Raw genomic sequence first — 72,089 nt, 5'->3', positions numbered from 1 at the left:
TTTATTTCTTAAATAACAAGACTTGAAGGGCAAAATTCTTTCTTGATCCATGAACTGTAGAGTGTATGTTGTGTTAGAAGGCATGAAAACAACATTAATCTCCAATACATCTCCATTAGAGCTCTTGGGTGAACAGGTACATTGCCAATGGAGCAGTAACATTTTGAAAATATTCTCTTTTTTTTCTGAGCAGTAGGTCTCAATAGTGGGCTTAAAACGTTTAGTAAACTATGCTGTAAACAGATGTGCCATCATGTAGACTTTTTATTCCATTTAGAGCACAAACTGAGTGGAATTAGCAAAATTCTTAAGGGCCCTAGGATTTTCTGAATGGTAAATACACATTGGCTTCAACTTAAAGTCAACAGCTGCATTAGCACCTAACAAGAGCATCAGTCTGTCCTTTGACGCTCTGAATCCAAGCATTGACTTTTCTTCTCTAGCTATGAAGCCCCAGATGGCATCTTGTTCTAGTATAAGTCTATTTATCTCCACCAAAAATCTGTTGTTTTGTGTATTTATTTTAATCAATAATCTTAGCTAGATCTTCTGGATACATTTTGGAGCTTCTACATCAGCATTTACTGCTTTACATTGCACTTTTTGTTACAGAGATGGCTTTTTTCCTTAAACCTCATGAATCTACCTCTGCTGGCTTCAAATTTCTCTCCTGCAGCTTCCTCAACTCTCTCTGCCTTAAGATAATTGAAGACAGTTAGGGCTTTGCTCTAGATTAGGCTTAATGCTTAAGGGAATGTTGTGGCTGGTTTGATCTGTCTAGACCACCAGAACATTCTCCATATCAGTAATAAGGATATTTCACTTTCTTTTCATTCATGAGTTCATAGAGTAGCACTTTTAATTTCCTTCAAAAACTTTTCTTTTGCATTCACAATTTGACTAATTGTTTGGTTCAAGAAGCCTAGTTTTCAGCCTATCTCATCTTTGTTTGTTTGTTTTGTGACAGGGTCTTGCTCAGTCACCCAAGCAAGAGTGCAATGGCATGATCTCTCCATGAGCAACCGAGATCCTCCTAGGCAAACTCCACCTTCCAGGCTCAAGAGATTCTCCTGCCTCAGCCTCCTGAGCAGCTGGGATTAGAGTCACACACTACCATGACCAGCTAATTTTTTTTTTTTTTTTTTTGGTGGGGTTTTGCCATGTTGCTCATATCTGTCTCGAACTCCTGAGCTCAAGGATTGGCCCTTCTTGGCCTCCCAAAGTGCTGGGATTACAGGCATGAGCCAGAGCACCCAGCCCTATCTCAGCCTTTGACATGCCTTCCTCAGCCTTTGACATGCCTTCCTCACTAAGCTTAAACATTTCTAGCTTTTGATTTAAAGTGAGAGAGTTGTAATTTATTTTCTTCCACTTGACCACTTAGAGACTCTAGAGTTACTAGTTGGCATAATTTCAATATTGTTGTGTCTCAGGGAATAGGAAGGCTCAAGGAGAAGGAGAGAGATAAAAACAGCCAGTCAGTGGAGCAATCAGAACACACAATATTTATCAATAAATTTTGTCATATTTCATGGGCACAGTTCATGGCACCTCAAAACAATTACAATCTTAATATCAAAAATCACTGATCGCCCGGTTGCAGTAGCTCATGCCTATAATCCCAGCAGTTTGGGAGGCTGAGGTGGGCGGATCACTTGAGGTCAGGAGTTTGAGACCACCCTAGCAAACATGGTGGAACCCCGTCTCTACTAAAAACACAAAAATTAGCCTACATGGTGGTGTGCACCTGCAATCCCAGCTGCTTGGGAGGCAGAGGCAGGAGAATCCCTTGAACCCGGGAGGCAGAAGTTGCAGTAACCAAGATTGAGCCAATGCACTCCAGCCTGGGAGACAGAGAGAGGCTCTGTCAAAAAACAAACAAACAAACACACACAAAAAAACTGATCACTATCATAATAGATTTAACAATAATGAAATAGTTTAAAATATTGGAATAATTGTGGCACAGAAACTGGAAGTGAGCACATGCTGTTAGAAAAAATGGCTTCAACAGGCTTGTCTGAGACAAGTTTGCCACAAATATTTGATTTGCAAAAATACAGTATCTGAGAAGAGCAACAAGGTACGTCTATAACAAAGCAAGATAACTTCTAAGGGTGAAGTAATTTGTTGCTGTTTTTGGTGAGGGAACTACAAAGCAAAGTGGCCTCTTTGAGAAAAAAGATACATTGGTTACATTAGTATCTTATTCTTTCATAAAGATTTTCAGTGCCTGAAACAAAAGTATTAAACTTAACAAATTCAGTATAATTATTTCAGTTTAAAAATATTTGTTGGTGGCAACGTAAATTAGTTCAACCATTGTGGAAGACAGTGTGACAATTCCACAAGGATCTAGAACCAGAAATACCATTTGACCCAGCAATCCCATTACTGGGTATATACCCAAAGGATTACAAATCGTTCAACTATAAAGACACATGCACACGTATGTTTACTGCAGCACTATTCACAATAGCAGAGACTTGGAACCAACCCAAATGTCCATCAATGTTAGACTGGATAAAGAAAATGAGACTATGCAGCCATAAAAAAGAATGAGTTCATGTCCTTTGCAGGGACATGGATGAAGTTGGAAACCATCATTCTCAGCAAACGAACACAGGAACAGAAAACCAAACACCACATGTTCTCACTCATAAGTGGGAGTTGAACAATGAGAACACATGGACACGGGAGGTGAACATCACACATAGGGGCCTGGCAGGGGGTCGGGGGCTAGGGGAGGGATAGCATCAGGAGAAATACCTAATGTAGATGATGGGTTGATGGGTGCAGCAAACCACCATGGCATATGTATATATGAACTTAAAGTATAATAAAAAAGTTAAACTATAATTCAAAAGATAAATAAGAATATTTGTATATATATTGTTAAGAAAACATTGAGAATATTTTATCAGAAGAAATTTTATTTCTTTCTTCATTGGGCTTTATGAGGAGAAGTTGAGAAATCAAGCAATAAAAAGCCAATGTAAGCATGCTTTTTAAAAAGAGGCATCATAAACAGTTTTCTCTCAATGAATAGATGAGTTTGACAAATAAACAGCTTTTTAAGCTGTTTATAATTAATAATATGTTATTAGAACATGTTTCTTTCTCCATTGGTTCATATGACATAGGTTTATATATGCAGCTACATAAACATACTTTCTTTAAAATGCCTTGTAAACTGTTCTCTTTCAGTGAATCCAAGAGTTTGACTGAGAAACACCTTTGTAAGCAAACACTGAAAGTACGATAATAGAGTATGTTTCTTTCTCTATTGGGCTCTATAAGGATAAGAAGAGAAATATTGCCATAAAAATATTTTATATCTTTCCTCATGCCACATACCTAGATATTTCTCCATGTTAAGTACATAAAAAATCCACCAACCATGATGCATATATGATTAATACATTTTTAAAAAAGGATTCCTAAACATGCTACCAGAGACCCTATCACAGCTGAAATGTCTTTTATTTATGAGATTAATTTAGAAAACTACCAATTCTGTTAACTATATATTCATTATATCCTCACCTATCCCATATTCATCCGTTTTGCATAAATATTTCATGAAAAATTGGGTTATCTAGTTGGTAGATGCATATATGACATTTTCTTGATATACACATTTTCTGATAAATGCATTTGTGTTCATGTGGTATTCATCTGTATGTGTGTTTTAAGTTCACTTACATGTACTCTTCTTTCCAATTATAAATCCAACATTACACATTGACGACTATCTCCTTAATCTCTCTCATTTTTTCACTCCTACCACATTTTTTGCTCTTTGACCTTCTGCTTTCTTGTAGCCCCTTGATTTTTATTTTCTAATGTGAGCACTGACCTTATCTTCCTTTATCATCCAGTTTATAATGCTGTTACTCTATAACTTCTAATTTTACTACTACCCAACACAGGGTAGGCACTGCTGTGTATGGTTTAAGATATTAAAAAGGAATTTGACTGTGGGCGGTGGCTTACGGCTGTAATCCCAGCATTTTGGGAGGCCGCGGTGGGTGGATCACCTGAGGTCAGGAGTTCGAGACCAGCCTGACTAACATGGTGAAACCTTGTCTCTGCTAAAAATATAAAATTAGGTAGGTGTGGCAGCACATGCCTGTAATCTCAGCTACTCGGGAGGCTGAGGCAGGAGAATCCCTTGAACCCAGAAGGCTGAGGTTGCAGTGAGCTGAGATCATGTCATTGCACTACAACCTGGGCAATAGAGGGAGACTTTGTCTCAAAAAAAAAAAATAAAAAATAAAAGGGATTCACAACCCTGTGAGGACACTACTATTATTAATTCATTGTGTAGATTAAGACACCAAGGCACAGAGAATATTGCACCACCATGCTCTCATAAATTGAAAATAATGGCTCTTTTTGTTCCATTATCTAAATCTTTCTCTTGCCAATATTTTAAACTTTTTTGTCATCTCATCCTTTCTCCTTCTTTTCTTCTACCAACCTTTCCTAGAATAATTGCAAGTTAGATGAAATAATTTGTCCTCACATCTAGGTAACTAAGTGATATTCTGGAAAAACAGAATACAGCTATACAGATATCATAGTCTGGATGATTAAATATATATTATCTATATATAAATAGTTATATATTTATATATTATGTAATATTTTATATTTATTAATTAACTAAAAATTAATATAATATTAAATATATTATTTACACCTTCATCTGGAGGTGTGTATGTATATATATAGATATATATATAACTAATCTGGAGACTCAACTAGGGTATTTATATATACCCTCATCTGGAGGGTATATATGGAGACTCAATCTGGAGACTCAACTAGGGAAGAATATGCTTCTAAACACATCTCAGATGTTTGGAATGTTTTATGTCCTTATGGTTGTATACTGAGCTCCCATTTTCTTGCTAAATATCCATCAGGAATGGCTCTGAGCTCCTAGATACAGGATCAGAGCTCCAACATCAGAGCTGATCTTGTCTATTCTTCTTGAAACTGTCTCCTTCCTTATCTTTGACCTACAAGGCACTCTTAGGTCCTTGCCATATGACTGCCTCTCATAGACAGTTCACAAAGTGGCTATTTGCTTCTTCAAGGCCAGCAGGAGAGATTTCGCATTTTGAACCTCTTCCTTCAAGAAGAGCCAAACCCTTTCAAAGACTCTCTTGATTGAAGCACACCTCCCCAGGATAATCTCAATCCCTAACTTAATCTATTTTATCTAATCTCTTAATCCTTTACTCTTCCCAAATGACTTCATTTCTTTGGAACATGGTGATACAAGTCACAAACAGGACACTCTGATTTATTAAATGTATGTTTCTTTCCATTCCTACTCATTTCCCCCTTTCAAAGAAAATATTATCATTGACACTTTCTGAGGTTAATCTGTTTTTGTTTTGTTTTGTTTTGTTTATTCGAGACGGAGTCTCGCTCTGTCGCCCAGGCTGGAGTGCAGTGGTGCGATCTCGGCTCACTGCAAGCTCCGCCTCCCGGATTCCCGCCGTTCTCCCGCCTCAGCCTCCCGAGTAGCTGGGAATACAGGCGCCACCGCGCCCTGCTAATTTTTTGTATTTTTAGTAGAGACGGGGTTTTGCTGTGTTAGCCAGGATGGCCTCGATCTCCTGACCTCGTGATCCGCCCACCTCGACCTCCCAAAGTGCTGGGATTACAGGCGTGAGCCACTGCGCCCGGCCTAAGGTTAATCTTTTTCTTTTCATCTGGATCCTTTTGACCCTCTGCTTTTTACTATCTTTTTTATTAATTACAAATAGTCTTCTTTATCTTCTATCTTTCAATACTGCCTTTTTTTTTCAGCAAACACTGCTAGTTTACATTAGTTTCCCTCAAAAATTTAAAAGTTATTAACATTGCCCTTTTAAGGAAACTTTTTAGTGATTTTTTCCTAATTTCATCCCCTGAAATTTTAATATCACAGATATACATTGTCTATTTATATATTACACGTATCTCAATGCTTTGCACATTAAAAAGTAAGATTTTTTTCATACCCACCTACCAAAAAAAAAAAAAAACCCTAACTTTGCCCATGGGGGTGATACTGTCCTCACTAAGAGTACAAGCTCTACACTATGATCACCCCGCCTTTCTAGCTACCATTCAACCTTCCTTCTTTTCATGATAAACATTATTGAAAGACAGAGGTCTTCCCTCCTATCCATTTCTCAGGTTCTTAGAATTTAACTTCTGCCCTTACCATTTTCTCGAATTTTTCACAAAGGTCATCACTGTCTTATTCTTTGCTTAATCTAATAGACACATTTTAGTCCTTATTATATTTGAACTCTTTTTGACATTTTACACTGCTGATCTTGCCTTTTCTTCTTCAAGCTGTCTCCTTTCTTGTCTTTGAAGAAAGCAATGTTTTCTATGTGACCTGGTTCACTCTTTTCTCTGTGTCATTTTTTTTTTAATCTCCCAATCACTTAGAATTCCATATTCAACTTCTACTTACCTTTATATATTTTGTGTGTTATTTCATCCCCTTTCCTCACCTACCACCTTATGCTGATAAACCAACTCTTATCTTCCTCTAGATTTCTCTGGAGCTCCGGGAACATTCACCTTTCTGATCTGTATGGCCCACAAATACACAGAGCCACCATTTTCGTCACCACTGCCGGTTCCTGCCTACCTTTCCTATTTGAACAAAAGACATTATTTTCAATTTAACTTATATGACCTGAGGATCTTCTTTCTTGATTGTTCTTTTTCTCTCAGTCACCATAATTAATTATTTATGTATAAGAAGATTTAAAAAGATATTATTTATTTTGATTTTCATTCTGAATCATCTGAACCAAAGGATTAACAAGAATCCATTAATAAAGGCTTTTTGTCTTCCATCCAAATATCCTCTTGGATGGATCTTTACTGCAGCCATAGAATATTTTTAAAATCTAAATCTGATCATTTTGCTTAAAACTATTTGATATAACTGTATTTAAATAAAATACCAATTCCTTAGTATTCACACATTGTCTTTTGATAATTAGCCAGTATCTAATAAGTTTATCACTTGAGATCTCTTGCCAGTCCTAAATTCTACTATCACAAATCTCATGTCTAGAAAAATTATATCATTAATGATTTTTATATACTATATCGTTGATGATCTTATATATTATATCATTGATGATCTGATATACTATATAATTGATGATTTTCATATATTCTGTGTTATTGATTATTTTTATATGACTTTAACCCATTTGTGTACAAAAATCATCAATGTTATAGATTTTCCAGACATAAGATTTGTTACAGAAGACTTTAGGACTGGCAAGAGAGTTCAAGTAATGAACTATGTTATTAGACACAAGCAAATTTTTAAAAGATAATGTGTGAATACTAAGGAACTTGTATTTTATTTAAATCCAGTAAATCATTAAGTCATGAGTTCAGTAGAGCTCAGTTTCTATTTACACCTTTCAATATATGTAGGGCCTTAGTTAATTCATTGCAATTCCATAGCATTAATATTTATGTTCTATTTACTTTATTTTATCTTTTTAGTTTCCACATGAAACTCAATTTTTTATAATAAATCTAACTTAAAATTCCTCTACTTATCTTTTCTTGAAGGTTGAATCTAAGTTCCAGGGACTAATTTTTCTTCATGGGATGGGACAGAGAGGATAACACAGGGTTAAATCTGGTCATCTATCCATGTTGACATCAACAGGCTTGATAGTCCATTTTATTTGTTTGGCAAATCTACTTATTCTGGCTACAAGTTTCCTTTATGCATATGCCTCTTTGATGGTTCGCAAGGTCATATTTATATCTCTCAAGCACAGAAAATTTAAACTGGGACTTACTGAGACTCTGTAAGATGAAATCAGCCCTATAAAATTGCCTCATACAAGGTTCTGCTCCTTCCAATCTGCTCTTCTTTGTTAAGGTGGCTCAAAGTTCTTGACAAAATTGTTGATCCATCCCAGGAACCCATTTGAGAAGCAGAACATAGGTATTATTCTAATATCCACATACTTATTATATATTTTTGTAGTACGTGTACCTCTCTTTAGAATGAACTTTGGCATCTTGATACACATAGCTCCTTATCATAGAGCATAATCAGCTTTTAACTCATTTGATTCCATTGAGCTTAATTTCTGAATTCCTTTACCTCTTGCGACCCGGATCAGAAGATCTGGGAAGATAAATTTAGATAAACTTATGACTGATCCTTCTGAGCATCCGGTGTGAGGATAAACTGGGCCTGAAATTGTGCCTGCACTCTACTTGACAAGTCCTGTATCCTGGTTAGGGACAGCCCAGGGGAAGGAGCACCTTTCTGCAATTTAGTTGTCATATTTTCTTGCAGGACTCTCTTAAACCCACAGTCATGTCCTGGTAATATTGAACAAGTTGTAGTTCCCAAATGTGCCCTACACTCTAGTGCCTGGTTGTCTTATATATATAATTTCTCTACCTCATCTTCATTAGCTTAATAATTTCCACACAGCCTTAGACTTCATCTCAAGGACCAGATCATTAAGGAAGCCTCTAGCTTTTTTCTGTCTTTTTTGTCCAATAACTAATCCTCTAATGATTATTCTCCATTTAGGGTTGTTGTAGGTATTACATGAGTTAACACATATGGCCTGCTTAGCCACATGTTTTGGGTATATATACAGCACTAACAAATATAGCACCTCATCTCTTTTCAGTGCTCAATCATACTGGTTAAATAAACAATGATTAATTTGATAAAGAATATGAAAAGTTATAAATATCCACTCTACATCTCAGTTAAAATCTTTTGACAACTTTGACAGCCTGGCTCTTTAGTTTGTCCTCCACCACATGGTGTCTAAGTTTTACTCTTTCTTCTGCAAATTCCTTGAAATGAATCATCCCAGCGTGGTGGCTCACGCCTGTAATCCTAGCAGTTTGGGAGGCCGAGGTGAGTGGATCACCTGAGGTCAGGGGTTTGAGACCAGCCTGGCCAACATGGCGAAACCCCGTCTCTACTAAAAATACAAAAATTAGCCGTGCATGGTGGTGCATGCCTGCAATCCCCACTACTCGGGAGGCTGAGGCAGGGGAATCACTTGAGCCCGGGAGGCAGAGGTTGCAGTGAGCCAAGATCATGCCACTGCACTCCAGCCTGGGCAGCAGAGTGAGACTCTGTCAAAAAAAAAAAAAAAAAAAAGAAAGAAAAAAAGAAATTAATCTGTCTTTGCTGTAAATAAAAAAAAAATACTTTTTTCACTTTATTACAGCACTAAATATTATTGGCACTGCAATATTTAAATGTAGAGATAATATTACTATATTCTTCTTAGATGGGTAGCAAGTCAGTTTGTTTCTTTTTTGGAACAGGTACATATATCTATTGATTTTTTTAAAAATGTCATACTGCCTAGGAAAGGAAATAATTTAATTGGCAGCATGGAAGATTTTGTTCTGTAAGCCCCAAACTTTAATATATGTATTCCATATCATATGTGTGTGTGAATGTATGTGCACACATGTACTTCTGCACATGTATACTCAGAGGAGAAAAATAGTATATTCTATGGTACACAGGATTCAACTGTAACTCCCAATGATTCATGTTCTGTTTAATCTTCTTCTTCTGAGAGTGTGCAGGTCCTATAAATATGAGAAAGCACTTCTGTGATTATGTTACCTTATACAGCAAATGAGATTTTGCATATGTAATTGGAGTCACTAATTTATTGACTTTGAGTTATGCAAATAAGGAATTATCCTGAGTGGACTAAACCTAATCAGCGAGCCCTTAAAATGAGGAACCCCTTCCTTTGATGGAGCCAGATTCTATGGACCACATGGCTAGGATGTGAGGATGGTCTCTAGAAACATGTTTGGTTCTGAAACTAAAGGCATCCTTGGCCAAGAACTAGCAAGCAAGTAAGGAACTCAGTCCTACATCCTCAAGGAAAATAATTTTGCCAACAATTATTCTGAATGTGCTTGGAAGAGAAGGCTAAGACTCAGATAATACTGAGGCTCCCGCTGATACCTTGATTTCAGCTTGTGAGACCCTGAGCAATGGACCCAGCAAACCTGTGCCCAGACTCCTGATCCGAGGAAAGTGTGAGTGCTATGAACTCCATATTTATGTCTCCCCCAAATGTGTATGTTGAAATTCTAACCCCCAATGGGACAGCATTAGGAGGTAGAGCCTTTGGGAGGTACTTAGGTTTAGGTGAAGTCCCGAAGATGGGGTCTCCATGATGGAATCAGTGTCCTTATAAGGAGATGAAGAGACCCAATCTCCCTCTTTCTCTCTCTCTGCCATGTGAGGATATACCAAGAGGGCAGCAATCTGCAAACAAGAAGGAGGGCCCTCAGCAGGACCTGAGTTGGCCAGCACCTTGATTTTTGACTTTTCAGCCTCCAGAACTGTGAGGAATAATTTCCTATTGTTTAAGCCACCCAGTCTATAGGATTCCTGTTATAGCAGCCCAAACTGACTAAGAGAGTGATATCATGCATTTGTGTTGTTTTCAGCCTCTAAATTTGTGATACTTTGTCACACAACAGTAGATAACTAATAGAGTTGTTTTGAATACAAGGAGAAGACTCTGTTTTCTGATTGAGACTTATAAGCACCTCACCTGTTGTTTGTGGCTGTGTAAAGAGCACTAAGCCTTCTCCATAAAGTGCTTTATAGAAAAACACCTGTGAAGCACCGCAGAGGAGGCCAGGTGCAGCCATCAGCATCGGTATTTAGGAGAGAAAGACTATGACATTCACCTTGGACAAGACTCCACACCAACAGGGTAGATATGCTTTATTTTAACAGAACCAGTTCACTCTCTTTCTCCAAGAAGACTATATCCTTCTTTGCTAATGACACCATACCAAGAGAGAAAGAAAGTAATCATGTAAAGTTGCTCTACCCCAAGAAGAATTAAATGGGGCACCTATATTTATCTCCTTTCTCCATGCAAAAATACCTTCAAGTGACACTATGGAGAGCTCATTTAGGCTAACTGCAGAGTGACAGTTTTCTCCTTCTGCAGGAAAAGGATAATCAACTTCATTAATCCATTCAGACCTCCAGGGTATCATTTATTAAATTGCTCCCAGTGTGCCTTATTCACTCCCAGGAAATAATTTACATACTAGGGAAATTTGATTCACTATCAAGCATATCCCATTTTAAACAATTCTCATATTCATTCCTTTGTAGAGGGTAATAACTTATGCAAAATATGTGCAGGCATAGATTATACCATGCTGGGAAATTATTTAAGTATTACTTTCAGGATGCCAATATTCCATAAAAATATCTGCAACATGCAATTCAACGAATTTAATGAAGATTGTTTTTCATGTTTTTCTTGCCCTTTTCCTTCCCCTCCAAACAATTAAAAGTAATCTTACATAAAATTTTAGGACCTGGAAGCATAGACTCATTGACAAACAAGAATGAAAATCATAGAAGTGGCTTCTCTATTTCATTATTCTCTCAGCCTTTCAACTGAATCCCAGTTGAGGCATTTTTTTGTTGTTGTTGTTATATAAGCCACCATCTAAACATTTACTTATGTTTTTGGGACACTTTGCTTCCTTCCAAACTGAAACACTAGCCATCTGATTCATGCAGGAAACTTTTTGGTTTTAAGTTACATTAATAAAATCATGTTTCAACTGGTTAAGCTCTATTTTCTAGAATAAGAATGCTCTAATGATAACAAATACATATATGTAGCACTTACCCCGTGTCCAGGTATTGTTCCAATGCTTTACACATCTTCATTCTAATATTCCCTTAAACAAACCTGTGAGGCAGATATTAGTGTTAACACAATTGAAAAATAAGGAAATTGAGTCACAGCAATTAAACAAAACAGAAATTACTCATGAATTTTTTATGATGAATAGTCTCTATCAGACTGCTTGATTTAAAAAATACAAATATTTCACTCTTGCAGGGATAGCTACTAAACTTCAAGTGGAGTAAATGATAATAGTGAATAAGACAACACATAAAAAGCTCTTCAGTTCTCAAATGTTACCTGCTGCCTTGAGTTAATGAATGGCCTCAAATGAGAAAAATCAGATCTAGTTCCTGCCCTCCCACTAACTAGCTGTGCTTCTTAATACCCCTGTTATCTTACTAGAAAATAAGTTAATGATGCTCACAAGCATCCTTTAAGCAATGAAACTCTACCTTTTTTTTCCCCAACATTTATCTGTAAATGGTGTATGACTTGACTAAAAACTGAAAAATAAAGTTATAACCAGGAATACGTTAAGATGTAAATTCCTCAAAACTCACCCTCTCCGCTGAAACAACATTGCGTAATTATAGTTCGGGGATATATTTTGTAAAGAACAAGAATGGAGTAAATCGTCTAATATATTGAATTTGCTTCTCAACAAATCTGCCAATATCCAACTCCAACTGTGATGGCAAAATATTTCTTTATCCAGATAGCACATGACAGCTTATACAATCAATATGCTGGCCAGCAGCAGATTGAGTGTCCTGTCCCCTAACACATTATTTTTCACTGACACAGCAAAATCTTAAGATCAAATAAATAGAGATTGAGCCTTCCACCCCTCTTTCTAGGCTCAGAGCAGAGTTTGCAGAATGCTGTGAAGTTCACATCACTTCCCCTGCTGCAATTGGTCATGTATTTTAATCTCAAAAGATGTAAATTGTAGGCTTATAAGAGTGAGACCCCCGTGTCCATGTAAGCAGAAAATATTTTAAATTATTCTCCAACAGTGCAAAAATATAGCTACTGAGATTTTAGCTCATGGACAGTTGGGAATTTGGAATGTAAATCAGAAAGTCAGCCAAGAAACAGGATTTTTCTTGCTGGTGTGGAGGTTATTATTATTATCCTTTTCTCTCCCTGAGCGCTAAGCTTTTAATTTTGGCATTTGCAAGACAATGTTAGGCAAGCCTCTGCACAGTTTCATAGCCTAGAGTATTTTCAATGAAATAACAAATCGATTAAATGAATGTGACTGAAACGTTTGCTGTTCCAGATGTAAATAAATTACTCTTTGGTATTTATTTAACTGCATTCATCAAAAGATTATGTTGGGACATGGGTGTATCAGACTTCTTGAGGAGTGTGGATAGAATATTTGTAACCTAGACTTTTCACTCATGAATCTGAGTGTCTGGAAGGCATTGGTGGAATGTTGAGGAATATGCAGAAGCTGAGCCAAGCATCTGAGCTCATAAAAAACTCAGTTCAGAAAAGAGCCACCAAGATGAGACTGCTACCAGCTGAGACACATGACAAGGAGACCATGATTTTGTAGGAATTTGTTTCTCAACAGAAAGCCTATTTGTGATACTTTAAAGTTGTGTGTAGATGTTAGTGCTTAATGATGCTGAAAGACTGAGGAAAGGTACGGAATAGAACAATTTTTTAGAGTACATGCTCTGCAATCAGATAGTACTAGAGCCCAATTTTGCTTCTTTTTCTAACTTGTGTTGTGATATTTGGCAAATAGCCAAATATTTTTAAGTGCTTGGCTTTAAAATTGGGGAATATACCTTATTGTTTTTCCTACAAATTATGCAAGAGAATTCATAAAAATACATTGCATGTCTCTTGGCACCAAAACGTCAAAAAATAAATTTTATTATGGTGAGCTAGTTCCAAAAGGCTTAGAAGAAGTTGAACAAATGCTTTATCTGACCTTCACAGGAACTGAAACTATTATGTTCTATAATGTTGGGGTAGAATTTAGACAGGGGACCCATCTTTCAGGCACTTAGTGAATGTTGACAAAAAGAAAGAAGTGGCTTCCACTTAAAAAGAATCGGAAAGACTATAGATTTTATTTTACTTTCTTTTGGAAAGAGTTTTTAAAGGTAATATTACAGAACTGAATATAACTTGGTCTTAAAAAATAAAGTAGTTGGGGATTCTCATTTAAAAAATTTGCATTTGTAATGACTAATTTCGATCAGGGAAATAATTACTGGCAAACCTCTGTAATTTTTTTACTCCATATTTAAAGGTTTCTAACCTTTTATGAAGGGAATATATCATTTCATATTTCTTTGTGTTTTAGCCAGTACTAGGCTGAAGAGTTGGTAAGCATGTCATTAAAACTTGTTGAAATTAAAGAAATGGTTGAATCATAGAAGAAGAGATTCTGAATATATCTTAAGGAGAAGTGTGTTTTTTTAACAGCAAAGAAAGGTGATGTAGATATGATTCCAGACATTTGAAGGTAACTCCAATTTTTTTAAATATTTGGACTACTACTCTATTCAGTTATAATTGTATGAGTATTTGCTAAGGAGAAAAACTAAGCAATTATTGATGGAGAACTAAAATACTAATTGTAACTAATGCCATTATTTAAAGGTTCTGATAAAAGCATTTTATTATTTCAAAGAATCAAAGTCTATAATGCTTTATAGTATTATAAATTTTAGACTAAATTTTAAAAAATCTTGATGTTTTAGAATGTATAAACTGAAGTAGTTTTGTTCAAAGTACTAAGTAGATTAGTTCTGTGAAAGCTGTCTATGCTGCAATTTTCTCTAAAGCAAATTATATTTTGCTATTTATTTCTATGACAAAAACAATCCCATGAAAAATATCTCAGGAGAGAGAGAGATAAAATGAAAAATGGATTTGGTTGCTGCTTAGGGGTGTAATCATCCTGTGAAGGTGTGAGAATACTTTTAGGATTTCTGTAAACTTCCTTATTGAGTCTGGGTTTTATGCTTACATGCTTGAGAAACAGTCATGTTGGTCATCATTTGCTGCCTTTGCTATTTCTCTCTCCTTTGCTGACCCAGAGGACCCAGAATGTTTCAGGATGCTTTCGTATACTTTCTCCCATCATGTATACATATAGCTCTCTTTAAACTCCTCAAAACACTGCAAACCTTTACCAAAGCTTTACTTAACCAGCTTCAGTACTAAAAACAAATACGTGTCATGAGCAAGTAATTCACAATTTCTTTTTCTTTTTCTTTTCTTTTCTTTTTTTTTTTTTTTTTTTTTTTGAGACTAGAGTATCGCCCTGTCGCCCAAGCTGGAGTGCAGTGGCTCGATCTTAGCTCACTGCAACCTCTGCCTCCTGGGTTCAAGCGATTCTCCTGCCTCAGCCTCCCGAGTAGCTGGGACTACAGGCACACGCCACTACAGCCAACTAATTTTTTGTATTTTTAGTAGAAATGGGGTTTCATCATGTTGGCCAGGCTTGTCTCGAACTCCTGGCATCAGGTGAGCTGCCCGCCTAAGCCTCCCAAGTAATTCACAATTTTTAAACATAATATGAAAGTTTTTTGGTCCTAGAAGAAGCCCACATAGCAAAGGAAATGTTCAACGTGTGTGCAGTGGCCTGTGTGCAAAAGAGATAAACCTATTGTGCAAGCCCCAATTTAAGACCTGCTTATTTCCATCTGGAAATGACTGCCACATATGTGGGTTTTTTTCAGAGAGTAATCTTTGCCCCACCTAATCATCATTAAATATTCTAAAATCCTGGATAATTCAAATTTAAATGACACTTGTGGTTGACAATGAACACTAGCGAAGTAGTGAAAATATGAATTGATTTTAAAAATTGATGTAAATATTCTAATTCTTTCCATGTGTAGGCTAAGAACAATCTAATTTACACGGCTTAATACAATACTTACCATCTTAGTTTGAAATTTTTGCATTTAGATATAGAATGACTATTTTCTTTGCAAAAAGTGGTTGGACTTGATATTTTGCTTTATAAAACTTATGAGATGGAGTCAATTCTGCTGTCTTTTCCAAAAGGAAGTCGTTCTCAAGAATTGACATCTACCATCCCAAAAATTGTAAAATGCCCACAAGCTCCAGACATTCACTATGTAGCTATTAAAACAAATGAATTAATAGATATTAAGACATTTTTCAAAATCACTCAACTGAGTAATCCATTACACTAATAATTCATAGCACAGTTAGTTATTCAGTAAATCACAGGATGAAAATTATACATGTCATAAGGTGACTATCATATGCATTTACATATATAGCTACAAATACATAGAAAAAGAGCTAAAAGAAAGTATGTTTCTAATGATTATTTTATTAGGTCATATAATTAGGTGTTTTTATTAATTATTTTTGTTTTTTTATTTTCTCTAATGTTGTTACTTTTATAATAAAGAGTTGGAATTGGAACTTAAAATAAGAAACACTCTAAGAAAAAAATTAGACAAAGCCACTACTCATAACTATGATGTTCAGGTTTGGGATTTTTTTAATGTTAGAATTGATGGTACAAAAGGTATAATGTCGCCTAAGAAAGCTTTCCAATATAATTGTCTTAGACTGTGCTGCTACAACAGAACACCTAAGACTAGGTAATTTATAAAAAATAAAAATTTATTTCTCAAAGTTTTGAAAGCTGGGAAGTCAAAGATTGAGGCACTGGTAGGGTTGGTGTCTGGTAAGGGTCTCCTCTCCACTTTCAAGCTGTATCCTCCAGAGAGAAGGAACACTGTTTTTCACATGACAGAAAAGTGGAGGTGGTGGGGCACAAACTTGTCCATCTATAAAGAACACACTGTTACTATAACGGTGTTAATCCATCAAAGAGGTGAGAACCCTTATGAACTAATCACATCTTGTTTTCTTTTTTTGAGTCGGAGTCTCATTCTGTTGCTCAGGCTGGAGTGCAGTGGCATGACCTTGGCTCACTGCAACCTCCACCTCCCAGATTCAAGCAATCCTCTCACCTCGGCCTCCCATATAGCTGGGATTACACATGTGCGCCACCACGCCTGGCTAATTTTTGTACTTTTAGTAGAGATGGGGTTTCACCTTGTTGGCCAGGCTGGTCTCGAACTCCTGACCTCAAGTGATCCTACCCACCTCAGCTAATCACATCTTAACAGACCCACCTCTAACACGGTTACAATGGCAATTAAGTTTCCAACACATGCTTTTTGGGAGACACATCCAAGCCATAGCAATGATCAACTTCTTTACCATCAATGACATAAAAAGAAATGATATACTAAGAGAGATCATATAACTTATTTTGACTTCAAAAAAGAAATACAGGCTGTATAATTTAGATTGCTTTAGAAGCATTTGTCTTGTGTATACAAAAGTGTATTTTGTCTTGTTAATTTTGTTAACAACTGTATCTACAAGGAGATTGTGCAGTAAGTTTTATATACTATCTTGGATTATTTTGGAAATTATAAAATTAAAGTGTTTGTACAAGATTACGATCTTTTGCAGTCTAGATATTTTCTCTTTTCTCAATTTTACTAAACGGCCCTGATAAAAGCTATAGCAAGTTAAACTGGATGGATGGATGTTATTCATATTAGTAATGGTTTGAATAGTTATTTTTTAAAGCAAAGACTTATGAAAATAAGGAACAAGTGTTATATCTTCACTTTGGAGAATATTTTCTGAATGAAGAATTCATGATTTTAACTATGCAACTGTCATAGCTACTTATGAAAATGCACTCTCCTTGTAGATTCAATTGTTAACAAAATTAACAAGACAAATACATTTTGTGCTTCACCAGTCTTTCCAAATTATCTGTTCAAATTAACGATGATAATTGAATGAAAGGGTGAATGACTACAAGCTAAAAACAAAATTTCAACCAGCAAAAAACAAGGGTGTCTATAGCAAGAAGTTACATACAAGTTCACAATCTGGAACTTGTTATGTCCAATAACTCTGCCTTTTTCAAAATCTTGCTTTCTTATAACTTCAAAAATTTTAGTATCTCTTCTTCTGTTCTAGTTAATTTATTTATTTATTATTATTATTATACTTTAAGTTTTAGGGTACATGTGCACAATGTGCAGGTTAGTTAATTTATGTGAGGAACCATATTGTAGCAGATCCTTCACCAGATTAAAACTTCCAAACTTCCGACAATATGAGATTTTTAAAGTGATCATTACTCTTTTGCTTTTTACTTCCATACTTACGTAGAATCCTAACAAATGTTGAACCCACATATTTACTCTCCTAAAGTTGCTATGGAAAAAGCATGCATTGAACTGGCTGGATTCATCTTTAAATGCAAAAAGATACACGTAAAATGGGTAATGCTACCAAGTAGTCCAACTTTTTCTCCATTAAATTTGTTTTGTTTTGATCTCATATAATTATTTTGTATATTCAAGTGTCTCCTCAAACCACCTATACCTTCTCCAGTCTTCACTTATAGTGTGTAACCTTGACTCAAAACTCATTTTGAAATTGGATCTCAATCAATATTACCTCTCGCAATATTCTATTACCAACCGAATAGTCATACTTATATGTGGTCCTGTATTCTTCATCTAATTTTACCGTGTAAAATTGTTCTGTGTGATTAGTTATTATCAAAGGCCATTTCTTTTATATTTGCTATGGCACTCATCCTGTCTTAATTATTTATGAACTATACTCCAGCTGTTATTGGCGCACACAAACATAGAATGTTTGGTCCTGTACTTCTTTTGGTCATCTGCCTCATTTCCCTTCTTTCAGTTACTGTGAGAACATATTTCACATGAAAAAATACTGAGATTTTCTCCCCCATCAATGACATTTTAAATTACCTAATACAATTTTCAACATATGCTTTAGAATTCTTGTCAAGGTCACAGAGAGCATTTTCATGGCTAAAATCAATAGAAGTTGCTTTGTCTTCATTTTAAGCAACCACTAAGCAGTGTTTAATACAATTGAGCTCTTTGAAAAAATTACTGGTATTCCTCATTGGATATTGCTTCTCTATATTCTTCAACAGTTGCTGGTTCTGAATAGAATTTAAACTCTGGGCTATTTTAGGAAACATCCCTGAGTCCCTTTTGGTTTTCGTTGTTCTGTTCTATCTACATTCTTTCCCTAGGTCATTCCACCTATATTTAACTTCCCCCTATGCACTTTTGACTGTCTGTCTGTCTATCTATCTATCTATCTATCTATCTATCTATCTATCTATCTCTAATGTCTCCTGATGTTCCAACTGTATATAAAACTTACTGCATAATTGCTATACTTGAATATCTAAGTCATAATAAAATTTACATGCCCGCAATTTTTTACTGTATCTTCAACTTAATCCTTAACCAATCTTACCCATTTCACCTAAGTGTTCTAGCTAAATTTTAGAATCCCTCCTTCTCCTTTAACTTTAATGGTTCTACCCTAATGCAAAAAAAAAAAGACTTATTTCTCTTGTGGATGACAACATTTATGTCTAAATCAGTGTTTTGTTATAGTAGTTACTAAGCAAATATTTTCAAATAAAAGAAATTCCATAGGTGTCTTTAAAGCTGCTTCTTTATTTAGGAATAAGAGAAATTAAGAAATCAAGAATTTTTACGATTTTGTGGTTATGAACTTAGTTGTAAGAAATAAAAACAAAATTTTGAGATTTTTTTTTTTATAACAAGGAGTCAAGAGGTACAGAATCCAAGGTTTGTATGTCAACCCAGTTTTTGTAGAACGAATTCAAGCTTTCTCTATCATTGCTACAGGATGACCACCATAGTCTCCAGTATTATACACTTAGGTAACAATGACCAAGCAAGAAGCAAAAAGTTGGTGCAGTGTTATTTTTCCTTGTAATATTGTAATGAGAAGAGCCCATTAGTTTATGGTGTTCAGGTGACAACTGCTTGATATAAGTACACTTTGACCAACTGATGCTTATGAAAGTCCTCCCCCTTGCTTCTCTCTGTTCCCTCCCTCCTCTCCTAATATCTCAGATATCCTGAGTGTGTTACGTAATTAAGTGACCTTTTTGACATGCTGTGACAAATTTAGGAAAACAAATTTTCTTTTTGGTAACACTTATGACTGCTGATTAGATTTCATATCTAACCAGTTTGGTGAACACATACAAAATGTAGCCTCTCTTTAATTAAAAAAAAAATTTCACCTTTAACCTTGCTGTTTCTGCAATTTTCTCATCATCACCAACCTTTGGCTCATGAAGCCCATCTTCCCTATTAATGAAAGCATTTATAAACTTTATTCTCCTATACTTGGTGTTAGTCATGTCATTAGTGCTGCTATCTAGTAAATGTATGTGAGGAAGACAAAGGAGCAGGTGGCTGGTTTCTTTGGAGTAGATAGAAACAACTATTCGCACTTTTTCCCCTTTATAACCAGGAAGAACTACAAAGGTCCTCATTAGCTTCTCCTTATTTCTCATTGGCTGTATCATATGTTCACTTTATGCCAATAGATGGCAAAGGAAACAAGATGGCTATGATTGACTTAGCCTGATCATGATTAACTTTTTCAAGGCTTATCAAAGAATTGGAAGAAAAAAAGGAGGAAGTTCTGTGAATTAAATAACTGACAATGTCTTATACAATGGCCATGTAAAAAAGATTGGCAAATTTAGCAAATAAAAGTACAGATTGTCCACTTAAATTTGAATATCTGATTAACAAAAAAGTAACTTTTAGAATAAGTATATAATTATTTAGTGCAAGTATATAAATATATAAATCTACTAAAAATGATCATTATTCAGTGCTGATCTGTGATATGGTTTGGCTGTGTTCCTACCCAAATCTCATCTTTATTTGTAGTTCCTATAACCACCACAAGTCATAGGAGGGGCCTGCGGAAGGTAATTAAATCATGGGAGCAGTTACCCCCACGCTGATGTTGTTGCGATATTGAGTGAGTTCTCATGAGATCTGTTGGTTTTATAAGGGGCTTTTCCCCCTTTGCTCAGCACTTCTCTCTCCTGCTCCTGCTGTCACGTGAAGGACATGTTTGCTTCCCCTTCCACCATGATTGTAAGTTTCCTGAGGACTCCTCAGTCATGCAGAACTGTGAGTGAATTAAATCTCTTTCCTTTATAAATTACCCAGTCCAGTCTCGTGTAGCTCTTTATAGCAGTGTGAGAATGGACTAATACAATCTGAAACCCACATTCAACTGAACTTCCTGTATTTTACCTGGCAAACCTATGTTTAACCAAACTGTGAAGAAGCAAATATTTGTTATTCTTCCATCCCAAATGGTGTTTCAGGGCACTCTTATTCCATGAAATATTCATCACCAAGGTACACCAAAGTCTTTTCACTGACACAGAAGTTTAAGTCTCCCATTACAGTCTCTTTGCAAGCATCCCCCCTGCTTCTATCATTCTGTATTCAGGAATTTTCTTTTGATCCTGAGCAGTAAGGTATGAAGAAGAAAGCTTAGGAAGAGAAGAGCTAGAACTAATTTAAACTTGGTTGACTTTCTATCTATGTGACCATGCCTATGCCACTGCTTAAAATGCTGTGAGTATATCTGAGATTAAAGTAACTTAAGATATTTTTAGAAGATGCCATGATAATGTATTATATTATTATATGCAATAAATAGGTACTAAGGAGTCTTTTATTCTGAAGCTTGCTAATCAGACAACTTCATTTTGCTGAGGCATTAACTGTTCTCCTCCACTCACAAAATATATGTTGGAAATTCTTAAAAAACAATATTGTTAATATTGTCAAACAGATAATTTTAGACTTCATGGTAGCTTCCAGATGACCATGCTGTCAGTCAACTCATCAACTCTTAAAACACACAAAATTTAGACAATTACCTGCTCTACTTCTGTTCAGTATATGCTACTGCCTGCTTTCCAAGGAATAGTACAACCATTTAACAGTTCCAAAGAGTATCATGTGACCAAATTTACCTTCCTGTTGGATCCCCAATAAAGATGCAAGGAAGAACAGTCACAAAGTTTGCAGATGTTTCTAACTTCACCCTGTGATATTTTGGAATAGAGAGAGTTTTCCACAGGCTGAGTACCACTTGAGCTAATATTAATGAATCTTAGAATATAATATTATCTTAGAATATAATAGTGTCTAAGTGTGTTCCAACACAAGTGTAAATGAGTATTCTCTTATATCAAGGAGATCTAACAGATGGCTATCAAAGACACTGCTATTTAGCTGAGTTTCTGTTACCACATCAATGTAGTAGAAGAGCATGATCAACCTCTAAGTTTTACCCCATCTGGAAGAAGTTTATCTCCAAGCTCTATAGTTTTTAAAGAATGTTTTTAAGTCACTATAAAGAGAGACAGAATGCGAGAGAGAAAGAGAGACAATTTCCCTTCTGAACCATGCAAAAATCTGGCCTTCAAGTCAGATGGTTTTAGGTTTAAAAATAAAAATTTGAGACACAATGGGCAGTTAACAGGGAAATATAGCTCTTCATCCAGTCATATAGAAAATATGTTTATATTTTTGGCCTTACCTACCTTAAGATTTTTTTGCCTTTTGTTTTCATTAAATATCATATGTCGAAAGGCTATATGAAAACTTTGTATAGTTTTATCTTATATGCATAACTAAGGGAAAGCTTACAGTAGCCACTAAAAAAAGGGTAATACTGAAATTATTTTGCCATTGTAGTGATCTGCTTCATATTGTAAGTATAGACATAACTTGGTACATCTAATAAGCATACTATTATAACCTACATGGCCATATTGCTATTAAAATTTTGAAATTTTTATTTTTCACACAAAATTCAAGTCAGCCTATTTGTAGTTTAACTCATAAGACACCAAAACAAAAAACAAAAAAAGCGAAAGTGCATGTTTCAATTTTGAAAGATTTTTAAAATAAATTTTGATGGTGCATGGGGCAACATCCAGTCATCAGGGAATATTTCTTATAAAATACAATGAGTTAATTTATAGTCGAGATTTTAAAAGACACTTATATTTTTCTTCTAAAATATTATTTACAAGTATAATCTTTGAAAATTGAATACTTAGAGTAAATGCTCACATTTATAAGAAACATTTAAATTTAGTGTCTGTCTGCCTTTACATTTCTATTCAAACCAACAAAATGAGTTGAGGTCATTCCCTTTCAAAAAGTGTGAAAACTCAAAGCATTAATTTACTGTCTTATTTATTCTTTTAATTCAAGATTACTAAAAATGACCCTTTGCCTTCATTAAAATTGGTTACTTAAATAAGCATTGCAATTAAATTCTAACCACTGAATGTCAATTACTTGTAGATTAGGAATACATTTATTTTTATCACTTAGGAAATTGATTTTGTATGTCTTTTCAAACACAGTGAGATCTCAACATTTATCTCATTTGGATCAGATGAGAGTCCAAGTACATTCCTCAAGTACATTTCTTTTTATATTTTTTTCTTAGTTTTGAATATTATGGGGATTTTTTTGGTGTGTTTTTAAATTTTGTTTATTTATTTATTTATTATTATTATTATTTTTTTGAGGTGGAGTCTCGCTCTGTTGCCCAGGCTGGAGTTCAGTGGTGCGATCTCAGCTCACCACAACCTTGGCCTCCTGAGTTCAAGCGATTCTGCTGCCTCAGCCTCCCAAGTAGCTGGGACTACAGGCACGCACCACTGTGCCCGGCTAATTTTTGTATTTTTAGTAGAGACAGGGGTTCACTATGTTGTCCAGGCTGGTCTCGAACCCCTGACCTTGTTATCCTCCTGCCTCAGCCTCCCAAAGTGTTGGAATTACAGGCGTGAGCCACTGCACTGGCCTTATGTTATATTTGTGGGCCAGGTGTTTTAATGTATTTTCATATATATGGCTGTTATGGTACTCTAAGTGTAAATTAAAACATAATTACATTTCTTGTCATTTCTTTACAACAACTCTCTGACAATGCTTTACCCTTGGATATAACAATGATATTAAAGAGATACTTCACTTATGTTTAGTAGAATTTTTTGAAAATACTTCTAGAATTATCTTTAATGAGCTGTTACTTTCATGCAGCAGTTACAGATAGAATATTTCTTTAATGCAAATTTTAAAAGAATCAAAATATAATTTCCGAGAGCTAATTATTCCCAGAAAATGCCTTGGAATGTGTTTTGAAAGTTGTATTAAACAGTGAACAAAGCACAATTTATTTTCTCCAGTTATAAATTGTTCACTTTATAAAATATTTATATTCATGGAGTTCTAGAAGATTTTTGTAAAAGCATGGAAGAAAATAAGAAAGGGTAGGATGGAAAATGATTCAAGGAAATGGAGAAGAAAACAATCTAATTCACTTGGGGAATGACATTTAAATTTAGAAATATTTTCACTGATAATTTGCTACTTTTAAATTCTGTAGACCAGCATCTATTAGCTAAAATGTCTTTTAGTTTTCTCCACAAATATGATCTAGTATATTTGGTATTTTTTTTTGCAAGTAACTAAAAACTCCAGAGTCAAGATAGCTAAGTGATAATGGTATTTATTATCTCACATAATAAAAAGTTATGCTGGTGAATTTATATCCAAATAATGTCACTAGGAGCTCATATTCTTTCCATCTTTTTATCCTCCCAACCTCAGCAGGTCTGTTAGATCACCTCTTGGCTTCCAGACTGCTGCAGTAACTCCAAGCATTACAACCACATGCACTATTGTTCGGAGGCCAAAAAAACAAACACTCTTTCTTTTTGTGTCAAAAAGCTCACTAATAACTAAAATACATTTCCTAGAAGCACAGAAAATTTATCCAATGCCTCATGGCATTGGATAATTGCATTGCATTAGCTATCAAGTTTAATTATTGGAAAGGGAAATTCAAATTATTATTATTGTTTTAGGTTAATTAAGATTCACTTTTAATGGCTGGGTCTGGGACAATGTTTTTTCTGAGGAATGTAAACAATTATAAACACACAGAAAATCAAGGGACAATTAACAAGGGGGAAGGGGAAATTGCCTTTTGGATAAGTAACACCCATCTACAGTGGTGCAATTGTTAATCATACAATTAATAAAAAATAACAATAAAAATAAATCAAAGTAACTCAAAAGCATAAATTTTTTAAGTCCAGTTGTTACATGACATAATCATTTCACCAGGGCATATCCTAATAATCAAATCACATTTCCAGCTTTAGTTCATGTTGTATTTTTGAAGCATGATGACTATAAACTTATGTTCAAATGAAAACATTTTTTCTTCCTAATCAGAGCTATTTAAAGAGATCAATTTTTTTGAGATGTGTAGGTCAAAAGTACTTCTAATCTTAGGAGAACTTCTTAAAGAATTACTTGAAGAATTCTGAAAGAAAAGAAAAAGGAAGAAAAGAAGAGAAAAAGGAAAAAAAGGAAAGGAAAAGAAGAGAAAAGAAAGAAAGAGGAAGGAAGGAGAAAAAGAAAGGAAAGAAAAAGAGAAATAAAGAAAGAAAGAGGAAAGAGAGAAAGAAAGAGAAAGAAAGAAAAGAAAGAAAGAAGGAAAGAAAGAAAGAAAGAAAAAAGAAGGAGGAAGGAAGGAGGAAAGGGAAGGAAGGAAGGAGGAAAGGGAAGGAAGGAAGGAAAAGAGAGAAGGAGAAGGAACTAGAATCTTTTTCTTTCTATAGCAGAGAACTTCCTTATTTAGTCTGTTTTCATTTCATCTTTTCATTTCACATTATTTCGTTCCACTCCTTTTGTTTCCATGCCCTCTTTAACTCTCCTTTTTAAATGTGTTTGTGCCCATGGCATATACAGGGTGCTGTGCTAGACCTGTTATAGGGGAAGGAGCACTGTGTGGGTAAAGTTCTTAGAGAATAGAGGCCAGTGTCATGGTTCATGCCTGTAATCTCAGTGCTTTGAGAGGCTGACGTAGAAGGATTGCTTGAGGCCAGGAGTTTGAAACCATCCTCCGCAACATAGAGAGACCCCAATCTCTACAATTTTTTTTTTAATTAGCCAAGCATAATGGCATGTGCCTATAGTCCTAACTAGTTGGGAGGATCACTTGAGCCCAGGAGTTCAAGGCTTCAGTGAGCTATGATCTTGTTACTGCACTTCAGCTAGAGTGACAGAGTGAGACACTGTTTCTGAAAAAAAAAAAAAAAAAAAAAAAAAGTAAAAAGTTCTTCAAGGAGAATATGAACCTCAAGAATCTTACTATCTCCAGGACAGAGGTAGACACATAAGGAACCACACAAAATTCAAGGCAGAATGTCATAAAAATGAGGAGAGAGAAACTTTATGAGTAGAAAATAGATAAAGATTGAATTAATAAAGAAATATTTGGTTTTGACAGTAGTCTACCTAATACGTTTTATCTTTAGCACCAGAACAATACTTAGCTAATAAAAAAAGATAATGATAATAAATAATGATAACTTTAGGTAGAGGTGAGAATTATTTCAGTAATTTATTCAATTTATGTGCTAAACATTGTGCATGTATTACCTCATTTAATCCCACAATTACTTGAATTAGTTGCTATTTTTCATATTTTACAGGGGAGTAAAGTTATAGTTCAAATTATAGAACACCTTGCCAAGAATTACAGGACTGGCATCTCCAGAAATTATTCCAAAGCTGATATTCTTATCAATTAGACTTTTCTGAAACCCATGGTTGATATTCAATTCATAATTTGCAATTAAAATTAACTATGAATTTTGTGATAGGCAAAAATTCTTCATTTGGAAGGAAATTGAAAAAAAATATATTATGCCTACTTCTGTTTTTACACAAGGACTGCATGTTATTTAAATCTGTTGGGAAGTGTTATACAGCTTAACACAAAGGAACTTTACTTCCAAGAACACTATAGTTGTTTGTCTTCTCAACTGCCTGGTATGGAATATTTTTCTTTAGTATTTCCTACCATAGTAAAAGTGACTTTCTATTGTTAAAAGTCACTGACTTGAAGAAACCTTTTTTATCTACAGAAGGAAGTCTAAGACTACTCAAAGCCTAACAATAGCTAAATGCAAAACACAGTTCTGAGAATTATTTATAGCAGAGTAAATAAAGCTCTTAAGCTTGAAAGCATGATTTACATGTTTCAACAATTAATTTGCAATGTAAGGTTGAAAAGTACATATATTCCATGCATATTTGAGACATCTTGGGGCCATGGTACAAAACTTGATTGGACACCAAAATGTGTTAATGTAAGAAGTAATGAGAGTAAAGCAGTTTTGAATAGTAACTCTTGAAAAACGTGGCCCAGGCTGTTATTATAAAGGGCAAAGTTTAAAACAAAGTTCTTTGAATATATCCTGAAAATAACTTTGCTGATCTCAAACCATAGGCCTTTTTCAAGGTTAAGATTTTGTATGGAAATTGTTAATGTGAAATAATCATCATTATAATAATTAACTGATTACTTAATATGAGCAAGTCACCAGATAAATATAATGTATAATTATTTCCTTTACTTCTCACAATCGTCTTATAAAATAACTAGAAATGTTTTTCTCATTTTGAGATATTTTAAAAAGTAAAACTTAGAAATAATTAATTTTGTCAAAATAACACATTGTAACTTGTGGAACAGGAGTCAGAGCCCAAGTCTGAAGAACCAGAAGACCTTAGAACCTATCAATCTTTAGTTTCTTTCTTTATGAAAAATGGGATTTCTCAAATTCTCTTCAGATTTACTCAGGAGTTCTTGTTTTCTATGAGAGATGTAAACCAAAATTAGAATTCTAAGACCCAGCTGACTGCATGGACTTCTCCTCTTGGCCAAAGGCATTCCAAAGAAATCTGAAAACTCATTCAGGCCATGGTGAGAAGTGGGAGTTGGACATGTTTCTTCATACTCCCTTTCTTTGGAATTCAGGCACAACTTACCAGAATTAACATAAAAACAAAGATCTTAAGACTGACAAGCAGACTTTTTGTAGCAATAAGATACTAAATTCCATCATAACTCTAGTACAGCATCACACGATAGCAGGCCCTGAAGGATATAAAAGTATTTACCTCAAAACATATTTATTTGAAATATTTTATTTTTTTTGTCATTTTTTATTTGTATCTTTTATTTAAGTTCATGGGTACATGTGCAGGATGTGCACATTTGTTACTTAGGTAAACGTGCACCATGGTGGTTTACTGCACAGATTAACCCAACACCCAGTATTAAGCCCAGCATTCATTGGCTTTTCTTCGCGATGCTCCCTCAACAGACACACAGGTGCCCAGTGTGTGTTCTTCCCTCCCGTGTGTCCATGTGTTCTCATCATTCAGCTCACTTATAAGTGAGGACATGCAGTGTTTGTTTTTTCTGTTCCTGCATTAGTTTGCTGAGAATAATGGTTTCCAGCTCCATCCATGTCCCTGAAAATTGCAAAGAACATGACCATATTCCTTTTTATGGATTCATAATATTCCATGTTGTATATGTACCACATTTTCTTTATCCAGTCTATCACTGATGAGCATTTAGATTGATTCCATGACTTTGCTATTGTAAATAGGGCTACAATGAACATGCATGTACATGTGTCTTTATAATAGAATGATTTATATTTCTTTGGGTGTATACTTAGTAATGAGATTGCTTGGTCAAATGATATTTCTGCCTCTAGGTCTTTGAGGAATTACCACTGTCTTCCACAATGGTTGAACTAATTTATACTCCTACCAACAGTGTAAAAATGTTCCATTTTCTACACAACCCCTCCAGCATCTGCTGTTTTTTGGCTTTTTAATAATAACCATTCTGACTGGTGTGAGATGGTATCTCATTATGGTTTTGATTTGCATTTCTCTAATGATCAGTGATGTTGAGATTTTTTTCATATGTTTGCTGGCCACATGTATTTCTTCCTTTTTTTTTTTTTTTTTTTTTTGAGATGGCGTCTTGCTCTGTCACCAGGCTGGATTGCAGTGGCACAATCTTGGTTCGCTGCAACCTCCGCCTCCCAGGTTCAAGTGATTCTCCTCCCTCAGCCTCCCCAGTAGGCTGAGACTACAGGTGCACACCACCACGCCCAGCTAAGTTTTGTATTTTTAGTAGAGATGGGGTTTCACCATGTTGGCCAGGATGGTCTTGATCTCTTGACCTCATGATCTGCCTGCCTCGGCCTCCCAAAGTGTTGGGATTACAGGCATGAGCCAACACACCCAGCCTGTCTTCTTTTTAGAAGTGTCTGTTCATATCCTTTCGCCACTTTTTAACAGGGTTATTTTTTTCTTGTAAGTTTAAGTTCCGTGTAGAATCTGGATATTAGACCTTTGTCAGATGGATGGATTGCAAAAATTTTCTCCCATTCTGTAGGTTGTCTGCTCACTCTGATGATAGTTTCTTTTGCTGTGCAGAAGCTCTTTAGTTTAATTAGATCCCATTTGTCAATTTTGGCTTTTGTTGCAATTGCTTTTGGCATTTCAATCACAAAATCTTTGCCCATGCCTACATCCTGAATGGTATTGTCTAGATCTATTTCTAGGGTTTTTACAGTTTTGGGTTTTACATTTAAGTCTTTAATCCATCTTGAGTTAGTTTTTGCATATAGGGTAAGGAATTTCAATTTCCTGCATCTAGCTGGCCAGTTCTCCCAGCACAATTTATTAAATATGGAATCCTTTCCCCATTGCTTGTTTTAGTCAGGTTTGTCAAAGATCAGATAGTTGCTGGTGTGCAGCCTCATTTCTGAGTTCTCTATTCTGCTCCATTGGTCTATGTGACTATTCTTGTACCAGTACCATGCTGTTTTGGCTACTGTATCCTTGTAGTATAATTTGAAGTCAGGTAGCATGATGCCTCCAACTTTGTTCTTTTTGCTTAGGATTGTATTGTCTATTCATATTCTATTTTGCTTCCATATGAATTTTAAAATAGTTTTTTTCTAATTATGTGAATAATGTCTGTGGTAGTTTATTGGGAATAGCATTGAATCTATAAATTACTTTGGGCTGTATGGCCATTTTCATGATATTGATGCTTTCTATTTATGAGCATGGAATATTTTTCCATTTGTTTGTATCCTCTCTGATTGCTTTGAGCAGTGGTTTGTAGTCCTCCTTGAAGAGGTTCTTCACTTATCTTGTTAGTTGTATTCTTAGGTATTTTATTCTTTTTCTAGCAACTGTGAATGGAAGTTCATTAATGATTTGGCTCTTGGCATGCCTGTTGGTGTATAGGAATGCTAGTAATTTTTTGCACATTGATTTTGTATTCTGAGACTAACGAAATTGCATATCAGCTGAAGAATCTTTTGGGCCGAGACAATGGGGTTTTCTAGATATAGAATCATGTCATCTGCAAACAAAGATAATTTTACTTCCTCACTTCCTATTTGGATACCCTTTACCTTTTTCTCTTGCCTGATTGCCTTAGTCAGAACTTCCAATACTATGTTGAATAAGAGTGGTGAGAGAGGGCATCCTTGTCTTGTGCTGGTTTTAATGGGAATGCTTCCAGCTTTTGCTCATTCATTATGATACTGGCTGTGGGTTTGTCATATACAGCTCTTATTATTTTGAGGTATGTTCCTTCAATACCTAGTTTATTGAGAGTTTTAAATGTAAATGGATGCCAAATTTTATCAAAGACCTTTTCTCTGTCTATTGAAATAATAATGTGGTTTTGTCTTTAGTTCTGTTTATGTGGTGAATCACATTTATTGATTTACATATGTTGAACGAACCTTGCATCCCAGGGATAAAGCCAACTTGATTGTGATGAATAAGCTTTTTGATATGCTGCTGGATTCTGTTTGCCAGTATTTTATTGAGGATTTTTGCATTGATGTTCATCAAGAATATTGGCCTGAAGTTTTTTTGTTGTTGTTGTTTTTGTATCTCTGTCAGGTTTTGGTATCAGAATGATGTTGGCCTCATAGAATGAGTAAGCAGGGAATCTCTCCTCTTCCATTTATTGGAATTGTTTCAGTAGAAATGGTACAGCTCTTCTTTGTACCTCTGACAGAATTCTGCCATGAATCCATCTAGTCCAGGGCTTTTTTTCGGTTGGTAGGCTATTTATTACTGCCTCAATTTCAGAACACATTATTAGTCTATTCAGAGAAACAATTTCTTTCTGGTTCAATCTTGGGAGACTGTGGTGTGTACAGGAGTTTATCCATTTATTCCAGATTTTCTAGTTTATATGCATAGAGGTGTTTATAGTATTATCTGATGGTTGTTTGTATTTCTGTAGGGTCAGTGGTAATATGCCCCTTATTATTTCTGACTGTGTTTATTTGATTCTTCTCTCTTTGTTTCTTCATTAATCTAACTAGCTGTCTATCTATTTTACTATTTTTTTTTCTTTCAAAAACTTTGCTTCTGGATTCATTGATTTTTTTGAAGGGTTTTTCAGACCTCTAGCTCCTTCAGTTTGGCTCTGATCTTGGTTATTTCTTGTCTTCTGCTAAGTTGGGAGTTTGATTTTTCTTGCTTCTCTAGTTCTTTTAGTTGAGATGTTCACTTGAGATCTTTCTAGCTTTTTGATGTGGGCATTTAGTGCTATAAATTTCCTTCTTAACACTGCTTTAGCTGCATCACAGAGGTTCTGATACATTGTCTCTTTGTTCTCATTAGTTTCAAAGAACTTCTTAGTTTCTGCCTTAATTTCATTATTTTCCCCAGAGTCATTCAGGAGCAGGTTGTCCAATTTACATGTAGTTGTATGGTTTTGAGTGAATTTCTTAATCTTGAGTTCTATTTTTTTTTTTGTTATACTTTAAGTTCTGGGATACATGAGCAGAACATGCAGGTTTGTTACATAGGTATACATGTGCCATGGTGGTTTGCTGCACCCATCAACCCGTCATCTACATTAGGTAGAGACTTAGACTCCCACACAGTAATGTAATAGTGAGACACTATGTGTTTTTGTAGTGGCTGGTAACAGTTTTTCTTTTCCATATTTAATTCTTCCTTCAGGAGCTCTTGCAAGGCAGGCAGGTCTGGTGGTGACAAATTCCTTCAGCATTTGCTTGTCTGAAAAAGATCTTATTTCTCCTTCACTTATGAAGCTTAGTTTGGCCAGATAGGAAATTCTGAGTTGGAAGTTATTTTCTTTAAGAATGTTCAATATTGGCCCCCAATCTCTTCTGGCTTGTAGAATTTTTGCTGAGAGGTCCACTGTTAGTCTGATGGGTGTCCCTTTGTAGATGACCTGGCCTTTCTTTCTGGCTGCCCTTAACATTTTTTTCTCTCATTTTGATATTGGAGAATCTGATGATTTTGTATGTCTTGGGATTGATCTTCTCATGGAGTATCTTACTGGGGTTCTCTGGATTTTCTAAAATTGAATGTTGTCCTGTCTTGCTGGGTTGGGGAAGTTCTCTTGGATGATATCCTGAAGTATGTTTCCCATCTTGGTTCCATTATCCCCATTTGTTTCAGATATTCCAATCTGTCATAGGTTCAGTCTCTTTATGTAATCCCATGATTCTTGGAGGTTTTGTTCATTCCTTTTCATTCTTTTTCTCTATTCTTGTCTGCCTGTCTCATTTCAGAAAGATAGCCTTCAAGCTCTGAGATTATTTCCTTCACGTGGTCTATTATGCTATTAATACTTGTGATTGCATTGTGCGTTTCTCATGTTGTGTTTTTCAACTCCATCAGGTTGATTATGTTCTTCTCTAAACTGACTATTCTGGCTATCAGCTCCTCTGTTGTTTTATCATGATTCTTAGCTTCTTTGCATTGGGTTACAACATTCTCCCTTAGCTCAGTGAAGCTCGTTATTACCCACCTTCTGAAGTCTATTTACATCAATTCAGCCATCTCTGCCTCAGCCCAGTTCTGTGCCCTTACTGGAGAAGTGTTTTGGTCATTTGGAGGATAAGAAACATTCTGGCTTTTTGAGTTTTCAGAGTTTTTGCATTGATTTGTTCTCATCTTTGTGGGCTTATCTACCTTTGATCTTTGAGGTTTCTGAACTTTGAGTGGAGTTTTTGGGGAGTCTTTTGTTGTAGTTGTTGTTGTTTTCTGTTTGTTTGTTTTTCTTTTAACAGTCAGACCATTCTACTGTAGGGCTGCTGTGGTTTGCTGGAGTCTGCTCCAGTCCCCAGTCACCTTGGCTTCTCCTGCACCTGGTGGTATCACCAGTGAAGTCCACAAAATGACAAAGAGAGCAGCCAGCTCCCTAACTCTGGAATGTCCATCCTGGGGGGCACCAACCTGCCACCAGATCACAGGCACCTGCAGGAGGTGGCTGGAACCCCAGCTGGGAGATCTCACCTACTCAGAAGGGATGGGATCAGGGACCCACCCAAAGCAGCAATCTGGCTGCTTCTTGGTAGAGCACGCATATTTCACTGGGAGGGACCCTTTTTTTCCCATCTGTCTATAGTCTCCAAAGCTGGCAGGCTGGAATGGCTGTGTCTATGGACTCTCAGAGATGGTGGCTGCCCTCCCTTCAGGAGCTCCCTCCCAGGGAGAGATCAGAGCTTTATCCCAGAACCAAGGTCCCGTGCGGTGAGGAGGAGGAATGGTTTGGGGCCCTGGTTAAAGAAACAGTCTGGCCATGATCTAGCAAGGCAGCTGTGCTGCTGTGGTGCCCCCTCCTGGTGTGGACCATCTGCACTCTCCACAGCCAGCAGGCTGGAGCAGCTGAGTTCCCTGAACCACAGAGATGGCGGCCACCCTTCCCCCAAGGAACTTGGTTCCATCTCAGGTGGACTTCAGCCTGCTGCCACTGGCAGGCTGAGATTCCAAGCCAGTGGGTTACTACCCATGAGATGTCATGGAAATGGGGCCCGCAGAATGATGCTGCTTGGTTCCCTAGATTCAGCCCCCTTCCTAGGAATATACACAAATGGATTTTCTGCCTTGGCAGGGATCTGGGGGCCAGAATATGTAGAACTCTCTGCATGCCTGGGTGGCTGCCCTGCTGAGATTCCACACAGCTCCATGTATCAGGACCAAGGTCCTGAATATGTGAGCTCACAAGGGGATCTCGTGATCCTTGCGTTGCAAAGATCCATGGGAGAAGTGTGGCTGGCTTCCCAGGCAGGGTCACACAATCATTCACCACCTCCCCTGACTGTGAGTGGGGGTTCCCTTGGTTCCACGCCAATCCTGGGTGGGCCATCATCCCCCCACTGCTGCTTCTCCTTGATCCTCATGGGTCAAGCTGCTTGCCTATTTAGTCCCAATGCAAGAACCTGGATGCTTTAGTTGAAGGTGCTGAATCCACTCTGACATATTTTAGAATTACCCTGCACAGCTGTCTCTTTTACAGGAAATGGTTTGCATTTTGTTGAGTTTTTTTTACTTACTAGTTTTTCTAGATTCTGGAATCTTTTAAAGGTTTGAATAGGAAATATTTGCCCTTGAGTGCTTCTAATGGTGGCCACTTGTGAGACTTCGTCTACGTAATAAGATCCGTGATGGTCACAACGCTTAATTCAGACACTCAATTCTATTATTTTCAGGTGTTTAGGTAACAACTCTTTCATTCAATTACCAATCAGGAAATCTTTGAATTTGCCTATGACCTGGAAGCCCCCAGCTTCCAGTTGTCCAGCCTTTCTGGACCAAACAAATATATAACTCACATGCATTGTCTTATGTCTCCCTAAAACATAAAACCAAACTGTAACCTAACAACAGTGGGCACATGTTCTCAGGACCTCCTGAGGCTGTTTCATGGGTCATAGTTCCCACATTTTGGTCAGCACAAATCTCTTCAAATATTTTACAGAGTTTGACTTTTTTTAACAACAGAGAAGAGAAGGCACATGGTGACAGGGCCAGCAAACCTAGCATTGCCCCCACTTGTCTAGATATCTAACGTAATTTCAATATGAAAGACTCTTTTTTCCAATAATTGTCATTACCTCTAGTTTGCTGATGCCGAGTATTTGTTTTTGCAAAAGATATTGTTTGATAATTAGAAATAATATTTCAAGTAAAAACACAGATAATTCAATTTATCAAGTACCAGCTATTTGAAAGCCATTATGTGTGCCAATCAACATTTTATTTTCCAAACAAGTGAGTATTAGTATCTCTTTTTTTGATAGAAAAGGCAAAATGAGACTCATATAGATCATTTTGCTCAAGATGACATGACCTAATTAAACATTATTTTTTAAATAGTTTTGGTGATTCACCACATGCTGAGCTTTGGGCTAGTTTGTGAGATATCAGTAATGCAAAAGAGCACAGTTTCCTGCCACCTTGAGAGGCATAGGTAATCAGTGGAAAGCTTACTCTACCTCTTTTACCCTGGCCTTGTTGTTTCTCCTTCATCAGTATTACTCAAAACTTCACATACAGGCATAAAGGAAGGGTGCACGTGTTTTTCTTCGTATATAAATACATCCAAATGTAGTTGAAGAGTGTGTGGATCTATAAAATGCAATCTGGTTCAGGAAAGAAAAGTAGTGTTTGATAGTTCACAGTATTAGTCTAAAAACTATCAGGCATATTCCTCCTTTAAAAGTAGCAGAACTGTTTGTTTTAGTTTTGCTTTTAAACAGTTTCAAAGAAATTGAAATGGAAAGTATTCAATTTATCTCACATGGTAACAAGTAAGATTGTTGTATATTATTACATTTTAAATGGGATTGAAGTAACTGTGAGACACCAACCTTGACAAAATATAAGGTTGGTTTTGACATAAGGGTGCATTGATAATGTGTTATTCTATCAGGAAAGCTTACAATTTCTTTTTATCACCAAATGGGCATGTCATTAAATTAAATGATGCTATAGAAAAATGAAGTTGATCAAATGAATTGTTTCATAATAGTGTCAAATGAATTGTTTCATAATAGTGTCAAAATGTTAGGTCTAACATTTTGAACATAAGTTTTATATTTCATGTGTATAAGTGATCCAGAAACTGTAAAAGGACAAATAAAAAGTTTATCTTTATTATGTGAAAGTTTACTTTTTATAATATTCATCCCTTATGCAATTAAATTTAAGTTTACATTTTGATATTGAGAAATATTGTCAAAGAAGTGTTTATTTTCTGCTTAAACCAAAGACCTGCCTGTAAAGATTAGGTTTCTTTTTATTTGTATGACCAGGAACTCTTCCGTATCTGAGCTCTATTTTATTAAAATGTAAGCACAGCCTGCTTGTATTAAAAGTTTCTTTTTCTTTACACTACATTTAACCAAAAAGAAGTTTTAAAAACCCTTATGTAATTTGGTTTTTGGAAACTCTTTCTCTTCATCCTGCACAAATGTGCTGTATATTATAAATTTTCTTTCTATGATGAATGAAATGTTCTATATTTCTGTGACATTCAATATGGTAGTGACTAATCACATGTGGCTTTTTAGCCCTTTAAATATGGCTAGTGCAGCTGAAGAAATGAATGTTTACATTTGAATTAATTTAAATTTAAAATTAAATAACCATATATAACTAGTAGCTACTGTATTAGATATACAGATATAGATTATAATAAATACATCATACATGTATACATATGCACACACGTACCATGGATTATACATTATCTTTTATTTTAGTTGCTTTGTTGAGTGCAAAGGTGGCTTTTCAATTTCATTTACACTTTATATTACTAGTGAGGTTGAACATTTTCATATGCTTTTAATTAGTACTATTCTATCTTTTGTCTACTGATCATTATATCTTTTGTACCCATTAATCCATTAATATTAATAATAATAGAAACGTCTTCAAAGGAGACAGAAAGCAACATTAATTGACAGCCTGTATATGGACACAGCTAAAATATGCTCTTCATTAGGACAATTCATTGATTAAAACAAGGGAAGGCCTGCTACTATTGGGGGAGAAAGTAAACCAGCTTATCCTGGAGAATAAAGATGTCAGGTTGTAGAATGAAGAGAAAATAGTGGTGTTAGTAATTTCTTCTTACCTTTTTGCAACTTAAGATACACTCTTTTAAATTTGTAAGTATACAAGACAGTATTATTAGCCACAGCACAAGGCTTCTCAGTAGATTTCTAGGACCTATTCCTAGAAATCTAGGAATAACTGAAACCTTGCAATTTCTTTGAAACTGTTTAAGAGCAAAACTAGAAATAACTGAAACCTTGCAGCCTTTGGCTAATACCTTCCCATTGTTCCTTCCGTTCAGCCTTGACGTTCACCATCCTATTCTCTAGTTCTATGAGTTGAATTATTTTACATTCCTCTTGTAAGTAGGATCATGTAGCATTTGTCCTTCTGTGTCTGGCTTACTTAACTTTAGAATAATATCTTCCAGATTCATTCATGTTGCCACAAATGGTGAAATTGTCCTCCTTTTATAGAGCTGAATAATATTATATTGCCATATGTGCCACATTTATCTATTCATCCATTGATGTATATTTATTTTAGGTTGCTTTCATATCTTGGTTATTGTAAATAACGCTGGAATGAACTTGTTAGTGCAGGTATCTCTTTGAGTTCCTGATTTTCCCTTTATTTTTTTGAAACAGCATTTTACTGTGTTGCCCAGGCTGGAGTATGTTGGCACAACCATGGCTCACTATCACTTTGACCTCCCAGGTTCAAGCAATCCTCTCATCTCAGCTTCCCGAGTAGCTGGAACCACAACTGTTTGCCACCACACCCAGTTAATTTTTAATTTGTTTGTAGAGATGGGATTTCACTATGTTGCCAGGGCTGATCTCAAACTCCTGGGCTGAAGCGATCCTCCCACCTCAGCCTCCCAAAGTCCCAGGATTACAAATGTGAGTAACTATGCCTGGCCTGATTTCAATTTTTTTTTTTCATATATACACTAAAGTGGATTTGTGGATCATATGATAGTTCTATTTTGAAATTTTTGAGGATGCTTCATACTCTTTTTACAGTGGCTATACCAATTCACATTCTCCTGAAGAGTATACAGGATTCTTTTTTCTCCATATCCTCTCCAACACTTGTCATCTTTCATCTTTTTTATAATAGCCATCTCAACTATTAAATCTCATTGTAGTGATAGCTCATTGTGTTTTTGATTTGAATTTCCCTGACATCTCCACTGTTAAATCTCATTGTGGTGATAGCTCATTATGTTTTTTTTTTTTTTTTTTTTTTTTTTGAGACAGTCTCGCTCTGTCACCCAGGCTGGAGTGCAGTGGCATGATCTCGGCTCACTGCAAGCTCTGCCTCCCTTGTTCACGCCGTTCTTCTGCCTCAGCCTCCTGAGTAGCTGGGACTACAGGCGCCCTCCACCACCCCCGGCTAATTTTTTGTATTTTTAGTAGAGATGGGGTTTCACCATGTTAGCCAGGATGGTCTTGATTTCCTGAACTCGTGATCTGCCCGCCTCAGCCTCCCAAAGTGCTGGGATTACAAGCGTGAGCCACCCCACCCAGCCTTATGTTTTTGATTTGAATTTCTCTGATAGCTAGTGACGTCAATCACCTTTTTGTATAAATTGGCCTTCTGTAAGTCCTCTTTAAAAAAATGTCTATTAGGATCTTTTGCTCATTTTTAAATCAGTTTTTTTTGTTTTGTTTTTGCAATTGAGTTGCAGGAGTTGCTTATATATTTTGGATATTAACCCTCTATCAGATACACAGTTTTCCAATATCTTCTCCCACTCCATTGATTGCCATTTTTTTTTAGTTGTGTCCATTGTTGTACAGGAAATATTTAGTCTAATATGTCCTCATGTGTCTAATTTTGCATCACAGCCTGTGCTTTGGGTGTCATATCTGAGAAGTAATTGTCAAAACCAATGTCAAGAAGCTTTTGCCCTACGTTTTTCCCATGTTTTCTTTTACTGTTTCGGGCATTACATTTATTCATTTTGAATTAATTTTTGGGTATGGTTTAAGATAAGTATCCAATTTCATTATTTTGCATGTGAATATCCACTTTTCTTAAAATAATTTATTGAATAATCTTTTTTTTCCTTCTTTATTCATAACACTCTTGTCGAAGATCAATTGACCATTTATGTGTGGTTTATTTCTGTTCCTCTATGCTTGTCTGTTGATCTATATGTTGTTTCTTAATGACTGTATCATTATTATTATTAGCCACAGGCACAATGCTGCTCAGTAGATTTCTAGGATCTATTCATTATTCTAGGATCTACTCTTTTGATTATAACTTTGCTCTTTACTTTCTTTATAGCCTCCAAGATAAATAGCAATGATCTCTAACTCCTGTTATTAACACTTACACAGCATTCTACCACATTGTTCCACAATTAATCTGTATGTCCAATGACATATGACAAACATTCTTGTGTGTCATTTATATGGTTTGGCTGTGTCCCCACCAAAATCTTACCTCTAACTGTAATAATCCCCACAAGTCAAGGGCGGGGTCAGGTGGAGATAATTGAATCATGGGGGCAGTTTCCCCCACACTGTTCTCATGGCAGTGAATAAGTCTCATGAGATCTGATGCTTTTATAATTGGGAGTTCCCCTGCACAAGCTCTCTTGCCTGCCACCATGTAAGATGTGCCTTTGCTTGTCCTTTGCCATCTCCCATGGTTGTGAGGCCTCCCCAGTCATGTGGAACTGTGAGTCCATTAAGCCTGTTTTCTCTATAAATTACCCAATCTTGGGTATGTCTTTATGAGCAGTGTGAGAGCAAACTAATACAATCACTTCTGAGATGGATTTGGACTGTGAATCCTATCTTGAGCTGTCTGCTTCTCCATCTCTCTGTGTCTCTCTAAATCAGCCAGAGAAGAACTGAGACCTATGAAGAACCACACTTCTGAGTTTGGAAATAGAACCTACCTTATATTTTTGCAGTTCACTTTATTGTACTTTACAGATATTGTATTTTTTACAAATTGAAGGTTTGTGGCAACCCTGCATTAAACCAGTCTATTGACGTTATTTTTCCAACAGCATGAGCTCACTTTGTGTCTCTGTGTCACATTTTGTTAATTCTATAATATTTTCCATTTTTCATTATTATTGCATCTGTTATGATGATCTATTATCAAGGATATTTGATGTTGCTATTGTAACTGTTTTGGGGCATCACGATCCACAACTATAAAATATGGTGAACTTAATTGGTAAATGTTGTGTGTGTTCAGGCTGCTCTACCAACTTATGGGTCTCCTGTTTCCTCCCCTCTCCTCCCTATTCCTTGGGACAAAATAATATTACAATTACACCAATCAATAACCCTACAATGGCCTTTATGTGTTCAAGTGAAAGGAAGAATCACACATGTCTTACTTCAATAAAAAGTTAAAAATGATTAAGATTAGTGAGGAAAGCATGTTGAGAGCCTAGATAGGCTGAAATCTAGGACTCTTGTGCCAAACAGTGAATGCAAGATTGTGAATACAAATAATAGATTCTTTAAGGAAATTAAAAGTGCCACTTCATTGAACTCATGAATGATAAGGAAGTGAAACTGCCTTATTTCTGATATGGAGAAAGTTCTTGTGGTCTGAATAAAAGATCAAACCAGCCACAGCATTCCTTTAAGCCAGAGCTTAATTCAGAAAAAGGTTCTAACTCTCTTCAATTCTATGAAGGTTGAGAGAGGTAAGGAAGCTGCAGAAGAAAGGTTTGATGTTAGAAGAGTTTACATGAGGTTTAAGGAAATAAACACTCTATAACATCGAACTGCTTTACCTGCTCATTGGCAATGCACCTGTTTATCCAACAGCTTTAATAAAGATGTATAGGTGATTAATGCTGTTTTTATACCTGCTGACACAACACCCACTCTGCAGTCCATGGATCAAGTGGTAATTTTGACTTTCAAGTTTTATTATTTGAGAAATACATTTCACAAGGCTGCCATAGATAGTGATTCCTATAATAAATCTGAGCCATATAATTTGATAAACCTTCTGAAAAGGATTTACCATTCTAGATGCCATAAAGAACATTCATGATTCATAGGAGAAAGTCACAATATTAATATTAAGGGAGATTAAAAGAAGTTGATTCCAACCGTCACAGACTTTGAAGGGTTCCAAACTTCACTAGAGGTAGGAACTGCAGGTATAGTGGAAATAGCAAAAGAACTCACATTAGATGTGGAGCCTGAATATCCATTACATGACTCATGTGAGTCAAATATACAGAATATATAACTTTAACAGATGAGGAGTTATTTCTTATGGATGAGCAAAGCAACTGACTTCTTCAGTTAGAATCTACACCACATGAAGATGCTGTGAATATTGTTAAAATGACAACAAATTATTTAGAATAATACGTAAACTTTGTTGATTATTCAACAGCAGAGTTTGATACAATTGACTGCAATTTTAGAAGAAGTTGTACCGTGAGTAAAATGGTATCAAACAGCATTACATGCTACAGATAAATCTTTTGGGAAAGGAAGAGTTAATAGATGCCAAGCTTTCACATTTGTCGTAGTTTAAGAAAGTAAACTACCACAGCCACCCCAACCTTCAGCAACCACCACCCTAATAAGTGAGAAGCCATAAACATCAAGGCACGATCTTTCAAGAGCAAAAAGCTTATGACAGGCTGAAGACTTCAATGATTGCTAACATTTTTAACAATAAGATATTTTATATTCAAGGTATATACTTTTTTTTAGATGTAATGCCATTGACAATAAACTACATTTGTTTGACTTGCTGTATTTAGATTATCATATGTTTAATTGATGCTGCTTTATTGTAGTGGTCTGGAAGTAAATTCATAATTATCTGAGTTCTTCCTGTATACTTCAACTTGAGTGTAGTCTTGATTTGGCTGTAAACCAGGCTGATGGCTTGACTGCAACATCTTAAGAGACCATGAGGAGTAATCACTCACCTAAATACTTCCTGTATTTCCGATATAGAGACATTGTGAGATTACAAGTTGTTTTAAATCACAAAATTTTGGAGTAGTTTGTTATGTAGCAAGAGACAAATAGTCATAACTGTGTTAATTTATGTAAATTTATTTTGCTTAAGGAATGATTTTATTAATTCTAATATCTTTCGTAAGTTCTAATACCTTTCATTAATTATTGCTTTGTGTTTTTTAGGTAGGCAAATATATGGTCTGTCAAAACTGTCTGAAAAAAAAAAACTTTTCTCTTTCAATAGATACTGTCTTTATATTGTTTTTATGTAATATTATGCCAGTGAAAACCAACGAATATATTTAAATAATGGTGATACCCATTGCAATATATTTGTCTATTCCTAATTTCTCCAATATACCAACATTACGTGTAGTATAAACTATTGGTTTGATAAAATTGTGTTTCAGTATGTGAAACATAACACTCAATTTAATAAAAAAATTAGGAATACAGATGAAACTTTATCAAATATATCAAATGTATTGAGATAACAGCTGTGTTTTTACATTCTTTTACTTGTTAAATTAAAAGATCTATAAGCCATCTTATACATTTGAGAAAAACAACTATTTAAAAACACAAATAATTGAAGGTTTTCTGTTCAAGCCAGTGAAAGATTCTTTTAATTTGGGAGTTATTATTGTTGAGGTTATCAAATTATATAAATATTTTTACTTTAAAACATCCTCAAACAATATAGTATTTAGCAAGTAGTATTATTTTTGGTCGTTTTTATTGTCTTTAAAAATAAGTTCCATGCTCCCTGAAATTAAAAAGCATAGTTTCTATTTATTTCATGCAAACATTTTTGTTAAAGCACCAGTTACAACGTTATACCTGTGAAAACCTTCAATAAATGCTTGAGGAAGAGAAAGATATTTGAGGTTTGAGGAAGAGAGAAGATATTTGTTACCAGATGAGCTCAAATATAGTGTCTTCAATTTCATGTATTTGAAAATATTTTCCAAATTGAAAATTCAGTTACACTTTGAAGATTTTAGATTGCATCATTATGCTCTTAGGTTATGATCTAGAAATCCCTCATTTCTGCATCTAAGAATATATCACTGTGTATAAATCATGGATTCGAAATCAAGATATTTCTAAGCTGTTTTACATATAATTTTAATTCAGAGACCAAGAGCAGCAGTAAAAAGATACTCATTTTACTCTCACAAAAGAAAAAAATGGAGTTCCTATAAACTATTAAATAAATGTGTCTGTCTTTCTCCAAGGTATAGTCTACTGAATTAATAATAATAAAAGGAGAGATTTTATTTAATAGGGTAAGAATTAAATCAGCTCACTAACTCATGCATTTAAAAAAAAAAAGGGTTTTCCATCTTCCCTGTTCATTAATTTCCTCATTATATATTCTTTTTATACTTCCACTAGAGATACACTTGTTTTCAGCCTTTGGCAATGAGTAGAGTGCTTGTGTTTATAGTCCATGGATTGCTTTACTGCATTTCTGCTGTTTTACATAACTCATGTGAGACACATATTCAGCCATCTGAGATTAAAAATTACATTTCCCAAAATTCTGCCTATCCACACCATATTTGAGTGCACTGAATAAGTGGTGATTCCCACAGAAACAGACATTCAACAAAATATAACTCTACCGACTGACTTAAAATGACCAGAGTTAGCTATTTTAAGTGAATCTTTTATTTAGAAGTATAACCTTGTATAATAAGTGCTTGATTAACACAACTTAGGCTACAAGATAGTTTTTTCTAAATATAAGTATGGCAATGGGAGGTAGAGAGTGTAGTGAGTTGATATTTATCTATGGAGAATAATAAAATTCTAATGGAATTTTGACCATTCTGTTCCACTCAAGATAAAATCACTTATTTAATGATGAGAGACATTGTGAAATAACCATTTATAGAGTGAGTTATATATACGTTTATGTTTCGTGATGACTTCCAAGCTAGTATTTTTGGTATTACAGTCACTGCAAAATATCACACTCTGTGACATTCTAGCCAGTTTAGAAGACAGTTAATATATGTTATTTGTTTTCTAAATAATGCAATTATTTACTATTAATTAAATAATTTTTTTCTACTAATGACAATACAGATAAAAGGCTTTATTCTCTCACATTTTTCTTCTCACCAACAAAATAAATTGTTGGAGTTTATTTCCTTATAATTCTTATGCAAGTTATACTTTTAATGTAGTTAGAATGAATTAAACTATTTCTGACCTAAGGCATAAATAAGAAAAACTTTCACTTAATTGTCAACACAAACATTTCTATAAAAAATGGTGAGGTGGAAAGAAATAGAGAAAGAGGCAGGAGATGGAGAGAGAATGAGATTCTGCATTCATGCATGAAAGGCAATAAACCTGTATGATGGCTAATTTTATGCATCATCTTTACTGACACATAAAATTTTTTCTTTACTTACATGGGTGCCCAGACAGTTAGACTAATGTTACTCTGACCGTGTCTTTGAGAATGTTTCTGGTTGAGATTAACATTTGAATTGGTAGAGAAAGTAAAGTGGATTGTACTCCATAATGTGAGTAAACCTTATCCAATCAATTGAGGATCCATAGAACAAAAGGGCTGAGTAAGAGGGAATTCCCCTTGCTTAACAGCTTTTGAACTGGGACATCAGTTGTTTCCAGTCTTTGGACTCAAAGTGAAACATTAGTTCTCGTATCTTGAACCTGCCAACTTTCAGGCTGCAACTTACACCTGTAACTCTCTTGGTTCTCAGGCTTTCAGACTTGGACTATAGCTACACCACCAGCCTCCTTGGGTCTTCAGCTTGCTGACTACAGATCTTGAGTATTTTTAAATGGGATCCCCAACTACTGATATTGCCTTCTGGTTTATTCCTCGTGATTATGGGTTAAACAATGGTTTCTCTTTGCTCTTCAGATGAAGTCTATAGAAAATCTATTTTCTCAGAAAAGCTTTCTTTGAACACCTCAGATTATTCACATGTTATTAGGTGCTAGAGTAGCACGTACTTCTCTATTTAGGCATTACTGCCATTTGGGCTGTGACTTATTACTCTAATGTTTGCCTCTCTTAGAGGAACAAGGCGAAATGCGCTTTTCCTCATCATTGTATCTGTAATGACTACATTGCTTTTTGACATAAAATAGGCCTGAAAATATATTTACTGACTAGATGAATAAAAGACATTGATTAATAGACTGGAATTACTTCAGTTTGTTAAAGAATATTTACAAAAGAAACCTACAGCTAAGGGCATGAATAATGATGACAGACTAACATGTTTCCCACCAAGATCAGTAATAAGGCAAAAATGCCTTTTTTTTTACCATTCCTTTTCAGTATAATTCTGGAAGTCCTAGATGATGCAATACTAGAAGAAAAGGGGTATACTAATTGGTAAGAAAGAAACAAAACTGTCTTTGTTCATAGACGTCAGTGTCTGTGTAAAAAAAAAAAAAAAAAAAAAAAAATCTGAGCCAGGTGCTGTGGCTTACACCTTCCTAGCATTTTGGAAGGCCAAGGCAGAAGGATCACCTGAGTCCAGCAGTTCAATACCAGCCTTGGCAACACAACAAGACTCCATCACTACAAAATAAATAAATAAATAAATTAGTTGGCTGTAATGGAGCACACCTATAGTCTGAGATAGTAGGGCGACTGAGGTGGGAGGCCTACTTAAGCCCAGGAGTTTGAGGCTGTAGTGAGCTATGATTGCACCACTGTACTCCAGCCTAGGTGGCACAGCAAGACACTGTCTCTAAAGAAAACAATTCTGAAAAGAATCATCATCAACAACAACAAAGCCTTAGAGCTAATAAGCAATTATATTAAGATTACAGGATACCAGGTTAATTTGCAAAAGTCCACCACTTTCCTATATACCATCAATGCACAATTAGAATTAGAGACTAAAAACGGAGTATCACTTATATTAGCATATCTCCAAAAATAAATACTATGATAAGAACCTAACAAAATATGTGTTATATCTATATAAGGAAAACTACAAAACTCTGGTAAAAGGAATCAAATTACAACTAACCAATTCAGAGATTTCTAGGTCCATGAATAGGAAGATTCAAGATTGTCAAGGTTAAGTTCTTCCTGATTTGACCAATTAAAATCCCTGCAAGTTATTTTGTGGATATCAATAATCTGATTCTAAAGTTTATATGAAGAGGCAAATAATAAGTTATTATATTATAACAGCCAATACTGTATTAAAAAAGAAAAATATTGTAGGACTAATTCTATGTCATGTCAAGATGTACTATAAAGCTACAGTAGTAAAAACAGTGTGGCATTGGTGAAGGTATAGACAAATAAATCTGTGGAACAAAATACAGAACACAAAAATCAACCTACAAAAATATAGTCAACTGAACTTTTAGAAAGGCACAAAAGCAACAAAATGAAGGAAGGGTAGTGTTTTTGACAAATGAAACTGGAATGGCTGGGCATTCACATGCAAAAAAAGAATTCAGATACAGACTTTACACTCTCAAAAAATTAACACAAAATGAATCACAGATCTAAATGTACAATATAAAACTATAAATCTAGAATATAATACAAGAGAAAACCTACATGACATTGGATTTAGGGATAACATTTTAGATAAAACATCAACAGCATGATCCATGAAAGAAAGAAATGGTATGCTGGACTTCATTAAGATTTATGTTTAGTGAAAGATAGTAAAAAAGACACCTTCCAGACTAGGAGATAATATTTGTCAGAGACACATCAAATAAGAGACTATTTTCCAAAATATACAAATAACTCTTAAAGCTCAGCAATGGGAAAACAAACAACCTAACCAAAAAATGGACCAAACACCTTAACAGACACTACAACAAAAATATAGAGAGAATAGCAAATAACCATAAGAAAAGATGCTCCACATCGTATGTCATTAGGGTAATGCAAATTCAACAGTAAAATACCATTACACACCTATTATAATTACCAAAGCCCAGAACACAAAATGCTGTTAAGGATGTGGAGTAACAGGAAATTTCATTCACTGCTGATGAGAAAGCAAAATAGAACAGCCACTATAGAAGACAGGTTGTCAGTTTCTTACAAAAAGAAATATCCTCTTACTATATGATCCAACTATTGTGCTCTTTGGTATTTACCTGGAGGAGTTTACAACTTATGTGCATCAAAAAACCAAACACTGCATGTTCTTACTCATAGGTGGGAATTGAACAATGAGAACACATGGACACAGGAAGGGGAACATCACACACCGGGGGCTGTTGTGGGGTGGCGGAGTGGGGAGAGATAGCCTTAGGAGATATACCTAATGTTAAGTGAAGAGTTAATGGGTGCAGCACACCAACATGGCACATGTATACATATGTAACAAACCTGCACATTGTGCACATGTACCCTAAAACTTAAGTATAATAATAAAAAAAACTTGTGTCCATAAAAAGCCTGAGCCCAAATATTTATAGCAGCTCTATTCATAATTGCTCTAGAACTAAATTCTATTAATAATAATAATAATAATAATCAAGGGCACAACTTCAAGCTCTCCTCTTTCTGCTTCTCATCATCTTCTGTGTCTCACTAAATTCAAATTTCTCTTTGACATAGTCTAGTGGTTTTCAATTCTAATTGTAAAAATGGATACACACTTTCACAGGTTTCATTTCTGAAATATAAATTCAAAATTCTGGATGGTAGAAGTTAAGCCAATGTGTGTGTGTGTGTGTGTGTGTGTGTGTGTGTGTATGTGTGTTTCTTGAAAACTTCCCCAATGATAACTAGTATGTATTCAAGGTCAAGAACCAGTGACAATATTCTGAATTTCTGTTTTCAGTAATATGCGTGATTTTTACATTTGGCAGTTCTCCATGATACTAATGCCTATTCGCTCAATCAGAAAATTCCACATTCCCCTTCTGAGTTGCCAGAATACCTGGAATTTTCCCTGCTTGGCTAGTCTTGGGGAAACAAATTATCATATATCAAGCATCTGTTATTCAAATTTCTGTCTTTTTCTTATTACAATTTTAGAAATTTCCCATCATAAAATCTACAAAAAAGATACAACTTAGATAATATTTAAACTGTTTACCACAAGTGACTCAACAGTATCCCTGACTAAAATTGAATAATAATAAATGGTATGCATTGAGTACTGATCACATGAACTTTCAAACAATTATACATTAAAACACTTATAAAGATATTTCATTCTTACATCATGCTGTGAGTTAGCCATTATTTTACTCTCTTCATTTTACAGTTCAATAAACCAAAGCTCAGGATAATGAAGTGACTTGCCCAGGATCAGGCAAAAGTTGGTGGCAGCCCTAGAATGCTCACCTAGGCTGCCTCACTGTAAGACCCTTGCAGTGCTTTTCTTCTCTTTCCCATTGCAATACATTAATACTATCTTGAATATTCAAGGTGCCTCCCAAAGAGCCTCTAACTATCTATTTAGTTGTCTCTGCCACAGGTACATCAACGATTTACAAAATGGCAATATTATAAAACCCACTAGCCTACTTTTTATAGCATATCATTTCTAGCTTAACATTGTCTTATTGAAAATACAGTGTCCATAAATGACTTCATTAATTTATTTGTGGTCTAACTGGTAGAAAATAAACAGTTTCTATTATTGATGCTACCAATCTACTATGCTGAGAATTTACATTACCTTTTTCATGGCCGTGTAACACGGCTAACTTAATTTTATTTTACTTTATTATTTATATCATGCCTATGTTTTAAATAGGTTATAGTTGATTTAAAGTAAAAGGTCTAGCTATAATATAATTCTTAAATCACAGGTTACATGTAAAGATAATGCCTACACATTCAAAGAGGGTATGGAAGTGATAGAGGGGTAGCGAGAATAAAATGTGACATTAGCTACACAATCATTAATATTTGAATAAAATGATCTCCTTGTATGCTGCAAAGTAGGCTATTAATAAAAGGAGTCTCGAGCCTCCATTCTAATTCACAGTACAGCAAATGTTTAAAACCACTTTCTTTACTCTTACCTCTTTTTACTTTTCAATGAATCCCAGTTTCTACTGGATTTCTGACTCTTTTTGATTAAAAAAAAATCATTCATGAGAGTGCAATATTTTCCTGATGGTTAAAATTGAGCTTATTCTTGCTGAGACTTTGGGCACTACCTCAAATCATGTCTCCTCTGCTTTGGCTTTTCCCCAATGTGCCACTGTTTCAGCCTCTACTCTTCGTCCCAGCATCAGTTTGCAACCACAGTGTGACTTATCTCAAAACTCTGACTAGGGACAATCAGGGAATTAATTTTTCTTAAAAGGAGACTTATACAATGCCCAGTAGCTTAAAAATTAAGTCTCATCTACATTTCATCGAACTGAGTTGCTATAATTTAAAAAAAATTCACCTCCTGGTAGCCAAGGCAGAAAGAGAAACAAAGATTTATATAGGCTTCATTGTATATGCAATGTCTCAGGTCTATTTAAATAAAATATAAGTATTAACCATAGCTAACACTTAATGAGTCTTTACTAATCCATGCTGGACACTTTTATGTGTTTATTCCTTATAATACACTTATGAAGTAAGTGTTATTATCCAATCCATTTGTCAGCTGATTAAACTGAGGTTTAAGTGATGTGCCAAATGCCCCAATTGTAGTAATTGCCCCAGTTGTAGTAATTGCCCCAGTTGTAGTAATTGCTTAAACTGGGGATCTGCATTGATGACTTAATTTCCTAGCTTAAGAGTTGAACATATAACTACTCTGACAATTAAGACCCTTGATTATCAAAGTAGTTCCTCCAAAAAAGAGATAACAGTCAAAAATAAATAAAATAAGACATTAAAGATTGACATTTTAACCTAGGCCTCAGGCTACTACTTCCAAAATTCCATTCATCTAGTGCTTTATTAGATAAATTGGTGAATTGAAACTTTTAGACTTTAGGATTATTGGACACAAATATTTTCAGAGTGATATTTTTGTTGAGTTGGTTTACTGTCATGGAGACTCATATGTTCAAGTTTGTAACAATATATGTTTATGCCATTGATACTAAAAACCTTGAAGAACAAAGTGTTACATGAAGAAAACCTTCCTTCAAAATTAATGTCTTCAATGAACATAGGGAAAGATTAGAAAGAATCCTATCAAAGCTACCTTCTAAATTCAACACAGGATGATGCTATAAAACTAAGTATCTGTATACCAATATGACATTTGAAACATGCATGTACAACAGATTTGTCATTAGCTGAGTAAATAAAAATAAACAGAATGACATTGGATAGAGTCTGAAATTGAAGGGACTCTAACAAGGTAAATTTTTAGTGTTGAGAAGCCAACCGGATTTTATTTGGAATGAGATGTTTGATTGGATCTTTTTTTCTTTTCCATTTTTTTTTTTTTTTTTTTTTTCTGAGATGGAGTTTTGCTCTTGTTGCCCAGGCTGGAATGCAATGTGGTGATCTCGGCTCACCACAGCCTCTACCTCCCAAATTCAAGTAATTCTCCAGCCTCAGCCTTAGCTTCCCAAGTAGCTGGGATTACAGGTGCCCACCACCACTCTCAGCTAATTTTTTGTATTTTGAGTACAGACAGGGTTTCTCCAGTCTTGAACTCCTGGCCTCAGGCCATCTGCCTGCCTCGGACTCCCAAAATGCTGGGATTACAGGCGTGAGCCACCGTGCCCTGCTGCATCTTAACACTTTTTTTCTAACAAATTCGGATGAGGCTATTTGCTAAGACCAGCTTGGTCATGGAGACCCTAAACCAGTGGCGCTAGAGGAATTAAAGACACACACATATAAATATAGAGTGTGGAGTGGGAAATCAGGGCGCTGACAGCCTTCAGAGCTGACAGCCACTAACAGAGTTTTACCCATATATTTATTGACAGCAAGCCAGTGACAAGCATTGTTTCTATAGATTATAGATTAACTAAAATCATTCCTTAGGGAAACAAAGGGAAGGGCTGAAACAAAGGGATGGGTTTGGCTAGTTATTTGCAGCAGGAACATGTCCTTAAGACACAGGTCGCTCATGCTATTGTTTGTGGCTTAGGAACACCTTAAGCGGTTTTCAGCCCTGGGTGGGCCAGGTGTTCCTTGCCCTCATTCCAGTAAACCCACAACCTTCTGCATGGGCGTCATGGCCATTACGAGCATGTCACAGTGCTGCAGAGATTTTGTTTAAGGCCAGTTTTGGGGCCTGTTTATGGCCAGATTTGGGGGCCTGTTCCCAACAGCTATTGGAATAAAGCCATTTGTTCTGTTTTTCTATGTAAATTATATATTTCATGTGCAATATTCTTAAGACCTAATGTACTTCTCTGAATTTTTTGTATTGGCAAAACTCTAAGTAAAATTTCTATTAGAAATGTTTTGAAATTTATCTAGCATTGTGTTTTCTGACAAATTTTCTATGATCTTAACATATTATAAAAAAGTTTTTTCTACAAAAATAACTTAGAGAATAAATAAATACAATGTTCATTTATGATGTCTCTTAGCCATTGCATGGTAACCCTCATAGAAAATTTAGACCACAATAAAATGAGCATGAAGTAGACAATGGTGAAGATTAGCTGAAGTACTCAAAGCATAGAAAAATAGTCTATATATTTGGATTGCAAATTCTTATGTAGTGGATACATCTATTAACATCCTCTCACAAGATGGAAATTGAACAGTAAGTTTTACGTTTTACTTAAGGTCCTTGATTTATCTCTGTGATTTGAGAGAGGAAATCACTTGGAGAGTACGTCAGTTCTCCAGCTCTCCAAGGACTTAATATCCCTGTGGTTGAGATCCCAGTTTACCTGACTAATGTATGCTTGCAAAACCTGACAAGAGGAGAGCAGTATGTTGGTTAGAATTTTATACCTTAAGATCTTTATTTCAAATGACTCTTAAGAATTAAAAAATGGCTAAGAGATCCCTTAAATTTAATTTAAACAATTTTATTGTGATCTAATGAAAACATTTCAAAAGAAGCCAGAAACAACAATGCATGAAATGTAGTTATTACACAATAAATAACAGTTGAAAGAATAGCAATTTATAATTCTCAAGATTAAACTTAGTCTGGGCATATTCAGGATATAAATGGCCTATTCATTGTTGAATGTATTAATTAGTGAAAATCTTGTAAATTAATAAGCCTCAAAATGAGGCCATTTTAAATAACGGTTTTTAGTTATAGAAAAATAATGGAGTTCTAAGATTTTTCAAGATATCATTACTTATTGGAAACTTAAAACCCTGAAGTGTTTCAAATATGTGACTTTGGCAGTATAAACAGTGGGATTAAATCCAAATGAGCTGCCCATCAGAAAAGATTAATTTAGATAACATGTGGATTGGGAGATTCAAGTTGAAAGGTAATCAAATTGTATAATCAAAGTACTCTCCAGAGGCATATAATCCAGTTTAGTTATGTCTTGACCCCTAAAGTTCATGTCTTGTCAATTCAATATCCATCTTCCCTAGAGTCCAGACAAGGAAAAAAAAGATAATACAAAATCATATATTGTAGTTTGTCATAAAAGTTTACAAAGAAAGTCTTCTTTCTGAATCATCTTATTTGATCTGTGGAGAAAATATGACATGTTGATTAGGGAATAGATGAGTAGACCGGTCATGTTGTCAGTCCATCCCTTATTAGCATCTTCAACTGCCTAAGGACATGTAACATATTAAATATGTAATTGTTGATGATAGTGGTCATACAAGCAACATATTTTCTGCTTTACAGCACAAGTAAGCTTAATAAGATTCAAAAAAAACGTAAATCCAATAAAAAACATTAAGGAAAACAACTGAAATATTTTGAGATAAAATTTAATAACTTATGTTAGCATTTATTTTAGTGTATTAAGTGCAGACATCTACATATATATACACACACATATATATAAGTAAAAGTGACACAGATGTAAATAAAAATTTAAAGATAATGTTGTACTTTTGTCTGGTTTTGTATTCATTGATTCATTTACACATTGCTTCAATTACTTATTCATTTATATATCCTTTATAACCTGGGTCCCCAGCCTCTGGGCCATGGATCCCTGATATAAAGGAGGTCCATGGCCTGTTAGGAACTGGGCCTCACAGCAGGAAGTGAGCAGCAGGAGGTGAGTGAAGCTTCATCTGTATTTACAGCTGCTCCCCATCACTTGCATTGCCTCCTGAGCTCTGCCTCCTGTCAGATTAGCCATGGCATCAGATTCTCTTAGGAGTGTGAATCCTATTGTAAACTGTACATGCAAGCGATCTAGGTTGCATGCTCCGTATGAGAATCTAAATGCCTGATGATCTGTCACTGTCTCCTATCACCCCCAGATGGGACCATCTATTTGCAGGAATACAAGCTCAGGGCTCCCACTGATTCTACGTTTTGATGAGTTGTATAATTATTTCATTATATATTACAACGTAATAATAATAGAAATAAAGTGCACAATAAATGTAAAGTGCTTGAATCTTCTTGAAGCCAACCTCCCGCCCCCGTCTATGGAAAATTTGTCTTCCATGTAACTGGTCCCTGGTGCCAAAAGAGTTGGGGACTGCTGCTCTATATGATCTTTTTTTAAACATAAGACCATGTTATGCAATGGCTATAGAAAGGAAAGATGAATTAAAACAGATATACATTATGATTCTCAGATAGGATTCATTTTTATGTTTTGGAGGAGAAAACACATATACTAAATCCTGATATTAAAATATAAGAAGGTTAAGTAAAGCCAAGAATGCAAATAGGCATCCACAACATTTAGTTTAAAATATTTTATAATATATAAACTTAAGAGTAGGTCTTTATTGCTCATCACGATTACCATCAAATCATTAAAGGTGTGATTAGTTTGTCATATTTGGGAAGAACTCTTGCCTGGATGAGAAAGGAAAGAAGAAGAAATGTAAAGCAAAATGAAAAGTCTTAAATCTAAGATAAATATGACACTAGGAATTGTATACTAGAGAAATCATCTCAGCTAATGAAATAAGGAATGATTGTTTCCTAATAACATTTCCTCTTTCTAATAATAAGGAAGAATTCCAATGCCTATGAATTATTGACCACTGGCTAGATCTTTTTAAAAGTTATTTTTAATATTATTAAAATTCAATTTACTTTTTAAATAAAAGTTGACTACAATCTGAAATTGCTAAACACATAGCCATATGGCAAAACAATGGGTTACAAGATTAATTCTAGATGTCCCGTGATCCCCAAGATTCTAGAATTCTGACAAATATCTTATCAATTATCTTAACAAATAGTAGCTTTTAAAAAACATAAAGACATTTAACCACTAAATGGATGCTCAATATGAACAATGTTTAGAGTGCTGAAAGTTATATGATTATACACATACAAAACATTTGAAAGAATAGAAGAACAATTTTAGGAGAGTATCCTGTAGATTATAATAATTAAAAATATTTAATTTTATCTTTGTCCTTAAAATAATACTGATTTTTAACATAATTTTAAACAAAACTTATACACATACTTTCTGCATTCTACAGTTTCCTCTGAAAAATGTTTAAAGCACCACAGGCCAACCATAAAAGGAACATGAGCAAAATAATTTGGGAAACTAAAAGAACAATTATTGCTGTTTAAATGGATTTAAAGAGAATAAATCTGAGTATACACAGCATAACAGTTGGATGGACTGAAACTTTGGGGTCCAGATAGAAATGTTTGGATTACAAGGCAGTTTCTCTGATGATGTTGTGGTAATTCATATTAATTTAGGTCGGATTGCTGTCTTCCTAAGGCAACAAACTGTTTATACCAGTTCTTCTCAAAAACAGACTGCCTGTGTACATCCTTGATTAGTGACACATATTAAGATTTCATTGTATCTTTGTGTTTAAATTGCTCCTTGCCAGAGGCAGGCATTTACAAAAAAATTTAGCAAATGACACTATTCCATCAAAATTTTATGTAGAGGAAAAAACAAAGTACTTTTGATAACTGAATAGACATGAAGATAATTTGTTTTGAAAATATTATTTTCTTGGAATGTGAGAGGAGGATATATTCTATTTAAACATGACTTAACTTGTGATTTTTTTTCACATAGCTTTAGGGATGAACTCCAGATAGTAAAGGTAATTAGATGCCTATTTTTGCCCATATCATACAATTTTTGATATATTAAGTAAGCATTCAATACACCTGTCTTATTTTTTAACTCTGAATATATTTATTGCATGCATGTGATTCTTTAATATATTTTTATTATCCCCATAAAAAATCTTGTTTTGGTTTTAATACACAACACAAAGATATTTCTTTTGACAGCAGTTAAATGGTCCTGTATGGGACAATTTCAATTAAAGAAATATTCTTGTGTATCAGTGCTCACCAAGTTTAACAAGAGTAATGGGACTAAAATGAGACAAAAAACTAAAAAGCTATAAGAAACAAGCTGTAAGACATTTTTGCTTTCTGTTCCTGTTTGTTTCATCCTCCCAGTCACAGATATTTTTACCATATAGAATATTTGGAGTTACTTAATTCCCAGAAAACATAATTATTGATGGCATAAGGTTGACAACACTTTTGTACCTTCCACATAATGCAACATTTTAATAACAAGTGTTACTTGTTTTACAATGAGTGTATTTAAATATCAGATGAAATATGTAAGACCCATAAACTTGCACTGGTAAAGCTAAAGTATGCTGCAGGGATGTTACTGCCATAGTTAGAAGATCTGCCTGTAATCCAGCATAATTATGAAAAAGTTAGATATTAAATATCTGATTTTTTCAATTATTAAAACAATGTATTGTTAAAAATATATATCTCAATAATGTTCCCACACAACTTACCATTCAAAGCCATGACGATGGCTGATATTATCTTATTTATCTACTCATTTTCTATTTTACCCCACTAAAAAGTACACTCCATGAGGCCACGTAATTTAGTTATGTTGTTGCTGCAGATCCCAGGTGCCTGAAACAGTACCACAAGAAAGTGAGAGTCAATAATTATGTGTTAAATGAAACAGCAAATAAATGAACAATTGAATTCACATGTTTTGCTTATTAAAATTTATAAACTCCTATAGTCACATCTATCTACTCTGAATTCATTATACTATGGTACTATCATTGTGTATTGTTTAAGTTTATATTAATTCTAATTGTATGCACATCAATAAACATAAAATTGTCTTTGAATATTAATATTTCTTAATTTTGTATTCAAATCCATATTATTGCTTATTTTTATTTCAAATCTTGTTTCTATTCATTCTTAGATTATTAGTCATTCTTTATGTCCTATATTTTCTAAGCATTAAGATAAAATTACGTTATTTCTTTCGTCTTCCACACTAACTCTTTAAGACAACTCAAATCTAGGGTTTTGTTTTTAAAGTTTTCAATATTGACGTAGCATGATGTAATTCTAAAAATAATATAAATATCTTTTGAAATGAATTTAAAGTCTTCTTGACTTTTTGAATAACTGAGTTAGTATTTTCATAAATGTGAATATTTCAAATTTGATAAAATTTTGCGGAATGATGTTACCAATTAATATTCTTTAGGCATATGTATATTTGAGGAATTATATACATTTTTACATAAATTAATAATGAATATTAAATATAATAACATTAATGTATCAATAATAAATATTAAGTGCCAAAATCTTCCAAAACATGGCAAGAAGCCCAGCAAAGTAGGAAATCAGCCTCCCAGCTAAGTTGGACTATATTAACTCATCACAAGTTTACATGGGGATTCATGAGTGAGAATACATAATTGGTCATTTAGGCAACGGAGAATTCAGAAATTATTGCCAAGAGTGGGGTTCTCTTTTTCATTCCCTATAGACCAGTGCAAAAAAAAAATGTTTAATAACATTAATGGGCCAAATAAAATATTCTTCTCTGCAAGTGGGGAAATAATTGAGTATTTAGCAACAATAATCTAATCTATCATACTTTGCTATTTCACGAGCACATCTGATTATTTCAAAGGAATTTCGTATATTCAGTGTCCAGTAGAGGTAGAAAAGATAGAAGAGGATAGCTATTAAGTGGAATGTTGAATAATATAAAACATAGTGGAGGAAGGCTGTGTCAATATTCAGGTTTCCACTCATATTTCTTCTCTGAATATAGCATATAAGAAAACAATTATATGTGTTTCTAATACAACTGGATGACTGCATGGAGCAACACTCAAAGGAAGATTCAAGTTATATTACAAGGGACAGATCTATTACAGAAGCTCACAGAAATAAGTAAGAGGTACCAAGTTCTCTCATCTGTTCATCCATAGCTTAAATTACTTTAAACAGAAATGTTTTTTATATATATGATTATATATAATTAAATATATGTAATATATGCACACACATATAATAGTTCTTGTATGAGTTTATATATAAATACATATTTATAAATTATAATTTTTATATTAAAATTTTATAAATAAATGTATAGATATTAAATTACATATAAAGATATATTTATATATAAATATATAATTATATATAAATGTATAAAATATATAATACATATTATATTATACACATTATATACATATATTATATATACACACATATATGCATATATACATATTATACACATTATATATTATACATTTTATATGTGTGTATATATACACACACACATACACACACACACATATAACTAGTTATTGTATGAGTTTGATAGGGCTGCCATAACAAAATATCACATACTAGGTGGCTTAGACAAGAAATTTATTTGCTAATAGTTTTGTGGACTAGAAGTCCCCAACCAAGGTATTGCTAGGTTTGTTTTTTACTGAGGCCTCTCACCTTGGCTTGCAGATGATCACCTTCTGGATGTGCCACCACATCCTCAGTCTGTGTTTACCCTCAGTCTGTGTTGCCTGTGTCCTAATATCCTCTTATAAAGACACCAGCCCTATTAGATTATGGCTCACCCATATGACCTCATTTTACCTTAAGTACCTTTCTACAGGGCCTACCTTCAAATAGAGTCTCATTCTGAACTACAAGATATTTGGGCTTCGACATATGAATTTAGAGAAAGGAGATACAAAAGTTCTGTTATTAAATATGCTGTTGTTAAACAGTAAATAATTATGAGAAAGGCAATCCATTGAATCAATAATTATAGAAAACCACACTGAATGTGGAGTAGAAAACACCTCAGAATCACAGGGATTATAAGAATGGGGAAGGACAACATGCAAACCCTAACTATTGCATTTATTTTTACAGCCCTGGGCCTTATAATATTAAAAAAAACAAATGTAGATATGTATTAAATAGTCTGGGACATTGTGTGACCCATTGTTATGTTTAAATAACTCTATATGTTTCTAATAAAAAGGCTCTCAAACATTTTTGTTCCAAGAATCATTGGGAAATTCTATGAAAGGTTTGGACTCCTCCACTGCAACCTCAAGCTTCTCTTTTCCATTACTAGTTTGGGGCCTAAGTATCTGTATTTTAAGAAGCATTTAAGAAAATTCCGACAGAGTTGATGATGGAGCACATTTTGAGAAACACTGGTACAAACAAAATGTAAATTTTGACTTTTTATTAAAAGTTTTAAAGCCCTGCTCTTAGGATGGAGAATGCTGTCTGACTAATTTAATTAGTCCAAAAGACTCTTCCCCTTACTAGCTTTCTGACTTCTGTGAAATTAGTCACTCTCTGTCCCTGAAACTCCCACTTGTAAAACAACCATATTAATAATACCTGCATTAAGGTAATGCTTCACATGTAATAATTGTTCAATTAATCTTAGCTATTATCATATGGAGAAAGGTAGAAGATGTCAAAGCCAGTGAACGGTTAGGATATAGCAGTTGTTCATACTCGGGAAGAAACAGATACAGTATTATACAATACTGAATTAGAAAACCAGAAATCTGAATGTAGCTAGAAAAAATTAACAAAAAAAAAACAGAAATGGAGTAAGGTGGAAGAGGAGGAGTGTGGAGCTACAGTGGGAGTTAAGAGAGAAAGTGTATTAATTTTCATTGAGAATTTTTTGAGTAGCAAACTCTCTGGTATAGAGGAAAGAAAGGAAGGAGGAAGGGAGGGAAGGGAGGGAGGAAGGGAGGGAAGGAAGAAAGGAAGGAAGGAGAGAAAGATGGAAGGAAGGAAGGAAGGAAAGAAAGAAGGAAATTTAAAAAATAAGAAAATAAAATAAATATATATGTAGGATTCAGTCCCTATTTTACATACAGCATACTAAATCTCAGAGAGATTAAGTAATTTATTAATACAAACATAAAATACTGACAAGTAGTAAATGAGGAACTCAAAATTTTGTCATATTGTTGCAAAAATTACCACCACTGAAGTAAATTTCTGTGCAATAACTACTTTACTGAGGCTCCCTTCTGTCCTGTAGTACTAACAAAATCTCATCAGCAGTGAATTTCAAGTAAGTTTTGAGTAATTGCTGAAAGGCCAAAACTCTTGTTGCTGAAGTCTCTGAGTCACACATTCCTCCAGCCCTCTCCAACTGTCAAGAAGCATGAAGGAGCAAATAAAAATTAACACACTTTCTAGATGTTATTTGATAATATAAAACATAGTAATATAAAATGTATTTATAACAAAATTTAGAGACACAGTGCATATTCTTTGTTAAAATATCTTTTTTTTCCTGTGGGACCTGAGTCATTTATGGCTTTAAAAAATGGTTTCTGTTTGGGCACTATAGTCTAAATAATGCTTGTAAATCCTGCAGAGCAAATGGTGCCAGCAATGAAATTATTATGAAAAGTATTATGAAAGTAAACCCAGCAATGAAACTATTAAAAATTAAACAGTGTATTGTACTTCGAATGGGTTGCTCCACTTCACTTAGCAATTGCTGAATCCCTTATCAAATGCACCATAGTGGTGAAAACAGGGGACCAAAGAAGAACACAGTGCTTGTAATTCATTCCTTTTGTTATTTAATATTACATTCACAAGAAATTCCAAGCCTGGGTATTTTAAAACGTCACTATATTATTGTCTCTCACGGATCTTTGAGAATATTGGTCTCAGACAGAAGTTCTTGCTCCAAATATCACATGTAGTTGCTATCAAATGTCAGTTTGGTCTAGAATGGTCAGAAATTTGGATGAACTGGACCAGTTCAAGTGTCTGGGACCTCAGCTGGGAAGGCAGTAGTGATTCCGAATTGGTTGATCAGCTCTTTTTCTTAACATATCTGCGTCATACAGTCGGCTTGGTCTTCTGCACAGCATGAAAATCTCAGAGTAGTCAAGATTTTTTTATGGAGACGGGCTTCTCTACAGCATGTGTTCTGTAAGAGAAATAAAAAGATACCAAACCAATTAAGCCTTGCTCCTGAAAATGGCACAGCATCCCTTTCTTCCTATTCTACTGGTCAAAGCAGTCATAGGCCCAACTCCTAGACTCTGATTCAAGAGAGCAGAGACATGGTTTCCACTTCTTGAGCATGAAGATGGGAGATATCATCGTGATTATCTTTGGCTGGATAAAATAAGAAAAGCAGAGCTATCATAAGAACTATGAACCAATGAATTTGCTAATGAAGTCAGATGTTACACAACTGAAGTAGGATCCAGGGAAATAAAGGCCCCCAAAAACGGATTAGAGAAATAGAATTGTATGGAATTTTCAGGAAATATTGATGCTCATTACATCTAGCTTTTAGAGTAGCAGCACCATAAATGGGGCTGGTGTTGAAGTCTGTGGAATCATGTTGGCTCTTTGCTCTTTGTGGTTACCTTACTTCTTAAGTTTGCATGAAATCATTTGGAGAATGGACTTGGGTTTCTCTTAGTTAGCATAGCTAACAGTCAGGAAGTAGAGTTGAATGCAGAGCAGTTAAGAGCAGAGACAACTTGGGAAAAATCTGCATCACTCTATGTATATTTCCAAGACAATATTTTCGTCTCAAACCTAATGCCCATTTCTTCACTGCTGTTTCCCATTTAGCAATTCTTTATAAGTTGAAATCATATAGAAAAGAGGTTCCTAGGAAATATAATTTCCAGCATAACCATGTTGACCATAGAACATTGCAGTATATATTCAGTGACTTTGACTGGGGTTTATGATCCCATCTACAAGTGCCAACTATTTAAAGAGTCGTACTTAATGAATGAGGTTCATTCAATAAGTAACAACTTATTTATTTGAGATGGACAATTATATGTTAGTAAAGTATCACAATAATAATGCAGACACATTAATTATTGGTGTATGGTCCACCTCCCTGGTAAATTATATCATGTAATTTTGTGTTTCTTTAATATTAGTTGTCTACCTCTTCATTCATTCCATAGACATTTATTTGTTGAGTACTATCAATGTTTCAATATTGAGATATTGAAATAGTTTACTTCCTTATTTTGTGCAGATTTTGTATTGCTGAAAGCCAATTTTAATCAGGAATTCATGTATTTGCACTGAGTCATAATATTGGGAAGGACTGTAAAAGGTTATTCAGGCAAAACTAATCCGAAATCACTGGTTTTCTTCATATTTCCCCCGTGTAGCTGGTACAATCAGCATTGGTGCAATGTACCAACCTGAATGATGGCATGCCAACTTCCATTAATAGCTGAATTGATATACAAAGTTTCTGGGGAGTGTCTACATTAGTCCTGGAAGTAGATTCAAATATGTTAGAAAATTGTTTCCCATTTCAATCTGATTTATTTAAAACTATGTGATTTAACATCTTGTAAATGCATTAGAGCTATGAATGCTATGAAGGAAAAAAAACACATTTGTAAAGATTTCTTTGCCTTACTTTGTCTTGGTGTGTAAATTGAAATTATTTCAGCTTTTAGGAACATAAATGATTTGACATTTCAGTATTTTATTTTCATCACTAACTTCCCACTAGCAAACCTCCTCCATGAGCAAGACAGAAAGACCATGTCACTCTCCTGTACAAATAATTTCAGCAAACTTGGAGAATGCTTATGAGCCATATTAAGCACTTCTTTTCTTCCCCATATGATTGATTATCCATAACATCCTCGATTAGAAAACAGCTTATTTCAAATTCGAACAAAACAACTACATTGAGTTAGAGTGAGAAGATGAAGAGGAAGAGAAAGGAGAAAGCACATGCTTCTTTTTTCATAATCATCTGTCATTCAGACATTAAACTATTGGGTCTTAGGTTTAACCTAAAAAGGATTTGTTTTCCAGTTACTTTCTATAAAAACGGTAGAGGCTATGTCACATTCCATGTGTGGGTGATTTTTTCCTTCTAATCTCAAAAATGTTTTAATTAAACCTGTAACATGACTATAAAATTAAATAAATTTCGGCTTTAATATCATCCATTCAGAACTGATATAAATACAACCTTAAGTGACCATATTTTCAGGAAAATGTATTTTAAGGCCTGATTTAGTAGTCATTTAAATACTAACACTCGTTTCACAAAATTATCTTTATTTCTTCTTCACAATTGATCTACGCATCCACAATTTTATTTACTGTCATTTTAACTTTCTCACAGTTTTTTCTTATAAAATTCCAATTTAATTCCAAGAAAAGGCAAAGATACTATTTCTACTGTATGTAACAGAAACATTGCTTCTTAATTTTCTTTTATTATTGCTGACATATTTGGAGATTTCAGACTATATATGTCACAGAACCTAAAACATTCTAAAATTCACCATGTCAAATGCCACAAAACAGCTACTATCTTAATTAGTCCATAAATGTTGTAATGTAGATTTTCACATCAGCCTCTTAACTGGAAACCACCTTTTGCTGATTTCACCTATGGTAAGCCCTTTAAATAACATTATCTCTTCTAACACAAACACACAGTCAATCACACTTGTGCTGGGTCACTTAGCAAGTGTATAGCAGATCACTCCACTCTTACCTTTTTTTGGTCTTTTCACTAGACCATGAACTCTGTGAGAACAAGAACCACATCTTATTCCCCTTTGAATACCCAGGACTTATCCTAGAGCCTAAAGGAGAGTTGTAACTCAATAGAAGTTTAATAAATGAATCTATTTAAATCGAAAAATTACATTGTTTCTTCTCTGCTAGATTATGGCTAATAAAATATCAGACTACCTGTTCACAGTATGTTACACAAATGTATTTAGTAAGTACATTATTCCTTCATTTAGTATTTCTAGGTGATATATTGGGATCAATAGATAAAAATGAAACCACATTTGGAAAATGTGAACAACCATGAAGAAAGGTTTGAGTGTCAAAAACATCTACGAAGGCAGTGAATTCTTCATCAGTGAAGTTTCAAGCAAAATGTGACTGATTATTGGGCCTAGCTATCAGAAAACAAACATGAGAATGAAAATGATTATTAGACTATGTACCACCTGAGGCCATTTCATACTCATTTTTTAAAATTTTGTTTTAGAAATGAATCTGTAGAATAATTCCGCTCACTACCACAATTTCCACAAGACAGTGTCACACCAAACCCTTTGTTTACATTATCAATGTCTTTCCCTTTTGAACATTATTTTATATTATTTTAAAACAATTTTATCTGAATAAAAATATTTAAAATGTTCAGGGTGCAGGTAACAAAATAGCAAACCTCTGGAGATGACTATGTATATTTGTGCCATAGTTGCCAGTGTTGAAAAGGCCTGAAACATGGTCCAATAACATAACAAATCAAAAGTGACATAGTTAATTCAAGGAAAAGGGCCAGCATACACTATGTAATCCTTTTTTTTGCTGACTTGCACAAGAACAAACATCAGTATGTAATGATGCATTATGACATAAAATAGCAGGGGTAAGAGGTAAGCACAGACAGAAATCTTTTCTGCCGCATTTATGAAAGATTCAGAGCCACTTACTGCCCTTTTTTGCTGGTCTATGCATGAATCAGTTTAACAGCTCAATTTACAATGTTATTTCTCATGGAAAGAATAGAAAAAGTATCAGATGTTCTAAGAAATCTATGTAAGTGAGAAATTAGCAATTTTCAATTTTGTACAGTGAGAATGTTTGTTTTCTCAAATGTAATTTGCTATCATTAAGAAAATGAATAAAAAATTATTCTCTACCAAAAGGACACATGTATAGGTAGGTGAATGTATTTGGACATAAAAATGAAACTCTCTCTCAGAGTCCTGGATTAGCTTCTACAGAAATAGAGTAATTTTAGTAATTTTTCTTTGTAACAGAAAACTTTTTATTCTACTAGTTTAATGTACTTTACATATATTTGGACATTTTAGGACAATGAGATTGATAAGTCAACTGGCAATAATTAAATATCAATTGACCAAAGACAACAATGCTTAAAAGATACCATTCAAATGAACTCAAGTCAATGTTCAGCCTGGTAAAAACAATAAGACTTCTATAACAATCAGGTTACTTTAACTGAGAAGCATGCAAGTACACAGGGTCCCATTCAGTACTCCCTTTTACATCCCCAAGTAAGAAAAAAGTTAAGTGTGGTTCACTGTTTTAAGGAGTGTTAAAACATTAAATTGAACAAATATCTGCAAACGTGTACAGGAATATAAAGCAAAAGTAAAATAACACTGCAGTTGTAGGGTTATTCATAGCACTGTGGATAAAAACACAGAGATAAGGACTAGGATCCCTAGGTTTTAATTCTAACTATTCTACTTAACTTGGCGACTAGGTTGAAACCTATACGTGAGCTCTTTAGAGGCTCAGCTTCCAACTTTCTCACATGTAAATTTCGAGTTTAAGATTAGAACCCAGCAAGGTGGTTCATGCCTATAATCCTAGCATTTTGAGAGGCCGAGGCAGGTGGATCACTTGAGGTCAGCAGTTCGTGACCAGCCTGGCCAACATCATAAAGCCAAGTCTTTACTAAAAATACAAAGATTAGCCTGGTGTAGTGATGCATGTATGGAACTCCAGCTATTCCAGAGGTTGAGTCAGGAGAATCACTTGAACCTGGGAAGTGAAGGTTGCAGTGAACCAAGATCGTGCTGAGTGAGTCTCTGTCTCAAAAAAAAAAAAGATTAAATAATCTCCAAGGTCTCTTTCCACTCCAACATTTTCGAGTTTTACAGTACTACTTTGGGATACAGTATTATTCCAGGGATAGCAAAGAACATTTATTTTGATCATTGCCTCAAAATACGTGAAAGAGAGATCAGTAAAGTGTTTTTTTTGTTTTGTTTTGTTTTGTTTTTACATTCTGGGTTTGGGATCCTATTAAGATTTAAGGGCTTAGGCAGAAAAAGACAAAAAAAAAGTATTATTTCTTGGGTGAATTTTTATCAATTTAAGTATCTTGGAAAACATCTTGAACATACACAGGGTGGGGTAAGAAATCATTTACTGCTTATTAAGAGTGGCTGGATCAGCTAGTTGACACAGAAATGTCTGCTAAGCAAGGTCTCTGTGGTCAGAAGCACAAAGTTTTGAGTTCTGACTTGGTCACTGGCCTTTGAGTGATGTTGGGCAAATTACTTACATTGCAATGGATTTTATTTTCCTCATTTTAAAAATGGAGCTACTCGCATATAACTTACATAGTCATTCTCAGACTTATATAACACTGTTAAGTGCCCAGCACTAAAAGGTGTTTGTCAAATGTTACTTCATTTTCCATTGCTTGCAGTCTTTACCTAGGCCACTGAAGTGTTTTTTGACCCATGTATTTAGCAACTGTTAGATGGGAACATTTCAAAGTGCTAGAAAGTGGAAACAGCTTTTCCTCACTTCCATTTACCAAGCCATTTAGGTCAAACTCAATTCAAACAAACTCGCATTTAAAAACTTGAAGGTAAGTGCACTGTGAATAGTACAGTATTTTGGAGGAAAAACAAACAAACAAAAAAAGAACATCATCTCCTTCAAAGAGCTCCTAAAGCAATGCTTTGGTGCCTGCAGTGGAACTCAGCTAAATATTGTTAGTAAAAACAGTAAATGTTAATCACACTAAGAATTTTTCTACATTGAAACAATAAGTCATAATTTTGGAAGCCAGAGGCACTTCCTTCTGCTGCTCCTGTCAGGTGGCATTACTTGAAACACTGCAGCACTATCTGTTTACCAAGATAGAGTGGAAAATAATGGTTACAGTTAAATAAACTGTATGTTTTTATATGACTTTCAATGAAATTCCGGTGTTCTTAACTAGATGCACTGAAAAATGCCTCTGCCAAGATTTTCAACTTCCTTATCCCATTCTCCATTTCTATATCGAATTTCTAATGTTCATTGAGTAAAATAAATCTAATGAAATTCAATGATGCACTTGAGAATCAAAATATTCAATACTTACATGTAGCATTTATTACTGAAAGAGCTAAGTAATAACTTTTTTAAAAAAAATTTACATGTTTAAAATTTTGCTTTTGATTTAGCTTTCATATGACAAAAATCATTGACTGTTTACAATTATGGCTAAGCATTGTACTGAAAGGAACATAGCTCAGCATAATCATAGGATGGAAGGGACCAAAGATGGTGAAAAACAAAAGCAAAGGTCTGGTCAGCAGTCTGATCACTTTAATTTGTGTCACACAGGCATTATCTACTCATTGGAGAGGACATGTGTCAACTTTGTTAAAGAAAACTGTTAATAACTGAATTAGAAAATTAAATTTAGGCCTTCTATGCTCTTTTAAATGGTGGTTCTCTTGTGACCAGTTTTGTTAGCCCAGAATCATCCTAGCAACATGGTCTCTGGCCTTAAGAAAGATACCATGCATACATATATGACTTAGCTAGAGAATATTTGAGGAAGTACAAAATAACAGAAAACAAATTATCCTCAAATGTGGAGGCAGTGATGAATCACAATGCATGACAGATAGGAATGAGAAGCCTAGGAACTGAGTTACAACCTCTCAACAGTGAATCAACACAGGAATCAAAGCCAGGCTGGAAAATGCACACTTTACTCAGACAACCAAGTTCAAAGTTGTATATCATCTATGAACTCTAGAATGGAGGTGGAGTGGTAGCCTCAGGCAGAAAGCACTGTATGCTGTTCCCTATGTAGAAACTTACGTGGAGAATTTGGTGATGTCATTTAAAATTTTGACTCTATAATTATTCTGCATAACACAATTTGTACTGAGTTTTAAAGGGAGGCATTACATCAATATCACTATACTCAACATTTCTAAATTTTTATTCTTATATTTAAAGGTCCATCCTCCAGAGAAAATGGGAGATTTTTGCTTTTACTGCTGTTAGCTTTTGTTGGTTCTTTGTTTTTTGTTTTATTTGTTTTGTTTTTCTCGCCATGGAAGTGAAGAAGGCCAACTGATTGTGGGGTAGAAGGTTGGAAAAAAATTATATTCAACAAGAAACAAGCAAGAACAAAGTTTTTGGGTATCCCACATATCCAAAAAATGATGCAAACAGATTTTAATATGTCTATAAACAGAAAGCAGGGAAACCTTGCCACACATCAAACCACAGGCCTTCTATGACTGGTTGAAGGAAGAAAATCATTACAAGTTAAAGTACCAGGCCAGAAGCTACAGAAAAAGCTTTCCTCATGGATCTTTTTCATGGGAGAGCCTTTTGCAACACTTGAATGACTACAGTAAGTGACTATGATGAGACGTAATACACACTTAAATACATGTCTAGCTTACACATAGTGTTTCCAAACACCACCTTATTTTATATCATCTCCAAGTATTAGGTATTATTATAATCAGCCCATTTTCAAGATAAATAACTGAAACATTTACTGACAGTCCCTGGTTCTCAGTTTTGGATACACATTAGAAACACCTGAATATGTTTTAAAAATACCACCAATACTTGAGTTTAGAATCTGTGGGAGGTGGGACCAGGCATTGGTATTTTTAGATGGTTGGAATATGAAACCAAAGTTAAGAAGCATGAATTAAATATTTTTTTTCAAAATAACACAATGAGTAAGAGTGGATTCAGGATGAACACCTAGAAAGGCAATTTCTTCATGATACATTTCACTGTCCTGTAAGGTACATTTGGAAAAGCAACAACAGGCTTGAGTCAATGCTGCAGCTCAGCCATGCTCCAGAATTAGAACAGCATCTTATGGTATGTACTCAGCACCCTGTGCTAGAAATATTCCTTTTTTTTTTTTAAGAAACATGTGACTTCTCACTGCTCTTACTGTAAAGACTAAAAATTTTCATTTGGTCTACAAAGACAAAGGTCCTCAGAAGCTGGCCCCTCCCTAACCCTTCAGTCACAAGAGGCAATTCAGGCATTGACTTTTCCCTTCTGCTCTGTCTCTAGTCTCGGTTTCCTCAGTGGTTGTGGCCTCTGCCTGGATTATGCTGTCTTTCCTTCTTCCCCACATTAGCATTTGCTTTACATTTGAATTTTTATTATTATTATTATTATACTTTAAGTTTTAGGGTACATGTGCACCATGTGCAGGTTAGTTACATATGTATACATGTGCCATGCTAGTGTGCTGCACTCATTAACTCGTCATTTAGCATTAGGTATATCTCCTAATGCTATCCCTCCCCCCCCCACCCCACAACAGTCCCCAGAGTGTGATGTTCCCCTTCTTGTGTCCATGTGTTCTCATTGTTCAATTCCCATCTATGAGTGAGTGAGAACATGCGGCATTTGGTTTTTTGTCCTTGAAATAGTTTACTGAGAATGATGATTTCCAATTTCACCCATGTCCCTACAAAGGACATGAACTCATCATCTTTTATGGCTGCACAGTATTTCATGGTATATATGTGCCACGTTTTCTTAATCCAGTCTATCATTGTTGGACATTTGGGTTGGTTCCAAGTCTTTGCTATTGTGAATAGTGCCGCAATAAACATACGTGTGCATGTGTCTTTATAGCAGCATGATTTATATTCCTTTGGGTGTATACCCAGTAATGGGATGGCTGGGTCAAATGGTATTTCTAGTTCTAGATCCCTGAGGAATCGCCACACTGACTTCCACAATGATTAAACTAGTTTACAGTCCCACCAACAGTGTCAAAGTGTTCCTATTTCTCCACATCCTCTCCAGCACCTGTTGTTTCCTGACTTTTTAATGATTGCCATTCTAATTGGTGTGAGATGGTATCTCATTGTGGTTTTGATTTGCATTTCTCTGATGGCCAGTGATGATGAGCATTTTTTCATGTGTCTTTTGGCTGCATAAATGTCTTCTTTTGAGAAGTGTCTGTTCATATCCTTTGCCCACTTTTTGATGGGGTTGTTTGATTTTTTTCTTGTAAATTTGTTTGAGTTCATTGTAGATTTTGGTTATTAGCCCTTTGCCAGATGAGCAGGTTGCAAAAAATTTCTCCCATTTTGTAGCTTGCCTGTTCACTCTGATGGTAGTTTCTTAATGGTTAAGTCTCAGGAAAAACATGATTTTTTTTTTTTTTCTTTTTGAGATGGACTTTTGCTGTTGTCGCCCAGGCTGGAATGTAGTGGTGCGATCTCGGCTTACTGCAGCCTCTGCCTCCCAGGTTCTGGTGATTCTCCTGACTCAGCCTCCTGAATAGCTGGGATTACAGATGCCTGCAACCATGCTCAGCTACTTTTTGTATTTTTAATAGAGATAGGGTTTCACCATGTTGGTCAGGCTGGTCTTGAACTCCCGACTTTAGGTGATCCTCCTGCCTAGGCCTCCAAAGTGCTGGGATTACAGGTGTGAGCCACTGCACTCGGCCAGGAAAAACATGATTTTTATTACTAGTTCCAAACCTCCCCTCCCCTAGCTATATGGATTCTCAGAGCTTCACGTTTCTTTCATCTACTTTTACAGTCTTATTTGTTAACTATAGATAAGTGACTGCTAAGTCTAAGTCTTTAACTTTCTTCACGCTCCCTGACCCTCAGCAAAGTACCTAGTGAGCATCTCCATTTCACCTTCCTTATGCCACCTTAAACTCAAGCTGTCTTCTTGAAATATTTATTTTCTTGCTCTAAAATGTAACTCCTCTGAAGTTTTTTTTTTTTTTTAATTTCACTAAAAACATCAATGTTCTCTTCACTGTCAGGGCTTGCATTGTTAATAAATTGTGTTGGGAAAATTGGCTAGCCATATGCAGAAAACTGAAACTGGATGCCTTCCTTACACCTTATACAAAAATTAACTCAAGATGGATTAAAGACTTAAATGCAAGACCTAAAATTGTAAAAAACCCAGAAGAAAACCCAGGCAATGCCATTCAGGACATAGGTATGGGCAAAGACTTCACGTCTAAAACACCAAAAGCAATGGCAACAAAAGCCAAAATTGACAAATGGGACCTAATTAAACTAAACATCTTCTGTACAGCAAAAGAAACTATCATCAGAGTGAACAGGAAACCTACGAATGGGAGAAAATTTTTGCAATCCATTCATCTGACAAAGGGCTAATATCCAGAATCTACAAAGAACCTAAACAAATTTACAAGAAAAAAACAAGCCCATCAAAAAATGTGCAAAAGATATGAACAGACACTTCTCAAAAGAAGACATTTATGCAGCCAAAAAACATATGAAAAAAAGCTCATCATCACTGTTCATTAGAGAAATGCAAATCAAAACCACAATGAGATACCATCTCAAGCCAGTTAGAATGGCAATCATTAAAAAGTTAGGAAACAACGGATGCTGGAGAGGGTGTGGAGAACTAGGAACACTTTTACACTGTTGGGAGTGTAAATTAGTTCAACTGTTGTGGAAGACAGTGTGGTGATTCCTCAAGGATCTAGAACCAGAAATACCATTTGACCCAGCAATCCCATTACTGGGTATATACCCAAAGGATTATAAATCATTCTACTATAAAGATGCATGCACATTATGTTTATTGTGGCACTATTCACAATAGCAAAGACTTGGAACCAACCCAAATGCCCATCAATGATAGACTAGATTAAGAAAATGTGGCACATATACACCATGGAATACTATGCAGCCATAAAAAAGGATGAGTTCATGTCCTTTGCAGGGACATGGATGAAGCTGGAAGTAATCATTCTCAGCAAACTAACACAAGAACAGAAAACCAAACACTGCACGTTCTCACTCATAAGTGGGAGCTGAACAATGAAAACACATGGACACATGGAAGGGAATATCACACACTGGGGCCTGTCAGGAGGTGGGGAGCTAGGGGAGGGATAGGATTAGGAGAAATACCTAATGTAGGTGACAAGTTGATGGGTGCAGCAAACCACAATGGCACATGTATACCTATGTAACAAAACTGCACGTTCTGCACATGTACCCCTGAACTTAAAGTATAATAATAATAATAAAAAGAATTACTTATGAGTCTTTTTTCACCAGTATGTTCACCTAGTCTTTTAACCCTGATGGATGAATGCTGAAAATGTCTCTTAGTCTATCATCTTCTTTTCATTTCCATTGCCATTCCTGGGTTCAAGCACTCATCACTTCTAATTTAAACTACTACAGCATTGCTCAACATGTGTTAGACAACACACTTTAGCTTCATGCACAGAGCTTATTAAAATGTTGACAATCGTGACTTTTTTTCAGAGCAAATGAGTTCAAATATCTGGGGCTGAAATCAGGATCTGTGTTTTAACAGGTTCCCACATTATCTCCCTATACACTGAACTTTGAGAATCGTGCAACTGAAATAACTTTCCTAGCATTACTCCAGTTCCCATCCTTTCTTGTTTCAGTTAAACATAGATGCTCCTTTTGCATTAATTTTTCAAGGAATTATTTCAGTAATAAGGTCCCCAAACTTTAAAAAAAAAGTTAATTTCTGGAAGTCCGTTGCAGGTTTAAAAAAAACATTCAAGAATACATATAAAGCTTTACTGGGAACACTTTAATTCTAATATGTAGTTTCAATTTGCTGTCCTACATATATTCCTTTTAGTTGTCATAAACTCAAACTGTAAGACATATTTTTGAAATTTTACTTTGAATTAGGTTAGCATGTTTACACCTTTGTGATGTCAGCTTGCTATTTTCTTTATCTCAAACATACTTGCTCCAACAAATGATTCAAATGACAAACTTCCAGGCTTACCTCAAATGACACCTTTATAATTAGTCTGTGGTGATCTCTTAAGTGTCAAGAGCCAATAATTTTATTAGATATCCCAAATATAAATGATAGCTATTTCATGGCTTGTACCACCCCATTTCCATTATACTTTTGAATAGATGGTAGGGATCCCTGTACTGACTCTCCTCTCTCCTTTTACTTCATGTCTGCTGTACTTTCAAGGTGTGTCTTCACGTATCTGGGCACTTGGGTGCAACTGCTGCTTCCAATTAACCCATAAGTCACTGCTGATGTTGGGGATTCCGAAGCCTCTGCCTTGAAGGAGAAACTCAATGCAAATAGTGTATCTGCAGAATTCAAATGCTTCTAATTAATGATGGAGTTGGTGATAATGCTCTTGTCTGGAGAGTTTTCTTATCAGAGGAAAAGCACTTCTCTCTTTTCTCTGCCACATGACACTTTGTGGCAACCCCCCACACCGCCCACTACTTTTGTAATTCATGTTTTCATTCTGATTGTATTTAAGTGATTAATGGATAACACCTCTCCCAATTTACAAGCAACTGATAGATGAGAAATCAGATTAATGTAGATTAAACTACTATTACTGATTAAAACTGGATTCAAAGATAAGACTTAGGAGGAGGGCTAAATGGCCTTGTAGCCCTCACCTGAATAAAAATGACAAATTCATCCTATAAACTAGATAATTTCACATCTTCTCTA

Source organism: Pongo pygmaeus, chromosome 3, assembly GCF_028885625.2.
Source record: "Pongo pygmaeus isolate AG05252 chromosome 3, NHGRI_mPonPyg2-v2.0_pri, whole genome shotgun sequence".
NCBI classification, from domain to species: domain Eukaryota; kingdom Metazoa; phylum Chordata; class Mammalia; order Primates; family Hominidae; genus Pongo; species Pongo pygmaeus.
The sequence above is the reverse complement of the archived record's forward strand: the minus strand, read 5'-3'. Positions refer to the sequence as shown.